The sequence below is a fragment of the Eschrichtius robustus genome, chromosome 15, assembly GCF_028021215.1.
Source record: "Eschrichtius robustus isolate mEscRob2 chromosome 15, mEscRob2.pri, whole genome shotgun sequence".
In the NCBI taxonomy this organism is placed as follows: domain Eukaryota; kingdom Metazoa; phylum Chordata; class Mammalia; order Artiodactyla; family Eschrichtiidae; genus Eschrichtius; species Eschrichtius robustus.
The window spans coordinates 7,011,643-7,082,636 of NC_090838.1; the positions used below are offsets into that span (position 1 = coordinate 7,011,643).

Genomic DNA, 70,994 nt, shown 5'->3' on the forward strand with positions numbered 1-70,994 from the left:
ACTGTATTATTTAACAAATAAGGACATCGAGACATTCTGATCCCAGGTAGCCTAGCTCCAGAATCCGTGGGCTTTGCCAACTTACAGAGCTGTCTCCGGAAGACCTCAACGCCTGGTGATGTCAGTTTGGAATCTAAGGAACCCCAATGCTACTCCAAAGAGGAGAACATTAGCGTATGTGAGGAGAGTGTATCCTCACCAAACCCCTCCTCCAAGCCTCCTCCCCACGCCTGTTTGTCCTTTGTGCTCCGGTCTCAACCACAGCTCCATTGGCTAACCACCCAAGCTATATGTCGCCAGCCCTCGCTACCTGTCACCACCAACGTCTCATCCATCACTCAGCCCTGGCAGTTCCACCACCGAGTTTCTCTCTGGCTAGTTTCGACACAGTTACCGCCCACCTCAGGCCCTCATCTCCTCCCTCCTGGTAGGTTGCAAAACCTCTCACCTTTCCAAACATTTCTCATTCCTCTGCCAGTTATTTTCCAAAAATAGATCTAATAGCACTTTGAGGCTCAAAACCCTTTGATGGCTCCCTGCTTCCTGCAACCCGATGGGGTGGCCTGGGGTCCATTACAATGTGGCTCCCACACAACTTTCCCTGTCTCACGCCCTGCCCCTGCTTCCCCCATCTCGGGCAAGGGGCTCCTGAACACTCATGCTCGGCACCTTTCTCGTGCTGCATTCTCTGTCAGGAGTGTCCTCCCTTGTCTCAGGAGAACATTTATTCCTCCTTGATGACCCTGCTCAGATGCCATCTCCTGCACTTTCCCCACCCCAGCTCCCAGGCAGAATCCATCCTTCCCAATGCACAGAGCACACGTCTCATTAGGGCATTTACAACATTCGTGCTAACATGCCCTGGTCTCCAGATGGAGCAGTTTGACTGCCAGACAGTGAGTTGAGTATGCACCTATACACCTGGGGCTGGGTGGGAGATTTTGAGGTTAAGACACTTGAGACCTTATATGAAAAATAGAGTTCACAAAGATAAAATGATATATGTAACATGCCATAGGAGAAGCGTATTTAGGAGATTTTACACATCTAATTGGTGATAATGAGGTTTATACAATTAATTTCCACTTACCGCCATAGCTCATCAGAAACTTTGCAGGATTTCTCTTCTACACATTTTCAGTGAGATGCCTGTATGTCGGTTTTGCTTTACTAAGGATCATATGTACACTAAAGAGCATTTCCTGTGCTTTGCCTGGTCCTGCATCTACTTGTTAGAAGCCCCCTGATTTCTCTTCTCAGAGCTCATCTGCTGATCCCCACAATGACCCCAGAGTAGAGTCCCATGGAGCTTTGTGATGCTTTGAGGAACTTTTCTTAAAAGGACTGAAGGATACCTAAGTAAGTAATGCTCAACTGTCTCCCAATTCCCAAGTGATACAGCCACAGTGATGCCCACGATAATTTCAGACCAAACACAACCAGTCCCTTTCCCCTCATGGAAAGCAATCCTGATTTCTACTTCTTCTTCTTTCTTGATGCTTGTCGCAAAGTTCTCCTGATTTTTCCCTTCTCCTTTTTTCAATCTCTAAATCTTCCTTTCTCTAATTATCACCAACAGATGTAATTCAGAATTCCAGATACTGGAATTGATAGTCTCATGGTTTAGAAAAGATACACGAAAGTGAGTGTATCTACACATAAAAACCGAGTTCATGAAATGCCAACTTTGGGCAAGTGACAATCCCTTTCCCGGTTTCCTACCTATGAGATTAGTATCTCTTGTATTAAAATCTGATGAGATGCTACAGCTTTAAATGGATATTATTTTATAGTTGAAGATGTTTTACCACTAGACACCTTTTCTTCGAAGAGTAAAATATGCAAATGTGAGCCAGTAAGCAGAGCCAGGGCCTCCCAGCCCCCCTGCCTGGGGCGTTTTCTTGAACTGGCAGGAAGCATCATGGCTCCACCTCACTCAGCGTTAGTCACAGGCAAGAGAGGTTTCCTGTTGCAACTGTTGAGCCTTCACTGGAATGACTGATCTACAGTGAAGCCATAAGAAAAGAATGTGAGATATCTGGGTTCTAGTTGCCAGAAGGAGGGTGACATCTAACTGGACATGGCTCCTTCTGCCTCCATTCAGAAACAGGGAGAGAGTCTGGATGGAGGGCCAGGTATTGGACGAGACTCACCTGAGACCACAGTCATCCTGGCCCAACAGGTGGCCAAGGTGGGGTAGGGGCAAAGTCTCCAAGAGCAAGCACGTTTGCAGCAATGCCACTGAAGACATTTGAAAAGAGAGTGTGTGGAGACCACAACATGGAGAGTCAGTGCTTGGGAATCAACTTAGAGAACAATCAAACACCATCTCCCAAGCCAGATGTTGTCACAAGGAGCCCCAGCCATGGCTCTGCCACATTTAAAGTGTCCAGGCTGTTTTATGACAGGGCCACAGGCGAAACCCCAGAATATCAGGCAGAAATACTCACATATCAGCAGCACCACCACCTAGAGGGAAAGTGTGGGATTTGGAAATGAGATGCTTGGGTTCATGTCCCAAATTTACAGGTTATGAGACTTTGAAAATGTTGTTTGATCTCTCTGGACCTCGTTTCTCCATCTACAAGATGGGCGTAACCCTCTCTACCTCATAGGGTTGCTTTAAGAACCAGATGACTCAGGTATGTGATTGCTCTGAACACCGGCTACCTCCAGAAGGTCACTGTCATTACCATCCTGAATAACAACACTCGTTGATCCTCTGTAATGCGCTCATCCCCATGCTAGATGATGAGGGATTTTTAAAAATATGATATATAGTTTCTGTTCCTTAAGCAGCTTATAATACAGTGAGGAAAATGGGGAGATGGAACATTTAATGTTTATTGAGTTCTAATAGGTCTGGCATTGTTTGAAACACTTCTCATGAAACAAAACAAACCTATCCGCCCTTGGTGATAGGGATCTCTCATATTCCCCAGTTGAGGAAACTGAGGCTCAGAGGTTCCAGAATCTCCTAAATCACAGAGCTGGGAGGCAAGGGTGGAGATTCCACACTCTCCCTTCCACACCCCGTTTGTCCGGAGTGGATGACTTTCATCTCACAAGAGGCACTGGCAAACGGGGGGAGACACAATGGCTCTGGTGAACTCGCTGGTACAGATTCTTGGGTGTCAGGCATGGAGGCTGTGCCCTCGTCTTGCTACTACTTCAGCTGTCCCTTCAATATGGGCTGTTTCAGGGTGAGGTCCCTGCCTGTGACAAGCCCTGCAAATGGCTGGTCAGGCTACAGTTAGGTCGCAGGGCCAACAAACAAGTGCTTGGATGGATGGGACAGGGTTCCTGCCCTGCTGGTCTCTAAAGAAGATGGAAGCCAACCATTCAGGGCCTTTGAGCCAGGCATTGCGTGAAATTCTTTATAACTGCATTATCCTTTGTAACTCTGCAAAACTTGATACTGTTTTCCTCATTTTACAGTTGAGAAAACTGGGGACTGGCAGTGAAGTAGACTGCTTAAAGTAAAAACAGGAGGCAGATCTGAGATTTGAATCCAGATCTTATGCACTTCAAGTCATCCCCTCAAACTCATGCAAAACTGAATTAACTAAAAGGCACAGATGCTCGTGATGAGTGGTTATTCAGGGGTAGCTGAGGAGCTGGGGGAGGAATTTGCACGGGATGGGAAGGGTTCCTGGAGGAGATGGCATTGGAGGTTGGCCTTGAAAGAAGATGCAGGATGGGGGTGGTGAGGTGGAGAGAAGGAACAGCACAGGAAACCAGGGGCCTGAAATTGCAGGATGTATTCAGGGAACTCTGTGATGGGGTCCAGGGCACTGGGGGCTTTTAACTGGGACATAAATTTGGAACTGTAGGTTGGGGCCAAATTGGGAAGGAACTTGAATGCCAGGCTTAGGAGCTTGGACTGCAGTCTGTAAACTGTGGGTAGTTAAGATCAGAACTATTCTTAGCAACCATTCTTAGAGTTGGGGGACACTGGAGCTGGAAGGGACCAGATGACCTGTCCAACCTCATCCTTTTCCAGAGGCCCAAAGAGAAGTGACTCTACTGAGGTCACCCAGCAGGTCAGTAGAACTTGGACTAGAACACAGGTCTGTGACTCTCCCAATCCACCTCCCGGTCCGCCTCTTTACTTGCACAAGTCTGTTAAAACCAGGTGGTCTCCTACGGGAGAGGGGCCCAAAATTCGTTTCCTATTCTGAAGCCCACGACTTGTGAAGTTACCTCAAAGATCCTCCTTCTCTTAGAAAAAAAAGGACCCAGGGGCTTCCCTGGTGGTGCAGTGGTTAAGAATTCACCTGCCAATGCAGGGACACAGGTTCAATCCCTGGTCCGGGAAGATCCCACAGGCCGCGGAGCAACTCAGCCCATGCGCCACAACTACTGAACCTGTGCACTAAAGCCCACGAGCCACAACTACTGAGCCCGTGTGCCACAACTACTGAAGCCCGCGCACCTAGAGACCATGCTCTGCAACAAGAGAAGCCACCACAATGAGAAGCCCGCGCCCTGCAACGAAGAGTAGACCCTGCTCGCTGCAACTAGAGAAAGCCTGCATGCAGCAACGAAGACCCAACGCAGCCAAAAATAAATAAAATTTTAAAAAGAATTGTTAATTTAAAAAAAACACTGATTGCTTACTCATAGGGTCTAGTTATCATACATCAATACGAAGAAATAATATGCAGCCATTTTTAAGGTGCAGTAGATGTGTAGGTGCTGACATGGAAAGTGTGCAAGACCCTATAGTAAGTGAAAGCAAGCAAGCTGAGGAGGGCTGTGCACAGTATGTATCCCACTGTATAAGAAAATAAAACATATGTATGTTTGTGGATGCATATGAAATATCTGGAAAATTATACGAAAACTGGTAACAGTGGTTATCTCTGGGGAGAGGGACAGGAGGGAAGAGGGAGCAACTCTGTGCTCTAAACCCTCTGTATTGCTTACATTTCCTTCTTCTTTTTTTACTATAAGCATGTATTATTTTTATAATTTTAAGAATAGTAAAAAAATTAAAGAAGGTATTGCCAAGAGCTCATAGATATGGATTTTAACTTCTATTTTAGAGAGCTCTTGGAGACAAACTAAATAAGCCAATACTCAGATTTACAAAATAGACCCAATGTTTTTTATTAGTACATCTAAGTTCTAATAACCTCGGGCCTTTACTGTTCTTGTTATTGGATTTATGGTTTGATATTTATTCATTCGTCATCCCATATTTATTTTGTGCCTATCGCGTATCAGGCAGTGGGACTGAAGCACGAGGTCGTGCGTCTTCTGCAATAGGAAAGTCATTTAAGCCAATCCCAGATGTGGTCCAGATGGGAGGAGGCTGAGGGCCAGAAGAGATGCCTGCAGAGGAACATACCCATCCAGTGAACACTTCCTGGACAGCTTCTATGTGAATACCAGGAGGCTGGGGACAGTAAAATGAAAGTGGTACAATCCCTGCCCTCTCTTGAAAAGCTCCCACTTATGGTGGAGACAGAAACAAACAGAAAATCGAGTATTACAAACAGAATGTGGTAAGTGTGGTGATGGGGTGATGCACAAGTACCGTGGGTGCACGTAGGCCACTTAACCCAGCCTAGAAGGCCGGGGAGGACAGCTGGAGGAAGGGGAGGGGTTCGTAGCCCAGCCTGGACGCTTGAGTGGAGTTTGCCAAGCAGGAAGAGGAGGAGCAGGGGCTGGGGGGCAGGGAGTGTTCTTAGCAGAGCAGAGCAGGGGCAGGAGCAGAATTGCAAAAGGGCAGGCGGAGCTGTTCAGTCACACTCGTGCTAAGGCGTCTGGACTTTATCCTGAGTGTAAAAGGTGACATGATCTAAAATTTGTGCTTGATAGAGGTCACTCTGGCCACATCTGGAGACAGATTAGAGGAAGAAGAGGGAAGGATGAGGTAAAGAGACATTGTTTCCCAACTTGAGTCACGTCTGTGGCACAACTCTGCTGATTTGCACCGTATCTGGGGACCACCTGTACTATTATTTACTTAATTTTTTTTAAGTTAGCCCACTTTAAAAATATAATTTATTTAAACAAGATAGTGAAGAATAAAAAAGAACAGACTCCCTGGCTTCAGCGTGGTACCCAGGGCTAGAGGACAGAAACTGGAAGTGACAGAAGGGCATGATGGTGAGAAGCATCTGTGGTTGCCAGTTTAGGTCCCAAGAGGCCTAGAGAACAGGGAGCAGGAAGTTGGTGGGAGTGGATGAGGAATCAGCTGGTACTGAATGAAGGCCCTAATGGCCTCCATGTTGCTAAATGCTCATCTTCCTTAACCTCCTGGCAGCATGTGACCTGGCTGACCACCCTTCCCCCTTGCTTCCTTTTCCTCCAGTGTTGGTCCCATTCTTTCCTCTCTCTCTGCCACAGAGATTCATCCCATCTCCAGGCTCTCAATACCATCTCTGTGCTGATGATTCCCGGATGTCATTTCAAACCTGACTTCTCCCAGGACTCCAGGCTCATATCAAACCACCTGCTGATACATCTACTTGGATCTCTAATAAAAACCTTGAAATTAACATGACCAAAATGAAACCCCGACCTCCTCCAGACCTTCTCCGCCTGCAGTCTTCCCCATCTCAATGATGGCCAAGCATTCTTTTCAGTTTTCAGCTGAAAACCTCGTAGTCCTTGACTCTCTGTTTTTTCTCTCACACCCTATATCCGATTTTCAGGAAATCCTGTTGGTTTTACCTCCAGAACAGATCCAGAATTTGACCACTTCTCACCACTCCACCCTACCACCGTAAGCCAAGCAACAAGTATCTTTGGCCTGGTCTCCCTGCTCCCACATTTGTCCCCTACCACCCAACAGCCAGGTTATTTACTTTCAAACAGGAGTGAGGTCACGTCACTGCCCTACTCCAAACCTTCCAATGCTTCCCCATCTCACTCAGTAGATGCCAAAGGCTGTACAAGGGCACCCAAGCCCCACAAAGAGGGTTCCCTGCCCCCATTACCTCCCTGAATGCATCTCCCTTATCCTTCTGTCCTCCAGCCCTTCTGGGCTCCTGCTGTTCACCGGACGCACTGGGCGTCCCCACCTTCCCCAGTGCTGAGCCTCTGCCTGGACCACCCCTCCCCCACCTCCTGAAGGCCTCACCTCCTTCAAGTCTTCAAAACCGAGGCCACCGCCTGCTCCCCAGCTGCCTGCTCTGCTTTATTTCTCTCCTGCAGAACTTGCCACTTTCTAACATATCATACAATTTATTTTGTCTATGGTCTGTTACCGCAAGAAGGATGCTGGAAGAAGGCAGGGAATTTCGTCCCCTCTTTTCACTGCATTATCCCCAGCATCTAGAACAGTGCCTGGCATAGAATATTTGTTGAATGAAGGGCAGACCCTGGAGAAGGGAGCTTCGGCTCAGGAAGGACAACTGCGGCCAGGAGTAAGTAGGGGTGGAAATGAATGGAAGTCGGCTGGTGAGAGGAGTGAGATGGCTCTAGGGGTGCCGGGAGGGGCGGCAGTGGGGAGGAGAGTGCAGGGTGGCGGGTGAAGTCGGGATGTGGTTCCCAGAGGGCTAAGATGTAGGCAGAAATGGAAGTTCGAGACTGGTGGGGTCTTCCAGAGAGGTGGGGCCCAGGAGAGGGGAGGGGCAGGCACTTGGGACGGAAGCGGCTCCCGCGAGGGTGGGGCGACCACGCCACGGGCACCCACGCTGGCCGCACCGGGGGCGGGGGAGACAACGGGTTAGGAGACTGTGACAGTCTTCCAGTGACTGTCACATAGTGGACAATCTGAAGTGGATGAACAGGGGGTTCTAAAGCCAGACAGTGTCGGTGGGCAAGACGAGCAGGGAGACATTTGAGCTTCCTCGGGTAAAAGCCAGAGCCTCGTAAGTAAGAGCACGAGGACTCAGAGGTGAGCGGGGGCACGAGGAGGGCGGGACGCTCCACAGACCCCAGGCGGCAAGGTGCCCGAGGCAGCCGAGCGGCGGACCGCGGGCACCGGTGAGGGGCGCAGCCGCCGCGTGGGGAAGCTCCATCACTGGATGAGCGGGTGGCCTGGGTGGGCAGGCGGGCGGGGAAGGAAGAGCGCCCAGCGCCCGGGAAGGCGGCGCCAGGGCACGGCCCGTCCCGCGGGTGGGCGGCCGAGGGCTGTGACCGTGGGGCAGAGCGGGGACGCAGCGCCTGGCCGCCCTGCCGTGGGCGCGCGGAGGACCGCCGAGGGGCTGCAGGTGCGCGCTGGGAGCCTCGCGGCTCTGCCAGTCCGGACAGTACGGAGGCTGCGAGCGCCGGGCGCGCCACACTGACGCGGCCACGCGGAGCGGCGGACCCCCGCCCGCGCCGCTAGGCCCCGTCGGCTCCCTTCGGCCCCGCCCCGGCGCCCCGGCGCGCCGGCCAATCAGGCAGCGCCGCCAGCCTCCCGGCCCCGAGGCCCCGCCCCGTGCCGGCGCGCCGCCAGCCAATGGGAGGCCGAGCCCGGGCGCCCTGTGCTTGTCTGCCCGCGCTGAGCCGGCTCAGAGCGAGAAAAGCGAACCCAACCCGTCGGGGCCGCCGCTCTGGACCCGCCGCCGCTGCCGCCGCTGCCGCCGCCGCCGCCGCCGCCGCCGCCGCCGCCGCCGCCGCCGCCGCCGCCGCCGCCGCCGCCGCCGCCTCCCCCCGGATCGGGTGTACTGTCCCAACCCGAAAGTCCAGTTCTGCGGCCCGGCAGCGGCGAGCGAGCGCGATGACACAGGAGTACGACAAGTGAGTGAGGGCGCCGGCGGGCGAGTCCGGCCGTGCGGCCGGGCCCCTGTTGCCCGGCCGGCCGGCCGCACCTGCCGCGAGGCCGGGCGGGCGGGCGAGGCGAGGGCCGGGGCGGTGCAAGGTCTGGCGGGCGGGCGGGCGGGGGGCGCCGGTGCGAGGCCGGGCTAGGAGGCGAGGGTGCCAGGCTGGGAGGGCGGGCGGCGCGCGTCTCGCCGTCCGCCTTGTTCTCCGCCGCGGCCTCTGCTTGTCCGCCCCCCCCGGCCGCCTTTGTTCCCCCGAAGACCCCTGAGGAGACCCCTGCCTTGGGGGCCTTGACTCCGGAGAGGAGCCGCCACTCCCGGCCTCCGCGTCCTGGTCTGGGGGACCACCCCACGGGCGCGCCCCGCTGCTGCTCTCCGGTGCCCCGGGTGCGCGGCGGGAGCTTCGGGGCGCCCCGCTCGCGGGCTGGGGCTCTGCCCGCCGGCGGCCCCGTGTCCCCACCGGGGCGTTTTCGCTCGGGGGGGGGGACAGTGGAGCTCTTTGGGACGCGCTCCGCGGCTGGAAAGGGAGAGCTTCTCAGGTAATCTCTGTCGCTCAGCCGTGTCATTCGGCCAGGCTGCTAGAACTTCCGAAAGGAGAAATTGAGGGGAAAGTGGAAGTGCTCCGGTGTCCTGGCATTTTCTTTTCCCTGGCTGCGAAAATTGTTGCAGGAGGTTTTTTCCCCACTTGCCTCGCTGATGGTAATTACAGGTTATTGCAACTAGCAATGCTCAGAAATATCAAGAGGATGGAACTTTGAAATCAGGATGGTAAACTAGAAAGCACTGTACTTACTAACGTGCTTTTTGGCGATCGTGATTAAAGAAATATTTTCACAAATGTAAGGCGATAATGTAAGATGCTAACATTAAGAGACACTGGGTGAGGGACAGTTCTGTATTTTCTTCGCAACCTTTCTGTAAATATAAAATTGCTCCAAAAAAGAGAGGAAACCAAAAAACCCCCAAAAAACCCAAGTAAATCGCACCAGACCAGTCAGTGTATTTGAGATCAGTAAATTCGGGGCAGAGGGGTAACTCTCCCAGCTTTGTAATGATTTGCTGAGGATCACTTTGTTTAAGGGTGCTCTTCTTGTGGATGAGAGGTTTAGATATTATTATGTATGAATAACTTAAATGGAATCACTTAGACTTCAATTAATCTTGCGGTGTAGAACATGCAGATAAATTATTGCTTGAACTGTATTTCAGAAGTCTTCCAGAGATCATTGATGAAGGGTTTAAGACTCAGGGAGAGGGCGGTGATGAGGCTTTAGGGACTAACAACAGCCTGACTGTCATGAGGAAGTAGACTAAAAAAGGCAGCTGGTTTCGTGTTTATTTCTTGACTTATAGTTTAGATAAGGCATATTTCCAGAGCTCCAATTTTGGCCTTAGGCACAGTTTGGAAATGTAAGACACCTTCAGGGTGATCACAAACAAAACCATTGGCAAAAAAATATTTATTTTCTGTTGCTTGTGCAGATTTGGGATGGGGGTGGGAGAAGAAGGGAAGCTGAAAAACTAGCATTATGGGAATTGAATGAGCCAAGTGCTGTCATAATCTTCTGGAAGTAGCTATTAACACTATTAATAATAGCTTAGGACACCAAATCACCCCCAAGGTACCACTGGTTCAGAGCTGTTGTTCTGTCCTCCTGATGGCACAGGGAATGCCCCTTTATATATTACATAATTTTTTTTTTTTTAAATTTGAGATTTGTGGAAAGTCTTCATTTTTAAACCAACCATGTGGTTTGAACAACCCATCGTGTTTATTTTGTGTTAAAATAGTATACCACCTCAAAACTTTTCCCACCAAATGTGAGCTCCTAGGACTTTAGGAGTAAAAACATTGGCTTTGAAATAAGACAGTTTTGACTGAGGATAAATTAAGTTGTAGGATTTTTTTCCCCCCTTTTTTTCAAAGATGTTCTCCTTTTACTGAATCTGTATCTGTTTTTAAAGGGCCTGGGTGACTGCCAAACCCTAACCTTGTTGATTACTTGAGAAGATAATCAATCTTTCTACATTCACTTTTAGAGTAGGTAGGTCACCTTTAGGCAATTTACATATTTCATTTGTGTGTTGCAATGAGAACTGATCCTTTAATTTGCTTTGTTAGGATGGTGATAATTCAGAGTAGTTCTGAATATTTAAAAAGCTTTTCTTAAAAAAAAAACTGCTTGATTTTGCTGGAGGTAGTGTTCCACTTTTTCTCTTTATTGACTTACTAAACAGAACCAACTGAACAGTTACTGAGGCTGTTTACATGTCAAGTTTTTGGAATCAGTAATGTTTGCTTTAATCTTTTAAGTCAAATCTTCTATAAGACTCTACTAAGTTCTCCGTTGATTTTTCTGGATTTTTCCCACCGAACTACAGTGTTAAAGTAGAACAGTTCTTGCCCAGTATGAAAAACCAGTAAAGATTTTTAAAAACTGATTTCCCCACCTATTTCCTTAAAAATCTCTTTTTGCTCAGTGGCTGCATTTATTGTTGTAGATTCTTAAGTGTTTATCTCTGCGATAAACAGTTAACTCCCATGCCAGAGAATTGTGCTTTCTTACTGATTTACAGTCCCCTTTGGCCACATTCCATGCTCAATCTGCTGGTAATCAGTAGAATATTCTAAGTTTCTCATATACCCCCGAGGATTAAACCAAGTAGCCCTTTTTCTTTCCGTCTTCTCCTCCTCTCCCCTTTGTTTGTAGTTTTTAAGGCATGGCATCACTGGGAGAAAGAGGGAGATATCATGTACCAGCATGGTGATTGAACCATATATACTCTGTTTAAGAGGGTACAGTCCTGAATGTATATGTCTGAAGAGAGTGAATGTTCTGTTTTGCCTTACTTTGTCCTTGTGTTTGTTTTTGTAAAGTGTTTGCATAGCCTGACATTTTCTTGGAGTGGATTTTTGACTTTTGGTTTTGGGTTTTTTTGGTGCCGGGTAGTGTGTCCTGGGTTCCATGTGCAGGTTACCTGCAGGTTCCCTGGCTGCCTAAATACCTTATATCCTACTGGGTGACCCATCGGGCTGCATTTAAGTGGGTTGTCTTCTGATCTTGTCTTAATTTAACTTTACTAGGGTCATTGACGAAACAAGGGACTATTTTATTGGAACATCAAGGAATTGGTTGTTTGCCTTTTTAAAAATTAGCTTATGATGACTTGCAGTAGAAAAAGATGTGAGACAGAGATAAATATATATTTTTTCTTTTTAAAACAATTTCTCCTAAGCAAACGGCCAGTGTTGGTTCTTCAGAATGAAGCACTTTATCCACAGCGTCGTTCCTACACTAGTGAGGATGAAGCCTGGAAATCTTTCCTGGAAAACCCTCTCACTGCAGCAACCAAAGCGATGATGAGCATCAATGGAGATGAAGACAGTGCAGCTGCGCTGGGCTTGCTCTATGACTACTACAAGGTGGGTTTGCCTGCTCTTTGAAAACCCTAGCAACAGTCCAAGGCGCACTTGATTCAACAGCATATAAAGCAGTAATTTGCTGGTAGAATGTAATGCAGGTTGCTTCTGTAGTGACTGTAAATAGTTTAATGAGTACTTTGACTTACTGTGGTTCAAAGCTGAAAATCTACAATCATGGAATCAACGGGTCATTTTTAAAACATGTGAAGTAGCCAGCTGTTCTGGCTCTATCTGAAAGGTGAAGCTCCCATAAAAGAAGATGTTACCTGTGCCTTAATGAGATTGATCATTTTTCCAAAGGTAGTTCTTAGTGCCATCAAGAGTGGACATTGGTTCATTTACCTGTGCTCTAACCTTTATTCCTATGTAGTCAGAGTGGTTTCCTTTTCCCTAAATGATATTACAGAGCATTTGATTTGATTTAATTTGATTTGATTGTGGGATTCATGAAAAAAGCAAAACCCGTATTTTCTAGCCTTGGACTTTCTAGTTCTAAGGTCAGGATATATTTTGTTGCCTGTTCCTAGAGATTTGGATTAGTCTTAATTAAACACAGCCTGTGCTCTGCCTGGAGTTTTACATGGTGTTCATATCTGGAGATGACACCCCTGATCTGTACCATCATCATTATCCTCATAATACTAGCTACCACTTACTGATCGCCTGTATTGTGCTAGCCATGTTACCAGAATGCATGTGATTTCTGATCCCTCCAACAACTGTGGAAGATAGGTGCTATTATCCCTGTTTTGCAGATGATAAAAATAAGATTCTCAGGTCACACAACTAGTATGTGTTGCAGCCAGGGTTTCAGGTTGTGCCCAAGTCCCCCGCTCAGTGTGCCTTGCTGCCCCATGGGGGACAGGCTCTGCTTGCTGGGTTCACTTTGGCGTTCTTCTCTCTGACCCATAGCCCGTATATATATAAACTGTAAGATACAGCCCAGGAATGGCTATATATTACAGCTTATTTTTACCATCTCTTTGTTTTTGAAACGTTCAAACCTATAGAAAACTTAGAATAACAAGATAATTAACTCCCAGATACTCTCACCCAGATTCACCAGTTGCCTGCCCTCTGTTACATTCTGACACTGTATTCTTCTCTGAATACAAGAAATGCAGAGGGTAAAAAGCAAAGAAGATAGTTTGATTATCAAAATGGGGGGGGGGGCGACCTAAACAAAAGATTTAATTGTTTTCTGGTATGAGGCCATGTGTCCAGCTTGTGTTTGAGGTCCGAGGTAAGTTTTTTCCCCTTAAATATGAATGGAAACTTGCACAGTAACCAAGGATGCTAGAAGAAACCCTTGCCTGGGACGTGTGCCACAAAGGGTTCCTTTGAAGTAGAACTTATATTATCTGTTCTTCTTATGGCTTGTTTTATTGACTCAGTGTAAAACCATAAGTTTCTAAGTATTAATTATGAAGTTTGAAGTTACATATTTTTAATTGAAACTTTTGAGAATGGGAGAAAACCAACAAGCTTAGTGCCAGAAAGACCTATGTAATAACACTAATTGCAGTGGTTGTATGTGTGTGTATTTTAAATAAAGGGTCATCCTAAAAGTATTTTACATCTTAGGAGGAGATAAATCCTCATGTCTGTCCATTAAGGGTGACAATCTTAGTAGTACTGTATGTCAGCCTTCTTGGAATAGCTGTGGGGTTATTTATTTTCCTTTTTAAATAAACTGACTTATTTGTTTCAATTCTTTGGGTGTAACCATCAGTCATTTTTATATAATAACTTTGGTAAAGCTTTAAAAGCATGTTGTTAATATGTGAAACAATAATTTATTTTGTCTTTAAGGGTAGAATAAGAATGTAGGAATAGAATTTCTACGTTCACGTTGAAAACCAGTTTCAAACGTCTTAGCGGTTTTGGACTACATGTTGGGAATAAGTCTCAGCTGGGTTGATGTCTGCAGTACACCCAATAATGTTTGCCTGCTGTCACCTCCTATGCAAAGAGGAGCAGAATCAAAAAAGGAATAGACCCAACAGAGTTTGATTTGTCCTTTGAGTAACAGACAGTGTGAATCCCAACGTATCTAAAGAAATTTATCATTTGGAGCCAACATTTGGATCTTGGAGTGAACTGTTAAAATGGCTGATCCTTTTGATTTTGCATTTGATCTGAAAGGAAGGGTAGCAGAGAAGAGCAGGGAGAATGTTGAAAGAGCCCAGTTGTGTTTTCAGTAGCTTCTTCTCTATTACATTATGTAGATAAATGGGTAGAACCAGACCAGAAGTATTTCTTTTAACAGATAAAACCCAAACTCAATGACAAAGTAAATTTTGGATATTCTGAATTTATTTGGCAACTAAATGAAAGTTGGTTTTTACATATCAACCCGGTGACCAGATTGTAAACTCCTTGAGGGCAGACACTGTCTTATTCATCGTGTGTCCTCAGAGCCTGGGGTTTGGTAGGCAGTCAGTAGACATGTGAATGGTTGAGCTTACTGAAAAGTAAGGGCTGTATCTCTACTTCATGAGTAAGAACTAAATTGTTGTCATGTGTGTTAATATCTAAGGTTCCGCGAGAGAGAAGGTCATCAACAGCAAAGCCAGATGTTGAGCACCCAGAGCCAGATCATAGCAAAAGGTAATGTTTAATATAGAGCATAAAACAGTACACTTGAAAATGCCAGGTTTCTGTGAAAATAAAGCAAAAGTTTGTTTAAATGAACAGGCGCTAGTGGAAGAGGTGGGTAAGTTGGACTCTTAATATCTGAATTCAGATTTCATTACTGATTTGTCTCTTACTAATTACGATTCTATTGCTGAGAAGTCACCCATTTCTTTAGGTGTGGTTGCCTTTTCTAGAAAACAAAAACAATGACTTTCTCCTCACCCAAAGGGATGTTTTTAGTAATCACGTGAGTGCACTGTTTGCTTATTTGTCTTTTAGGTTCTCTTAAGAAGGATGTGGCTTAAGGCAATGGTGGGGGTCCATAAAAAAAAAATAAGTGTCAATGATCTTGAATAACTGCCTAACTTAGTAAAATTTAATAAAGTATGTTCAGCTGTATTCCAAACTCCTGTTGAGGTTATTTTTGAAATCTTTTAGGTTAAAACTTTCAGAAATTCAAACTAAGGCTTGACTTTATAGCCATGAAAAAAAAAAGTTAAATGTACCTTTTAAATTGCCCTGTGTTCTATTAGTAATAAAAGAATAAAACATTTTTGAAGAAAGAATGATCACTCAGAATCCCACTGTGCTCGCAGTTTAGTTGTTTGCCGTTTGGGCGTGCAGACGCATTTTATGGGGCTGTGATTATATTCACAGATAGGATTTTCTTCTACTCAGTATGTTTCGTAAATATTTTCCATATTGCTGTTTTAATCTTCATAATTTGGAAAAGGGCCTATGGCTTTTATTTTTTAATTTTTGTTATAGGCACTTTCAAACGTAACAAAAGTAGAGAAATAGTATAAGCCAGTAGGTACTCAGCTTCAACTGTTATCAACTTACTTCCTCCTTTTTGATCTACTCTTCCCTCTTCTCCAACTTTCTAATTAATTAATTTTTAAATTTTATTTATTTTTGCTAGAGTATTTTAAGGCAGACCTTAGCTATCCTTAACATTAAGGCTGTATCTGATTTTTGCTCTTACAAAGCCTTAATGAACAGCTTTCTAAATAGCTTTTTCCTTTTTCTCTAAAGAAATTTCTTTAAGACAGTCTTGGGAGTGAACTTATGGTTTAAGGTTTGAATATTTTATTGATCTTGAAATGTGCAAAATTGCCGAATAGCTTTTTTCCCTTAAAGGTATCAGCCTATATGGTTTGAGGGGGCTTTGAAAATGTATCAGTTTTACTCTAAACTAAAAATCATCTTATATTGCCCAGGATATTTATTAAGCCAAAAGTAATTTGTGCAAATATATCTGCTGGTACAATGTAATCATAGGGTGTTTTTTTTTGTTTTTTGTTTTTTGGTGAACAGGAAAGCAAGTGAGTCTAAGTACTGGGAGAAGTGGTGGTAGAGGACCAGTACCTCACACTTCCCGAGCCCTTGTGTGCCAGGCATCATTATACGCATTTCAGTGTATTCTCATTTCATCCTCATCACCACCTTGTGAGGATAGGTACCATTATTATCCCCATTTTATAGATGAGCATGTAGTTACTGAGAGATGTTGAATCTACATTGTCTGACTGTAGAGTCTGTACTTTAACCACCAGCCTATACTGCTCCAGTTAATCACGTTTGTAGCTTCAGGCTTCTAGTAAAATATGATAATTTTATTAGGATTATTGGAAATAAAATATAGTAGAGGAAAGCTCTGAGTTCTCAGCATTTCAAATGAAATTTTATTCAATACTTTTGGATTTTACTTGACCTATAACTATAAAGCATTTTTTTTCCTTTCTCTGGTAATGGGTTGTTGTACCATTTCCTCTTTATTTGGTTTCTACCAAGTATATTATTATTAATTGCACAGGACCCAATAGCCCAGTGCCATTAGGAAAATAAAAATTGTCAAGGAACTGTATCAGCATTGAGTTTGAAAACACAATTTTCTTTTCTTTTCTTTTCTTTTCTTTTCTTAAAGAAATAGCATATCAAACGTGACTGAGCAGCCCCTCATTTCTGCTGGAGAAAACAGAGTGCAAGTGCTGAAAAATGTGCCATTTAACATTGTCCTTCCCCATGGCAACCAGCTGGGCATCGACAAGAGGGGCCATCTGACAGCTCCTGACACCACGGTCACTGTCTCCATAGCAGCCATGCCTACCCACTCCATCAAGACGGAGACCCAGCACCACGGCTTTGCTGTGGGGATCCCCCCAGCAGTGTATCATCCTGAGCCCACAGAGCGTGTGGTGGTTTTCGACCGGAACCTGAATGCTGACCAGTTCAGCTCTGGTGCTCAACCCCCAAATGCTCAAAGGCGTACTCCAGACTCTACCTTCTCAGAGACCTTCAAGGAAGGCGTTCAGGAGGTACAGGAAATGAAAGCATCTTCCTAAGACGCTGTGTGTTTGTATAAGTATTGGGTTCCACCTCTTCCTCGTTATGTAAGCTTGAAACTCAGCCTGAAGTCAGTGGATTGGGAACAGAAGAGTTGTTTTTCTTTTTTTCCTAAAGAGAAAAGGTCCATGGGTGTAATTTGTAAACTAAACCTATAAAACCAGAAATTATTATCAAGGGCACATGTCTAATCTTACAAGCAGCTGAGTTAACAATTATGATCTCAGCAAAGTGATTTGCTGGAGAATGAGAAGGAGAGCCGCGTACGTAATCTTCCGTGGACAGCAGACATAGACACACAGTCTGTTTTCAGCTTTTGTCCTAGACCAAAACAAGCTCCCCGCAACTGCTCTTAATATAAAATGATTTATCATATATTTGCTTAGTGTTTCATGCTTGGTACATTGTCGGGGAGGCGGGTAGAGCTTGATGACAAGTGCATTGTGTGACATTTGCCAATTAATTCCAAGTACTTCTGAGGGCTCCGTGGTGATGAACACGTCACTCGGGTAAAAGTTAGGGGCTGAGGACGTTTGGAACTGTATTTAAGGACTTATGGGGGGAAGGAGCATCCGTCTCCACTTACGGAGTGAGTAGAATAGCACCCTTTCCTGGGAAAGTGCACCGATCCATCCAGCCACGGTGCCGACTTGATACTGTATCTTAACTTGGTGCAGCGATAGAGCTGACTCCTAAAAGTCATGCGATTTTGGTTGCAGATTCCAGAGTTTGGACAGAATTGGGATGTGTGGGAAAGATGGGAAAAGAGAAGAAGGAAGGGCTTTGTGGGAGCACTTATGTAAATTGTCTTAATTTAATCAAGGGCTGTATAAATGGATATTTTTTTCTTTTAAAATTTTTTGTAGAGTCAAAATTTTTCTTTCAGACAAATTTTGAAAGAGTGGTGGGTTGCTGTAAGGCACATACTCTGATGCTGTACCAGACGTCGGTCTTTAGTGAGCCTGATAACCAGTTACATCGTTGTGGCTTATCACGTTGATATTTCAGGTTTTCTTCCCCTCGGATCTCAGTCTGCGGATGCCTGGCATGAATTCAGAGGACTATGTTTTTGACAGTGTTTCTGGGTAATAGTTGTCTTTTAATTTGATTTTTAACTTTCAGCTTGTACGACTTACTTCCTTTTTGTTAATTTGATCTTGGAAAATCAGAGGTGGCTTTCGCAGCTTTCAACTTTACTTTCTTGCAGTTAGTGTGGTGACGTCTTTGCTGGAGGACATTTGCTTTAGTGCATTCAGTTTTGCACTCTGAACTGTGTTTCATGTTTCCCTAATTCTTGGTGTTGGTGCTTTTTCTTGCCTTCGGTTTCTTTATATGATGGCAGTAGCAGTGGTAGTAGAATGGAATCTCAGAGAAGAGATGAAGGGATTAAATTAGATCTGAGGTCCCTTCTGTTTCCAAAAGTATATAATTCTGTGAGAATTTAGGAATAACATCAGGTGGATAAAGGCTTTTATATTTTTATTAGTCTCACTAGTGATAAAATAAATGAAGTCAACTGTTTACTGGGCTGACAACCTCTTTTATACGTCACAAAATTGCATCTCACTCTGGAAATACCAATATTTTCCAAGTTATATATAAACATCTTTAGTTTTTTTAGGAGTCTAGGATTTCATTTTGTAATTTCGTTTTATGCATTTTTATGTGTGCTGTATTTTAAAATAAAAGTTTTATTTAAAAGTCTAGGATTTTATGGGAATTGAGACTGCCTTATAGACCTGCCTCAAGGTACAGGAGTCACAAACTCAAATGCCTTCAGGATCTAGGATAGGGGTCAGCAAACTTTTTCTGTAAAGGATCAGATAGTAAATATTTTAGGCTGTGTGGGCCATACAGCCTCTGTCGCAACTGACCAGCTTTGCCCAGCTCTGTCGCTGAAGCACAAAAGCAGCCGTAATGTGTAAACAAAGGGCGTGGCTACATTCCAATAAAACTTTATTTATAAAAATAGGAGTAATTTGCCAACCCCTGGCCCAACAAGGTTATTAAACAACTTCAGGGGAATATATACGTGGCGCTACAAGATAAAAGAAAATGTAGACAACCGTGGAGTGCCATGTGAGTACATTTAAATTATAAGCAAAAACAACAAAAAAGTGCTGTGCAGGCCAAATCACATTTAGTCAGAGGCCTCCCAGCCTCCTGTTTGCAACCTTTGCTGGGTAAATACCAGGTTGGTAGCATGTCTTGTGAGAGTTCCTTCCGGAGCGCTTTTCACTCATTCATATCATTAATATCCTTTGCCTCCAAAATTCTAATTTGTTAACATCACTTCACAGATTTTCTAGTAGGCATTTAGTAGTCCCACATCTGAGAGATTTGAGAATTTCTGGGTTGCTTAGGATTATATTTACTTTGGAAAAAGCAGCAAATGCTATCTATTTATAGCATGACATGGTCAGTTGGATGTTTCTAGTCATCTGCTCTCTGCATACCTCCACACTAAAGCATGTCAAGTTTGAGCTCAAGCATTTAAGAAGCTTCCAAGAGAGTGAATTAGAGATCTGTGAGTTTTTTTGTTTTCTAGGAACAACTTTGAATATACCCTAGAAGCCTCAAAATCGCTCCGACAGAAGCCGGGAGATAGCACCATGACGTACCTGAACAAAGGCCAGTTCTATCCCGTCACCTTGAAGGAAGTGGGCAGCAGCGAGGGCATCCACCACCCCATCAGCAAAGTCCGAGTAAGCCCTGCTCTCGGTCCTCGTCTCTGGGAGAGCTGGTCAGAGCTTACTGTTTCCGGGTCTGAGGCAGATCTAAATTAAGATCTAAAATTGCAGTTTTAATTCACCACAAAATCGAGAGCTACGTTTTCCAAAAGATACTCACGCCTTCGTGTCTTTACGGTGTGATGCGTTCTCTTTCACAGAGCGTGATCATGGTGGTTTTTGCCGAGGACAAAAGCAGGGAAGATCAGTTAAGGCACTGGAAATACTGGCATTCGCGGCAGCACACGGCTAAACAAAGATGCATTGACATAGGTAAGTAGCTCCGGAGCCTGCTTTCATTCCCAGAGGTGCAAGCATCCAGTTTTCTAAATCCAGTTATTTTTGGCAGTGATCAGCTTCCTGCCGAACGCATTTGAATTTTTATGCCAGCTACTGATCTCTTCCAAACATTGTCCTTGGCCTCCTGGAATCGGTGCTCTTAACATTACTTCCTTCATGAGGACACGTGCCCCATGTGGTGGCTTTCCATGTGACACTGGGGCCAGGAGCTGTAGAGCCAGCTCATGTAAGAGTGTCCTGCTTTTCAGTCTACAGATTTTTTGAGGGGTGATGTCTTCTTTAAGAGATTCTGATAATTTGGAGATGATAGTAAGGTGGAGGAAAAAAAATCACCAAGTTAAAGAAAATACTGCTGATGTGCAGGAACACACAGTCTTCCCTAGTTACGTGCTGAACTGCATCGAAAGTCTCTTCTGTCTGTAAATAGACCCAGAGATTCATCACTTGGAGTATAGCAGCAGACCTGTGCAAATCCACATTTAGTCAGGTAGCTTTGTGAAAACCCCTGTTCTTGCCATGTATATAATTTTCGTGTAAAACCATTGTCTGTATCGCAAGATGGCTCTTCATCTTTGTGTTACTTCTTTTCTTTGCCTGTGGTAATATTCATGTTCTCTTTCAGAAGAATGAAAAGAACTGAGTTCCAGTCTTGATTCTCTGGACTGGTTTTGTGGCCTTGGGACAGTTATTTAAACTTTTTAGACCTAAGTGTCCTGATTTTGACAAAATGGGATAAATTTAAATATGTCTAAGCTTGCCTCCATTACAAAAATTCTGTGATTCTTTTTCTTCCTTTTTTGAACTTCTTTCAACCCAGTAAAATGTTAATTTAAAGTATCCAGCAATGATAATATTAAAAGCTGAATCTTAGGTTGAACTGCTGTAATCTCATGTTGGAAACTAGAAACCACGACTTTCTTTTTCTTTCTCATCCCTCATACAGCTGACTACAAAGAAAGCTTCAACACCATCAGTAACATTGAGGAGATTGCTTATAATGCCATTTCTTTCACTTGGGACATTAATGATGAAGCAAAGGTAGGTAACGAAGTCCAGGGACTCCTGTGTTAACCAGCTCTTTGAGGAGGAGTGGGAGGAACTTAGTGATTTGACAACCGATTTTTTTTTTTTTTTTTTTTTTTACAGCTTTACTTGTTTTCACTCCTTTGCTAAGGAGGAGGGAGAACAAGCGAGGCTAGGAAGGCAGGTCACAGCCATGGTCATGAGGGGCTTGAAGCAGGACAGGACTCCGGGAGAAGAAACAGGCCCCCTCCTCAGCCTGTCCCCGTGTCCTGTTCCTCAGCCAGCTGGTTCTCACTTTCTGTCTTTTCATTGGTTCACGTTTTCTGGACATACGGCACTTTCCCAGATGTTACAGAGCCGTCCCCCTCCCCTGTCTGTTCTTTTCTCCCGGAGCAGGGCCGGCAGCCACTGTCTGGCCTCGAGTCTGACTCCTCACTCTGGGCTCCGTTTCCTCCTTTGCAGAGCGGAATCACTTCCTGTCTCTTCCCTCCTCCAGGTGTGTAGTAACGGTGATTGGAACAGGGCCTGTGAAGCTGGTGGCGTTTCTTCAGAAAGGCCCTCGAGTACAGGTTGTCATTAGTGCTCCGTCTTGTGTCGCTACCCTGGGAATACAACTTGCTTACGGTTCTTCTTTCTTGGGCTTTGACAAGTGAAGAGTTGCCTCCAATTCAGATGGTCATTTGGATAACTGTGTTTGGAAGTTTTAGTACCTTTTAAGAAAAATTAAGCAGATTTTTCAGTCATTGCTGCCCTTCCTACAGCCTTCTTCCCTTTTAGTAGAACCCATCTCTTCACTAAATTATTAGCATCCTGGTATTTTTTTTTTCTTTGCCTTAGTTTAAAATTTGGAGCTCAGGCAACACAATAGAAACACATTAATTTCAGGCAGTTGCTCAAGTCAGACTGATCTTTACTGTTGGTTGCAGTCATAGGAATACTTTTGTATATCACCTTCCTGTCCTTTCTCAACCTTTCTTCTATTTTCTCTTTTATTTATTCAACAAGAATTTTAGCAATTATGGAATAAGACACTGCGTTAGGTGCTAAGTATTGTAGAATTTAATTTTTTCCCACCTAGGCTTGCTTTTAAAAATCATATGACTGGATTCTTGAGACCCATGTTAACTTTGTATTATAATTACTTTCCTTTCTTACTATGGTTGTGGTGTCTAAGGCAAAAGTGTGTCTTAAGAGTGCAGGATATAGTAAGTGGGGTCTGCCAGTCTGTTAGGAAGCTTAAGTTGCTGTGATTGCCTTAAAGTTTTCCTACTGACCACCTGCATCCTATGCAAACGTCTTCAGGCTGCTTAGTCCAGAGTTTGGTGCTTGATTAAAGAGTGAATTCACTACAGAGAAGCTAGTAGAAGGAAAAGTAAACATTCCGTTTTATACTATTGTTGTTACAGCTATTCTGAAATTAAATATCATAATAGGACTCAGTGTGCAAGCAGCCTATAAGAAGAGTTGGCCGTGTGCCCTCCGGGTGCTTCTGTTCTTAAATCAAGCTAGGGAAATTTGTCCTATTTGCCATTAGGGGCTGATGGAGAAATTGTGGAGGAGCTGATCAAGCGCATCTAAGTCCTGAGTTCATTTTTCTGACTTACCTGTGACCTTGGATTGGTCCCTTGATTCACTGGCTCAGTTTTCCCCCTCTTTCCGCCTAGGAGAATAAAAAGGCCACAGTGGTCAACTCTCTTCTTTGCTAGGGTGTCGTCAGGACTAATGAGCACTTGTCAGGGTACACGGAGATCTTGGCGGAAAGGCCCTGCGTGTGGGCAGGGTGCTTTGTTTGTTTGATGTGTCACTCTTCAGGGTGGGAGTAATGAAAGTCCAGATGACGGGTAGGGATAATGGATGGTTTTACTCTGAAGGCCTTCAGCTTGTTTGTATTAAAGAGAAATATTGTCGGAGGCGTGGCCTAAGTAGCCTTAATAGCATTGTTAATTGATGTAGGTAAATTCAGTTTCATTCTCCTTTCCAGACCCCCAGCACCGACTTGATTTTTTAAGCCTTTGCCAGCCCCCAGATGGGGCTCGTGTCATTTCTTAATGAGGCTGCTGCCTTTTGAAGCTGATATCAGGCATCAGCTTCAAGCGTGTGTTGAAATGAAGTCGGTAGATATTTTGCTTTCCCTGGCCAAGTTGATGTTTTCTGTTTTCACACTGAAAGTAATTGATGGCCCAGGGCAACTAGAGTGAATAGATATACATGCAGAATCCTGTATAGATTTTTTTTTACTTCTTTTTTTGAAAGCAACCCACTTTCTTGTTCTAATTTAGGACACATTTGTTGATTCTTAATTCCAGTTCATTCTCCTCCACGAACATAGGGTTTCTTGGAGACATGTGGCATTCCCTTCTCCCCCCACTTTTTAAAGATATCTAATATACCCTTTTGGCCAAGCCAGGAGGAGTGAAACCAGAATTCCAGCCCAGGGTCAACATGAGAATCTTCTCTGTAGCTTCTGCTGCTCTTTGGAGGTGATCGTTTTTAGGACGTGTCAGGTTGAATCTTGAACACCTTGGCTTAGGTTCTAGTTTGGGAAAAGCACTGTCCAAGCTAGACTCATCTTATCCTGTCCTTGTACACACTCCATTACCAACATAATCATATACTTGCTGTTACCATGGAAACTTGAAGAAGTTATGAAACTTGTTTAAAAAAAAAGTTATTAGACTTCAAAGCAGCAGGGGAGAAGGAAGTTGCTTTGAAAAGCAGAAATATCTTAGAAGCAATCCCCCCTGGCGGCCCTGATCTCTCTACTGTATAGACCTATTTCATTCATTTTTCTGTACTCCACACAAAATTAGATTTGTTTGGGTGGTCGGGCATCTTTTTAAGAGTCAGGAATATCTACACAAATTAAAGTTTATCTGACATTCACATTTCATTGAGAAATAACTTAATCAGATTTCTTCCCTCCTGATTTATGGCTGAGATCAGCTGCTTGAGGTAATTTTGGCAGGGAGAAGAAGCGGTTCCCTTTGAAACATTAAAATATGGCACTCTGGTGAGATGCTGAAGTTTACAGTTTGTAAGATAGGAGGGCACTGGTCACTTGGGGAAGAGAGCATTAGGAAATTGTTGGGCATGGGGAGACATCAAGGAAGGTGGGAGGAAGATAAACACAGACTTAGACTATATAAAGATTTCATCCAAAGCCAGCTGTGCACCTTGCCCCCAGTTGCAGGAATTCATAACTTTACCCAACAAGTATCCAAGTGCCTGCTATGTCCATGATGCTGTGCTCCATCCCGGCAGAAACACTGGTGTTGTAGTTCAGATGTATTGTGTGTTAAATAGTCGTTTGTGGCCTGAGATCCTAAATATAACATCATGTTTCTAAGGAAAAGAAACCTTACAAATGAACTTTGGAGACACAAATAATTTATAAGTTGGCGTTATCTGTTCTGCACCAGTTTCAGTATTTCCACAACCAAGTGAGTAACTCTAGATGGGCTGCACATCGTGGACCAGGGTATAATTTTTTGCTTGGATTGTAAATCTAAGAGTTTACAAGAGCTTTGAGATTTGGATAGTGATATGAAGCCTGAAGATCTAAAATAAACAGAGGAAAAAGAAGTTAGGGAGAGAGAATTAACTTCTTTGAATGCCGGTTTTATGCCAGGCACTGTACTGAGGTGCCGTCTCTGTGTTCACACTTAACGGGTCAGTGCTGCCTGCTCAGTACCCATGAGAAAGTACTTAGTCCTCCAGGTGGGAAGATGTTTGCTGCTTGGTCATCCAAATGAGATCACCTGAGGAGGTAAGAATCTACACCTTGTAATGGACAGAAGGTGTTCCTGACAGGGGGAAATATTTAAAAGTGTCAGCATTCTTATTAATAGAGCAGCATTACGGATTCACTAATATAAATTCCCGTGGTAAGTAGAGCACTTTTGCTACAAGGAAACAGTTTATGTTGATTGTTGGATGAGTGATGTTTACCTGCAAAGGAGAGGAAATTATAAACCAAAAAACCTCTGTATGGAATCAAGTGAACATTGAGCCAGCCAGCTCTGAGGGAGCCCTGGCATCCAGGGGAGCACTCACAGGAAGGGATATCTCTTGATGGTATAGGGCATGGTTATACTTAACTAGACAATATGGGAAATGGGAAAACAGGTGCAGTTGAAAGCAGAGCTCAAGATTGCTTTGACCATCTGTATGTGGCTATGATCTCCATGAGTACGAAGCAGACCTTTTAAAGGTGTAATGAAACCCCAGGGATACAAAATATCTAACACGTTTTTCCCAGAGGTGACTTCTAATCCTTACTAGAAGGTGGATTGGGGTGCAGCTACCATTCATACATTTCGTTTTTTAAATAGTAGCAGAAAAGAGCTTGCCGTCAGACACGCACTAAGGCTCCACCTGGAGTGAGCAGTGTCAGACAAGGAATAGGTGTGGAGTCTGAGTTTCTTTATACTGGCTTTTGCACCCGTGGCTTAAAACAAGCTGAAGACTCGGGAGTTGTCCCACCGTGCCGTGCTGGAAGCCGGTGCTTCCCGATGTCTTCATCAGACCCGCAGGAGGAGGCACTCCGGGTCAGGTGTGATGAGCGTTCTCGCGGGCAGAGGGAACTGCACCTTGTCCTTGTGGCAGGATCGTATCTCTGGCGGGACAGAGCACATTTCAACAAGCTGTTCATCTCTTCATGGTTCACTTCCCTCACATGTTTCACCTTCAGGGTGGTGCCTTGGCCTGCAGAGAAGGGATAGGACAAAATCAGAGCATCCCCTTCCCCAGAGAGAGAAAACCCTCAGTGAGGGAGCACTTTGTGCTTTTACTTTTAATTATGAATCTGTCAGCTCTAAGGAGGAACTCCAAGGCATTCTGAAGGATTGTCCTTTGGAACCAAATGTTTTCTGTCATGGAGAGGCTCGTGTTACAAAAGAAAGAGGATTAAAGTAGAATGCAGAGCCTGCCTGGAGCACCGAGAGGCTTGAGCACGGGGGCCTGGGTCCGGCTGGAGCCCTGGTATCTTTCCCTTTTGTCTCCTGTCTTAGCAAAAGTGTATGGGGTTCCTGCCGAGGGATTATTGAGGCTCCCGGAGTTCATTCTGTCAGAGGGGTGGAACCATGCTGGTAACTTGAACTTAAGACTTTTTGTGTGTGCTGTGGGATGCAGGTTTATGAGTTTAATAACAGTTTGTTGTTTTGTCTAAGCATAATATTTGGAATTCATCGTGAGAGTAATTTTTAATTTGTTTGGACTGAGCGTATTGCTCGCATTTATAGGGATTCCATTCTGGTGGAAGCATCCATCAAGTGCTCCAGTAAAATAAGGTATTGCCAGTTTGGTTGCATTAAGCAGGGACAGGTTTGGTTTGTTTCTCAACTTTACATTTCCAGTGTGAATGGGAGGGAGGAGGGAGAGGTGAGTCAAACGTCTTACTTGCAATTGCAATTAAATATAGGCAGGAGATTTAAAACAAAAGTGTATCCTCCCTGGCCTAAATAGAAAAGGAAGCCAGGAAGCATTGTTACTTTTAAAACAAAGGTAAGGGACTTCCCTGGTGGCCCAGTAGGTAAGACTCTGAGCTCCCAATGCAGGGGGCCCGGGTTTGATCCCTCGGCAGGGAACTAGATCCCGCATGCGTGCCACAACTAAGAGTCTGCATGTCGCAACTAAAAAGTCTGCATGCCGCAACTAAGAAGTCCGCATGCTGCAACTAAGAAGTTCGCATGCCGCAACTAAAAAGTCTGCATGCCGCAACTAAAAGGTCCGCATGCCGCAAGACCCAGAGCAGCCAAAATAAATAAATAAACAAACAAACAAAGGTAAGACACTTTCAGAGTCCAGACAGATGCAGGCTAGACTCTCCGTATGTCCTGTCCTTAGACCCTAGAGAAACTCAAGGCAGCCGAGGAGGCTTCTTAGCTGACGTTCTTTCTATTCCAGGGGTGTCCTTCCATGCAGTTGGAAAATACATATTTATTAAAGTAAAAAATAAAATTTTTGGTGCCAGAAAGATAGTCACATTCCTTTATGGGGAATGAATAGTCTTTAGAGTTGTGGTTTGATCAGTATTGGAAGTGACAAGAAATTTTTCTTGATTGGAAATGTGTGGAGAATGCTTTTCATTAGCTGATACAGAATAAACTCTTTACTTGGCAATTGGAAAGCTGACTTTGAAGAACCTGTTCTGGGTCTGATTATGAGGGAGGTTTCTCTTTTAAAGGGAGGGTTGTTGGGCTTTGGCTGCAAAGCGTTTCACGTGTTAACCCTAGTGTCTGGGCAAGAGGTCCGTCCTGAATCCGGTGGACCTTCAGAACCTGCAGGTAACAAAAGCACGCATTTATCGCTGCACACACCTGCGGGTGAGGGCCAAGTCACGATGTTTCTGGTTGGACAAGGGGGACACGTGGCAGCTGAAGAAAGCCTCGGTTTAGTAGTGGAACTTGTGTCTTGTGAAACGGATTTGAGGCACCGTGTCTGGTCAGCCACTTGAAGAGTGCTGTCGCTTGAACTTGTTTTTCAGTCTTTTTTTGGGGGGGGAGAAGGGGTCAGGTTTTCCCCATCCTCCACCCTGCCATGTCACGAAACAATGAGCTCCTCTCTAGAGCTTTTTCTTTTTGACACTTTGTCACATTAACCCTCCTGCTCCTGGGTCCTTCCTGGAAATTCCATCTCGAGTGGTTTTCTAAATCTGTCATTTCAACCAGTTTTGCTACTTGTAAGCTAAACCAGAAAGCTTTGACTCTGACCAGACATTTTTAGTCATAACTGAATTTACCTGGAATAGAGATTTCAGGGCAATGCAGGGTCTGGGAGTTCAGGGTTTTTTTATATGGCAGATCTTCTTCATCCGAGACTCCAAATCTGGTAGTAAATATAAGTGAACTCTACATTCATTACTCAGGGACTTTTTCTTTAGCTTTTTAAAGTTCACAGTATCTAATTAGAGATTTTGATTGGAAGTCAGCTTGCCTGCCAAGTCTTCCCTTATGACCTATCTGCTCCCCTGCCCTGCTCTGTGCCTAGAGATGCTGGAATGTGGCCTGTGTTTGCCTTGTGTCACACCTGCATCCAGATCTTCGTATTTCAAACAAACGTTCTACTTATTTGGGACAACAGGTGCCCGATCACTGTATCTGGCAAGTGTCCTTAAGTTCACCAGGCCCTGCTTGTGGGATATGACAGAGGGAAGATGGGCCGCAGGTGCCTCCAGAATGTTTCTCCCTCTCTCTTTTTCTCTCTTTGGGACTTTTCCCCGGCTCTCTGCAATCTGTGCAGGAACTAAAGCTGCCCGTGTGGGCGGCGTGGGAAGGCAACACTGTGGCAACAGTAAGGGTGATGACTGGATCCTTGTTTTGTCTTTGGGGAGACGCCCCATGCCGTGTCCGTGTGAGAAGATTGCAGGTTAGTGCTTTGCTCTTCCCACACCCCTTTCCTCGCTGCCCCAGCCTTCCAGTTCTTGTCTCTTGATGGTTGTTTGATGGTCCGAGAAAGAACACACATACTAGTTGCACGTTTGAAGGCTTTTCGTTCGCGCTGATGTTATTCTGTAGTGGGATTTTTTACTCGCCTCATGTCATGAGAATAGTGGGGAAGTGTGACTTTCCTAGGATTAGCCGGTGAATCAGTAGTGGAACTGGATCCTGCTTCTGAGTTTATGACTCAGTCTCTGATGCCTTCTGGGGCTTAATTAATTAATTAGACCTGCACATTGGGAGAAAGTAGGGGAGCGACAGGCTCATACAGAACTAAGATAATCAGTCTTTGTTTGGTTTGGGGTTTTTTTGGTTGGCGGGGAGGGAATGTTGATTAAGATTGTGTCTGCTGTATAATGCTCAATAAGTGTTCCTGTCTGATTAGACTTTAGAATTGGACCTTGATTTCTTCCTTTAAACTGTTTCCCACTCCATTGGCTTCAGCCGGCATAACTTCATATACGCATATTGGGAAAATGGTGATTGTATTCTAATTAGTACTGTTGGATTTGGTGAGAGTAAACTATGTTATTGACCTCACATTGTAATTTCATTTATCAGGAGGTTTCTAAGAAAAGCTACTGAGAAATATTTTAGGGTGATCTTTTTGACTGATACGGAAGAGAGTTAAATTAAAACTTGTTCTAGGGCTTCTGCTTTCAACTTAGTAGATCAGTTACATTCCAGGAAGGAGCTTAGGAATGTGATCTCTTTATTTGACTAAGTTGAATTTTAATACTAGAATGGGTTAGAGTGATAAAGACTCCCAGAGGCAGCGGGGACGGTGCCCGTGACAGCTGTCACTGTCTGATGGGGCCGAGCCATCTCTAAGTCCCTTGCGCGTTAGGAAGTCACAGAGGGACTTGGCGTACACTCCCCACGTGATCTGGGGTATAGGACCTTGACCTCATGCCTCCTGAGCAAAAAGGGACCTTCTGCTCACAGCCATCTGGGGGTCATTTTTTCCCCTACTTCACTGAACAGTTTTTCCGTTAGGTTCTTCTTCAAGCTTCCTATGCTTCATTGTGTCATTGTGGTTTCAAGAGCACGGATTTGGAGCAGGAGGCGTGGGTCCTGGCTTTGTCTTTGTCATCTGTGTACCGTGTGTCTTTTACTGTCTGTATCTTCAGAGCCTGAACCTCAGCCATAGTTGGACACTGTCTCTCTTGAATTAAAAGGTGTTGAGTAGCCAGATTCTGAACCATGTGATGCTCGTGTTAAAGGTAAATGTTTCCAGGGAACACGACAAGGATAAGTGCATTCTTGGGACATAAAACATTTTTCAGTTATCAGCTTTGTGAAGTGTCTTCCATAGTTAAATCAGCCCGTTTTTCTTTTTTCTTTTCTTTCTTCTATTAGATCTTTTCTCTTTTCTTGCGTATATTTACCAAGCAGTTAGAACTCACTTGAACTCTCTGAATATGCACCATAATACATGGTGCCCACATGTAATTTTGACACAGGGTAATCAGGCATGCTCTCAGCTCTGTAGGCTGACACTTTTCCAAAAGTCTGTTGTATATAATCTGACTTAAAAGAGCAAAACACTGTTCTCCCTTGAAAATTTTTTTCAGTCATTATTGACCAATTTAACTCACTTCTAACATCCTTCCAGGAAATTCTATGCAGGGTAGTTAATCAGTTGCTACTGTGTGGAAGTCATGCTGCAGAGAGTTGACTTTCTCAGCTGTACATTCATTCATTCAGCAAATTATTCATTGTGCTTCCCTCTGCAGGCACTGTGAGGGAGTAAAAGGCGATGTAAGCAGAAAGCCTGTCCTCAAAAGAGGTGACACTCTCTGTGTGATGATACAGGTCATAAGTGAGGTTTTAAAATGCTCTTTAGATTTCCAGGGCAAAGGGGTACTTGGCAGCTAAGGGAGTCAAAGGCTTTATGGAAGAGATGGCACTGGGCACCATGCTTTGAGAGATTGTAGCCGCAGAATATTTTTGCAAAGGCTGTTTGATGGGACCTTTTTTCTTCCTTATTTTTCCCCCACAGAGTAGCTGTTGTGAATTTAAGTGGAAACGAGGCGCCTGGAACAGCTTACTTAGTCTCCAGAGGTGCTGTGACATATTGAGGCCCAGACATTGAAGTGCAGGAAACAACATTGGGATTTGTCTGCTGCAACACTCAAATCTTGCAAGAAAGTTGTAGACGTTACCACACCTGTCAATATGACACAAAGCTACAGTGAAGGGATAACATGCTTAGTTATCAAATACAGACTGTTAGGTACCTGTAGTTTCTGTAATGGAAAGATGGTCAGTGTAGATAATGTCTTAAAGTATAAAAGTGAATAGATGCAGTAGAAAATTACCTCATGGCTCCCCATGTGAATTTATCTCTGCCCTAGAACTTACCTGTCTGTCTCTATGTATATATCAGTGAGCCTCTAAATTCCATAATCTTTTCCAAATTGAGGGGGTATATAGAGTCAGTTTAATTATTCATTCAACAAATATTTATTTAATGTCCAGTATGTATAAAGAGCTGCTTGGTATCCTAGGTTCTACCAAGATGACCTAGGTGTTCAAATCTGCTTGGAGGAAGGATGTGATCATAAATAACCTGTGAACTTGGGCAGCAACTTACCGAACCTCTAAACTTCATCTGTGAAATGGGGTCAGAGTAGAACCAATTTCGTAGGTTGTTTTGAGGGCCAAAGAGTCAGTACACTGCAAGAGTACAGTAAATGTAACTTAAAGATCAAAGCAGCATGTAGTTTTATTTGGCTGGAGTTTAGGAATTTGGGGTCATTCATTCAGTGAACATGTATTTCTTATTGGCCAGGCACTGCAAGGATGCCTTGGGAATGTAAAGGTGAGTGGGACGTGGCCCAGTTCTCAGGAAATTCAAAATTTAGTGAAGAAGATTGCCACTCTAGTACGTACAGTGATAAAAGTAAACACAAAGGAATAGAACTTACCTTGGAATATGAAGAGCAGAGAAAGTTCCTCAAGGGTGACACTTGAGTGAGTCCTAAAGGATAGTAAGAACTAGCTGAGCATTCAGAGCCCAGAATGAGCCTATAAACTTGATGTGTGTGAGTGCAGAGCTCAAATCGGGGCTGGACATCCAAGGCAAGTGGGCGGAGGGGAGGTAGGGACCAGATCCTGAAGGCCCTGTGGTGCCCTAGTGAGGACCTTGGACGTCTCCCTGTAAATGAGTTGTCTCAAACCCTTGGGGTCTGTGGACCAAGTATATAGGGGTTGGAATTTCTTTGCGTTTTCAATTCAGTGATTAGACTTTTAAAATCACAAGTATATTCTGGTGCCAATTGCTGCCAGGAGGCTTCAGTGCTAGTGTTTGTGCCTAGGTGTTAGGTTTGAGCTAGATAAAGGCCAGGTGAATTCTTAGGGTGCTGTGTGATCAAACATTATGTAGCTGTTTGAGTAGAATCGTATTTCTCAGACTAGGATTGGATATGTTTTTAGGGGTTGAGGAACTTTTTTTTTCTCTTTTAAAAAGGATACGTGTATTATTCACATTTGAGAAGTACTGCTATAGGTGGTGGAAAATATGGCTGGAAAGGCAGATTGCATCACATATGGCATTTGACTGCTAAGGAATTTAGTCTATTACATAGGCAGTGGTGAGCGATTGAAAATTGTTGAGTAAGAATAAATGAATAAGATTCTGTGGTGATACTGGTGTTTGGTGATTGCCTAATGTCAGGGAAGCAGTCTCTCTTTTTTCATTTCATTTCCTGATTTGTAGCCATTTTATTGTTTAAAGGGCCCTCTCCTAGAGGCCGGAAGAAAGAAGGGTTAATTTATGTAAATTTATATTAGCTCTTTTTTTTTTTTTCGAGTCTTTTCATTTGTTTTTTTTGGGGGGGAGCACTGTTGTGTGTATTTAAAGTTTTGTGAGGATTTGAAGCTTGTTAAATTAAGATTTGGAGATAATAGCTGGATTTTTATATACCTATGGTCTTTCTGTCTCTCATTACCAGCTTTTAATTCAGTACCATTTAGTAGTAATAGGCATTAGGAGAATACAAAAAATATACTGAACACGGGAAGAAATTTTTAAAATGGGTCACACATAATTCCTGCCATCAAGGGGCTTAGAGCACTTATAATCACAGTGCGACAGGGTGACCAAGTGTTCAGCTGAGGTGACGGGGGTGTGGATCCCAGGCCCTTGGCCTGAAGTAGAAGCTCACAGTAGGGCCACAGGGTGCTGGGGGCAGGGCTACTTATTACAATGTGATAGATAGTAAAACGGGGTTGTAATTCTTTTGGGATAGTTAAGGAACGCATCTCAGAGAAGTTCTATCAGTTGTTACTAGGTCTTTATTTATAAGAGAGATGTCAGTAGAGAATGGAATAAAAGTTATTTTAAATTGAGGGGCAGAGAAAATAAAGATCCCCAACGTGTGTGTAAAAATTCCTGTAAAGGAGGTGTGAAACTAGAATGGGAGTTTGGAGCTGGGTTTTGGAGGGCCTTAAGAATTTGGGTCCCTTCCTTCAGACTCTGGAGAAGCACTGCAGGTTGTTGATGACTTAGTTGTCCCGGTCACTGAGGTGACATTATGTGGCTGAACTCCTGTGACCTCTCACTCTTATGAGCATTACGCTTTGTTACTCTATTGTAGTGGAAAAATCAGAGCCCTTAAAATGAAAACTTTATCCCCTAAAAAAACTTAATTAAAAAGAAAACTTTATCCAAACTGTCATAAGAGTGGTTCATATAATGTTCTTAGTGAATCTAAAGGTTCACATTTTGAAATTTTTTATTCCACTCATTGAGAAAACCATATTATGGAAGTCAAAGGAAATGATTTTCACCATTTTAGAAGCAATGTTATAATAACGTGTAAAATTCCACCTAAATCTCTCAGTGGGAAAAAAAATTAAAAGTATATTATTTGGCTGTCAGGTTCTTGTACAGGAATAATAATATAGAATGAGTATTACTGTTGTGGTAACTTTTTGAAAAGGAACAGCCTTTTTGTTTATGAAAATTACCCTAATGTATTTAAGTTAGTCAGTTTCATCACGTAGCTTCTGACTCACCTGCTTATAATTTTTGTAACTTCTTCCTGATGAATTACAAGTGCTTTGTTAATGCTTTCTTTCTGTGAATTAGGTGGGTGAAAAATTATTTCTAGAATGTCTCCGCACAAATGAAACTCACTTGTCAAAGCTCATACATCTGACTACTCCCTTTAGACTAGAGAGTCCATAAGTTTTCTGGAATTGTGCGGGTGCCTTGGTTTGTGGTATTGATGATAAAACCCCCATAGAACAGGCGAGTTGGGGGTTTATAAAATTTGTTCTCAGTTGCTTTCATTCTACTGACTGGGAAATGAACTGCTGATTGTGACCTGTGTTTTGAGCAGATTAGTTCCCTGTGTCTTTCTTCTCCTTTTCTTTCCATTTGAGGAGTAACAGTGGACACAGCAGCTGGCTGGTGAACAGTATTGTGCGGCTGCCATAATGCTTCCTGGAAAAATCATCATAAATTAGTTCAAGATCTGATTTCTTGTTGGTTCTGTGCTTATAAACATTTGGAATGAAAAGATCTATACAAGTTACTCCTTTGATAATGTAAATCTTTATTCTGTTGGTTTTTTCTCATTTTCAAACTGAGGTTTGAAAACAAGATTAAATCCTTTGAAAAATTCTAAGTGCATGAAAACAAAATTAAATTTTTTGAGCAGTTCTAAGTGCATGAATTCTTGGCCAAGAATGAGGAACTGTCTTAGAAAAATGGGCTGGACATTTAAAGAGGAATCTTGCTGAGCATCTTTCCACCTGTTTAGCAGGGTTTTTTGTGGTTAGTTTTTTTTTCTCTCTAGTGAGTTTAGATGGGAACATTAGTTGCTCATCTTTTGAGATTTATGTTCCAATTATTTGAATAAAATCAAACCTTTCCTCCAAATCAGTGGCAAAGAGGTATGAAAACAGAGAAAAGGTCATTACTTGAGTTCTTAAAGATCTTTATTTACGTCATTCTAGAGAAGGAAGGTTGTGTATCATTCAGCCTACTCTCAGACTTCAGAAATAAGGCGTTTTAAGTGTGTGTGCATGCACACACACGTGTATTTTATAGAGGAGGAGTTGGATGTGTAATAATCCATCTTCCTTTTCACCTCTTTCCCACCTTCTGTAGGTGATATTGGAGTTTTTCTGTAATCTCATTATAGAAAATATTTCTCTGCACAATGAGTATGGTCTGAACATTTGTTTTATCCAGACTTGGGTGACTTGGCCTATTGTCCAAGGCCAAGTCAAGGCCAAGTCACCCAAGGTAGAACCCACCCCAGGTGTTAATGTGGTGAGGAACAGAACACATCCACCATGTTGCTGCCCCAGGACCCAGAGCACAGCTCTGCCTCGTGTTCCTACACTTGCTCTCTCCCTGTTTTGGGTGCTGCTGATTAAAGATTGTCACCTTCCTAAATAAAGATTCACAGACACTGACCGAGCTTCTCCCGCAGAACTTAGTGTAGTCCCGTCCACGAGCGTGGGCTGCATTGATCAAGAGTGTGGGTGTGTGGGTGAAGGTCACACTAATGGGAAGTCCATAGCGGGTATCTTCTCAGGAGGTCACCTGCGGGGAAAGTGGAAATACTGAATTACAAAAAGGGGGGTAGTGCTTCCTCGCTGTTTTTACCACATTGTGATGTCGTAAGGATCAATTACCGTCCCAGCAGCTTAGAGAATGGTGTAGCTCGGGGGTCAGCAAACTGCAGCTCTCAGGCCCTGGCCAGCCAGGGGCCTGTTTATGTGAACAAAGATTTTTCAAGATACCGCCACCAGCATCTGTTCACGTATCGTCTGTGGCGGCTTTCGCACCGTTACTGCAGAGTTGGGTGGTCGCATGTGGCCCACAAAGGCGAAAACTCTATCAGGCCCTTTTGCAGTAAAAGGTAACCCACTGCTGGTTTAGATAAATACGTGAAAGCTGCTTTAGGTGTCTGCATTGTACTTCTTCTTGGTCGTGTTTGTTCACTACTCCCTCGGCATCTTCCTCCTCTTGCTGAAAACCTGTGTGCTGAGCGTGTGCTGTGTACCAGGCCCCAGGAACAGGAAGGGCTGCTCAAACGTTGTATCTGTCCTCCGTGGGCGCGACGCCACCGGCCAGTCTCACACCCGAACGCACAGTTCATCCGTACACGTCAACCCCCATGAAAATCAAACGTCACGTGAGGGATAAACATAAGAAGTAAAGTCTGACAGGTTTTTAATAGGTTTTTTTCTGGTCTCTGTCTTCTAAAGTAGGAGTTCTTGAGGATTTACACGACCTTATTGAATAGCAAATTTGAGCATATGCTTTCATCTTTATCTTTCCTTTGATTAAATGAATATTATTCTTATTTGATAGGGCTGTACCTCTGTAAAAAAATTTTTTTTAATTAAAAACAACCTGATGGGATACATATAAATACATGTAAGCACATCGGAACTCTTTCAAGAAAGGAAACCATATATTGGGACTCGTTTTAATAACCTCAGAGTTTTGGAGCCAAAGGAGATCTTTTATCGCTCAAAGTGTGTAAGTATATAGAAGATTAATTACTTGACAGCAGTGGTTTTTATCCTGGCTGATCACGAGAATTATCCAGGTAGGACCTAAGACAGTTCTCGAGCCTGAAACCCACCCCAGGCGTGGGAGCAGGAACTGTAGACGTGGCCTCACCGTCACCGTCTCCGGTACAGGCTGACAGCCCGGGAATTCCACGTGAGTCAGGGTGTGAAGCACTCGAGCTCCCAGGCAGGCTTATGCTCCGGCCGCATTTCGAGAACCACTGCTTTGTAAGATTCTTAATTTCATACAAGTAGCTAGTATGATAACTTTAAGTGGCAACTTCACATGGTACTCCTAAAAGAACATGATTTGTAAAAAGTTGATTGATCAACGTATTACACAAAATTATTGTCACTAGAAATACAGAGTAGGGATATAGGATTCATCCATCATCTTTCAGTGTAAATATGCTGGGACTGCAGTTAAAAGTCATCTAGAGATCGTCGTCTAATCCAACCCTGTGTTTGACAGTGGGGGACCCTTGCCCACATCACAGCACAGTCAGTGACAGAGCTGGGACCAAAACTTAGGCATTTTGATTTTCAGACCAAAGCCTTTCCTGTTGACCACATTACCTCTTGCTAGAACATATATAAGGCATCTTGCACCCTTGCCAGCCTTTGGTTGAGGCTTAAACACGGCATGAGTGTCCCCCCTCAGGGCCAGCTGTCCCTGTGACTGTCCGGCTTGTTCTTGTGCCACCCCCATTTTTCTCCTGCAGGACTTCAGCCCACTGTTCCTGTACCTCGTGTCCCTGGCCTAGATACCGCACAACCCGTTCACTGTTTACTGGTATGTTTGTGTGTTTATCTAGAGAAGGTGGCACTTTTTTAATGCTGAGTTAGGGACGCCGTACACTTTCTCTGACACATTTAGAACACCGCCAGGTTTAGAAAGAGTTGATATAAAAATAGGAGAAGCATGTCCATAAGAAAGCAATTGTAAGTGATCATGAATAACAGTGAGAGTAATGTCTCTCTGAAGTCTCCGTGTTTATACTGATCCTGGGATCTGGCTCCTGCTTATTTCTGCTTTGAATAGAAACTTGACACTGGGAAGCAAGGGCAGGTTAGGTTTTAGGTTGGATTACCGTGAAATCCTCTTGTAAAGGGAACATCACTTTGGGTCAAAGACTTCCTGGAATTGTTGAGGGTAAAGTGTAACTTTCCCAGGCAGCTGTTTTTGAGTTAGGAATCGAGCCGGGTGACCTGGAATGATGGAGAAAATTTCAGATTTTCCATTTAGTTGTAAAATGAAAAATGTGGTGGTTTGGTTACTTTATGTGCTCAGTTGTTTGCATGAACTATTGTCTTTCTGTCTGCCTTTCTGTTTGTCCTTCTTTCATCTATTCCATAGACTATCTTTTTAACTTTGATTTCTGGATTATATATGGAACGGTTTTTAAAAAAACGTATAGGAAAAGATATAAAGTCAAAGCACTAAGTTTCTGTAGTGGATTTGAAATTCATGTGTGCCACTTTTGCCTACATATCTAGATTTATGTATTTAAAAAATTAGAGCAATTTGCTTATTTGCTGCAAATTACTTAAATGAAAAGAAAAAATCATAGGTAAGATAAGGCAGTCCTAGATCAGGAACCGTGTCAAGTGGAGAAATGGACCCAGCCTGCTGAGTATTTACGATCTAGTCAGGGACATAAAACATACACATATAAAAATGGCAAACCATTCCAGGTAGTAAAGAAAAGCCAAGTGATTTGTCTATAGGATAAAAAGTTGGTTTGGGAAACAGAGGCAGCCAGAAGTGAAGGGGGAAAGTCTTGGATATGAATCCCAGCCCTTTGCTTTCTACCCTGGGGACAGTTAAAAAAAGTCTCTCCAGGCCTCACCTGTAAACAGAGGGTAACAGGCCCTCCAGGCTGTGCTGACGACACGAGGTCGCGTGTGTAAGGTGCATGCCCAGCACGACAGCTCGCTGCTGTCGGCTCCGTGTCACGGTGTGGGCTGAATGCAGACAGTCCGGGAGCAGGGCCTTGAGTCGGACCTTTAGATGGAGAGCAGCAGAGAGGAGCTGTGGAGGGGACCGGACTGCGACAGGAGGGGACAGGAGCAGGAAGAGGGGCAGGACAGAGGGGAGGCAGGGCCACGCTGCCAGCGTGTCCTCGGCACGAGAGAGCGGACGAGGCTGAGTGGGGGGACGAGTGAGAGACGACTTCTCTGTCTGTTTATTTGGACAAGTTCTCAATCTTTTTAGGATGTTTTGGTCTCTTCCTACTTAAAAACAGTATATAGACTAGAGCAAGAATAGAAACCCCGGTTCAGCATTTTGCGTACCTTCTGGAGAATGTTCTTTGTCCTGTGGCTATAATTTTTTTCTCCTTACCCTCTGTTCCCACTCCGTTCTCTCTTATCTTACCTTCTTACAGGTTTTCCCCCCTCTGCTGACTGAAACGTCTCCCTCCCTCTCTGGGTCTTGCTTCAGCCAGCGGCACCCCGCACGACCACGACCGTGGCGGATCTGTTTTTGGTTGTTAGGGCTGCAGGGTTGTCACCTCACTCACGGTCTGGCAGGAATCCAGAGTAAGGGTCTAGGGTCTTTGAAATGCGCCAACCGGTTTTAAAAACTGTAATTCCAATAATACCCACTATGTGGTGCTCATGCATCAGAAATAAATTCTAAAACTAAAGCATTGACAGGGAGCTCAAAAACCTGTGACCAAGTGTGGAGAGGTTAAAATCCAGAATCACAAATACGGGGCGGGGCGGGGCGGGGGAAATGGAGCGTGTTGGTGTTCTGTACAAGCTTCACCTGGGTCTCTCTAACGAACAGTTTCCTAAATTCCAGAATATTGGGACATAGATGTTACAGGTCATCCTAGGAGGTGGTGTAGACATAAAGACAGACGGATCCCCAAAGAGTTAGTTGCAAGCTCTAAAACAGCTGCAGAGAGAACGTATACCATTTGGAACATTCAAAAATGACATCAAGAAAGACAACCAGCCTCAGCCCCACCGTAGGATACTAAATAAGTGTTCTGGGGGGAGAATTGACAGGGGGTCAAAGCTGCTGTCTGTTTTTTCCCTTTAAGGTCTGCATTCTTATGACCAAAGGTGGTTTTAAAATAAACCCTTTGTTACCTCTTTAAAAAATCTTTTAAACAAGAAGCTGAGCTCTCATTTAGAGCATATTTGGATAGGTTCAGTGACACTACTATTTTTACAAGCTGTGCGAAGGTTGACCGTCAGTGCCTGGTGCTTACAGAACCTTTTCTTCGCTTTGCAGGTTTTCATCTCCGTGAACTGCTTAAGCACAGATTTCTCTTCTCAGAAAGGTGTGAAGGGGTTGCCTCTGAACATTCAGATCGACACCTATAGCTATAACAACCGCAGCAACAAGCCTGTGCATCGGGCGTACTGCCAGATAAAAGTCTTCTGTGACAAGGTAAGGCTGCCGACTCGGCAGGGACACTTAGAATACAGCGTGCAAGGGGCACCCTTCCTCACAGGAAAAGACCAGGAGCTGTTTAAGTTCAATAAGAATGTATTGTTGATAATATAAAATACCTTATTTTAAATAAGCAATTCATGTTTTAGCCATGCAAAATCACGTTATATAGGGGAGAAAGATAAACTCCTTTTGACTGAAAAACTGGAAGCGTCGATGAGCACATTTTGTCGGGCGTGTCTGATAGGATGGCACACAGGGACTCATGCCAGCTGCACCCAATCCTTGGTGGCCCCTCAGCTTACGGGGACCTGCAGGCCGCAGCTGCGGTGTTGGAGCTCTTCCTGAGCTCTGGGTCTGAGGACTCTGCGCGTGTGTTTTCACTGGCTCACCTCCCTCCAGGCTGTTTGGCAAGTTGTCAGCCAGCTCACTAAGGCAGGAGAAAATGAGATTCAGATTCTTCTTGACAGCAGCAGGTAGGCAGGAAGAGAGAGCACAGGCCCAAATGATGTCAGTGTCATTTCTTTTCTCTGGTATGACTGCTTTTTTTCTGGAGAAGAGATGTGCACTTTTGCCAGGTGCAGAGCGAGGGGCTCAGCTGGATTAAATCCAGAGAGAAGCTATAGGCCCACGCTGGTTTGGGGTCTGGAGACAGTGGTATCCTCAAGAACGGGGCGGAGCCGTCCGCTGAACTAAGATTGAAGAAGACTCTGACTTTTCCCACTCAGAAATATCGGACTGTATTTTTTTTGCCAGTCTCCTCTGTTCATCCTGTTAAAGCCTCTCTGTTATTAAGATTTTTAGAAGGTACTAGGAAACTGGCAGTGTATTTGCCATCAGGGGTCTGGTGTCCTGGCCTGTGTTCTGGGTGCACAGAGCAAGCATGCGGCCCTACGTGGATGAGCCTGAGGCCCTCCGGGCCCAGAGGACTCCCTCAAACACCCAGGCTCAGTGATGTTTACCGAGTACCGGCCACGTGCCTGATAATGTGCTAGGTGTATTAGTTCTCTGCTGCTGTGAACAAATTACCACAAACTTAGTGACTCAAAACTACACACATCCATCATCTTACAGTTCTGTAGGTCAGAAGTCTGACCCAAGCCTTAGTGGGCTAAAATCAAGGTGTTGGAAGACTGATTCCTTTCTGGAGTCCCTAGGGGAGAACCTGTTTCCTTGCTTTTCTGCTTTCCAGAGGCCGCCCGCATTCCTTGGCTCACGGCCCCTTCCATCTTCAGAGCCATCCTCACACGTGCTCCTCTGGCTCTCCTGCTGCTGTGGACCCTTGTGATTCGCTTGGGCTCACGCAGGTGCCCCAGGATACTCTTCCTGTCTTAAAGTCAGCTGGGGAGCAGCCTCCTTCTCCTCTGCTGTGTAAGCTGACAGAGTCACAGGTTCTAGGGTTCAGACGTGGACAGCTTTGAGGGGCGTTAGTCTACCCACCGCAGTGCTTTAACATGTGCTGCATTTTACAAATGACAGGTCGCGTCTGCTGTAGAGCAGGGATTTCTGACCCTAAGTCACATCTCTTTCCTTCATACCACATTCTTCTTTTTAGCCAAAAGACAAACTATTGCGATGTCCATGTTCTTTTTTTAAAAATCTAGGGAGAAATTAAAGTTTTATCCGTTTAAAAATTTTTCTGACATCTGCTGTTTCTTTTATTTGTTTGTTTGTTTGTTGGTTGGTTGGTTTATTCATTTATTTATTTATTTATTTTTGGCTGCGTTGGGTCTTTGTTGCTGCGCACGGGCTTTCTCTAGTTGTGGCGAGCGGGGGCTACTCTTTGTTGGGGGTGTGCAGGCTTCTCATTGCGGTGGCTTCTCTTGTTGTGGAACACGGGCTCTAGGCACGTGGGCTTCAGTAGTTGCAGCAGGCGGGCTCAGTAGTCGTGGCTCACGGGCTCTGGAGCACAGGCTCAGTAGTTGTGGCTCACGGGCTTAGTTGCTCCGCGGCATGTGGGATCTCCCCGGGCCAGGGCTCGTACCTGTGTCCCCTGCACCGGCAGGCGGATTCTTAACCACTGCGCCACCAGGAAGCCGTCCACTGGCTTTTGAACACGTGGACTGAGGCTCCGGTAACCGTGTTCATGTCTAATTTCCGTGTCAGTTCTGGGTTGTTTCAGTGGTTTGATCATCCTCCTCACTCTTGGTCTCCTGCCTCCCTGCATGCCTGGCATCTCACTGGACACCAGACGTGTGAGTTTTACCTTGTTGGGGGCTGGATGTTTCTGTCATCCTGTGAATCTTCTTGCACCTTGTCCTGAGATCTAGTGAAGTTCCTTGGAAACAGGCTGGTCTCCCCAGGTCTCCCGTTTCCTGTCTGCTGGGCGGGTCTGGAGCAGTGCTCAGCGTCAGGCCGTTCTTCCCCACGGCTGAGGCGAGCTCTTCCTGACTCTTCCACCCCGTGCCCGTGAATTATCCGTTTTTCCAGTCTGATCACTGGGAGCAGGTGCTGCTTCTGGCCCTGGCCTCTAGTCTTTTCTCTAGATGTTTTCTGCTCCCCGACTGCGGGTGGCTTCCTCACACCGTGCACTCTCGGCGCTCTGCTGAGTGTGTGGGCCCCTCTGAAGACATCCAGGGTTCTTTCTCTCCCAACTTTCCTCTTTGCCACTTTGCCTGCCGCCTTGATCTCTCTGCTTCGCCTCTGCCTTCTCATTCCGAGGAATCTGGCTCGTGGAGACCCCCGGACATCCCTCCCTGGGCCGCAGCCTGGAAACTCTGGAGGGTGCTCAGCACCTGGGGGTCTCGCCTTGCTGGTTTCCCGTTTCTAGGGAATTGCTCTTCCTCATTGCCTGGTGGCTGGGGCCTTCAGAATCCTTGTTTCATGCACTTGGTCATTCTGTCAGTTGTTTCTGAGCAGAGGGTAAATCTTGAGTGGAAGCAAAAGCCGCTTCTCATTCTTTGTAGATGTAGCTGACAAATAAGGAGGAAAGTGTCCTATTTTGTAAAACTTCCTTTTAGGGAATATAACTTAACCATCTACATGAAGTTATTGTTAGACTGTTAGAAGGACCTGAGAGATACCGACCAACTCCAGTCGGTAACTCGAGGAGACTGGCGATCTCTGCCTGTTCTCCTCCGTCAGGGAGGGGATGTTTGCGTCAGTATCACGTAGCAGTGTTGATAAGCAGGTTGTATGTTTACTGGTGCGTTAGTGGAGCAACACCCTCTAAAAGGCAGAAGGGGGTTTTGTATTCCGTATTTTAAAATGTGGTTTTGTTGTACAATCGTGCCAAAATCAGTGGGATGATTTTTACTGCCTCTCTTTGCTATTAGGGAATTTATTTACAGAAAGGTAAGTCACCTTAAGTCAAGTAAGTTCATACCTGAATAACTTTGTAAAGAAATCTACGTCATCCAGAAAAAATGCCAGTAGGTCAAGCAAAATGACTAACGAATAGTTTTGTTTTTATTGCACTTGCTTGCTTACTTTCAGGTCGTGCTTGTTACTAACAGGCTTGTGGGTTCAGCTGTGTGGCAGTGCCGTTCTCTGTATGGTTGGAGCACACTGTGTACACATGTCCTCTTTGTAGGCCTGGGAGCATACTTTTTCTCTTTTAGGTGACTGCAGATTTCTAGTTAAACGTTTGCTTTTGTGAGTCACAGTTGGTCCTATCTGTCACTTACTAGATGCCAAGTCCTTGGACAGAATCACAGTTTTCAGTGACCACATTGCCCATACAGGAAAGTACACTCAAAGCAGGGTTAACTTGTGTTTTTTCTTTCATTTTCTTATTAATAGACAACAAGAAAAGTCACTTGTGTCTTTGAAGCCAGTGTGTGGTACATTAATGGATTTTCTTAGCTTTCCATTTAACCTGGCCACGTCAATTGTTGAGGGGAATTTTGCTCTATTTATTTGTTTTTTAAATAAGTGTTTTCCTGTGATTTCATATAGTTAAAAATAGTTTTAAGAATGGGCTTTTTAGAGGAAACTACTGTGATAAGCTTCGTGAGTATAATAAGCGATGCAGCTCATTTCCAAAGAGGAGATATCTTCCCCCCATAGGTCAGGATAAGAGTTAAATATTTTCAAGAGGATCAGATAAACAGAACCATGTCTTGTCTTCTCTTGACCTAGGGAGCTGAACGGAAAATCAGGGATGAAGAACGAAAACAAAGCAAAAGAAAAGGCAAGTGTACTGACCCCAGCTCCCAGTTGAATGCCTGTAAGTAGAAGTGTTTTCACCAAGCATTTTAGACCTTTTCCATTCAGAACAGTGACTTGAAGGTTTCAAGCAGAAGATAGGGTGGTGGATATTTTTTACTGCTGTGAGGTGGTAGCTTTGCTTCCTTTAACCAGGTACAAGGACAGATGAGGGCTGAACTAAGTCATTTTCTGGGGAACTGCAGGAAGGATTCCTGAGTTTCTCCAGAGTTCAGACGATTTTGGCTGTCAGTTCTGGTTCAGGTTGCTGGCTCCAGTCCTGAAAAATAGCACACAGTCCGCCCGAATAGCTCATGATGAAATTGGAGCTTGTCTAGCTTTTTAAGAATAACACCCTTTGGAATTCAGGTTGTCTCCATTCCAAATGAGTGTGGTGTTCTTATGTTGAGTATTCTGACATTTGCAGAATCTGTAGGGCTTCTGTTTGGACATGGCACTGGGAAAGCTTTTTCGCTTTTTCTTTTTTAACGTGACCAGCATTCACGTTCACAAAATCCTGTAGCTCTCAACTAAAAGGAAAAAAAAAAAGCAAGCTGCTCTGTGCAGGCAGCGCTTCATCCACAGTATGCGGGCGGCCGCACCTGTTCTCTTCATGGCTGGCGCCCAGCAGACGTGGCCTGAGTGCAGCAGTCAGGGCTGTCTCGCTGGCATCACGCTGCAGCCTCACGACGTCACTTCAGAGAGCAGCTAACTGGCTAGGAAAGCTCGTCACTAAGCACCGCAGGGTGGGGGATGATGGAGTCTGTAATTCAGTTAATAAGAGTTAGATAGTCATGCTGACTCTCAGCCTCCCTGAGGTTCGGTTCTGAAGATGAAGGTCTGAAGTTCAGGTTCGTGTTCTGAATTCAGGAGTACGTTGCTGTCAGAACAAATTATCTAATGAGGAGAGCTAGCGTGAAATTACTTCCAAATTATGTTTATACAGTCATAAGTTTTAGCCTTTCAGGCAGAAACTAAACATGCTTTGCCTCTGTTCTGGATCTTCTGGTTGTGTGTGTGTCTGTGTCTGCTTAAAGATGGCTTTTTCTCTCCTGATTTTGATAAGATGTGCAATTGATTTTAGTGCAAATACGAACGACCTGTTCCTTCACATAAGCTGCGATTTTTCTCAGTTCAGGCAGCATGACCTGTATTGGATATTCCTCTACAATTTAAGTTTCTTAAACAGTGAGGAAAATGCTCTGTGGCCTGCATCCAGTCTGCGTATGTAAGCTGTTGACTGTGGTGTCCTCATTTTTTTTTTTTAAGTTTCTGATGTCAAAGTACCGCTGCTTCCCTCTCACAAACGAATGGATATCACGGTTTTCAAGCCCTTCATTGATCTCGACACCCAGCCTGTCCTCTTCATTCCTGACGTGCACTTCGCCAACCTTCAGCGGGGCGCTCACGTAGGTAACCAGGATCCCAGGGTGGCTGCAAGGAAGTGAAACTCCGCAGAAAGAAAGTCTTTGGCATTATTCATGGCAAACAGAAGCCAAAACTTCATGAGGTCTGGCCAGTGTTAGGTGTCAGCTCTCTGGAGTGTTCGGTTTGGGCAACATGATGTCCGTGCAGTCAAGTGTGTGTAAGCATTGTTGGTGGAACCACAGTACAAGACCCGGCAAGTTAATTCTGTGTGAATTTATCTATTTGTATCTTAGCTCATTTAAAGGATACTGGAGTAGTAACAGAATTTGGAGTTTGAGTCTGTGGTCCTGTGAATTTAACTTACATGGGTCTGGACAGGAGGGAAAAGCCAGAGGAATGCCTGCGGTGGGATCCGTAATGGGATAAAGCACATCTGAGGGCTCTCTCTATGGTTTAAGTTAGGGGATCATCATTGGCACATGTTTGGCTGTGTTTTGGCGACTAATGTGAAATTTAACAAATACGCAGTCAGCTTTGCTTGGAGCAGAAACTCAGTGGAGGTAGGACCTGGGTGGAGTGGAGCGTGCCCGCCAAGCTGAGCTCAGAGAAATACCCCAAAGACATCCGCCATGGGCTTTGTACACAGATTCCTACAGACATGAGTTTTCAGAATTCTTCAGGAAAGTCACTGCCAATGTCTTCAGTTTCTAATGAGAAGCTTTGGGGTGAGCAAGGGTCAGCAGTCTTATGCTGTAAAGGGTCAAATAATAAACATTGTAGGCTTTTGGGGGTCAGACGGTCTCTGTTGTGACCACTCACCTGTGCCATTGTGGGGTCAGAAGCACCATAAACCCTGCGCCATGAATGGGTGTGGCCGTGTGCCAATAACAAGCAGGCACAGGGCCAGGCTTGTCTCGTGGGCTGTAGTTTGCCAACCCCTGAGTTAGAGGAGTTTAAGACATCCTCAAGAATCTGGGTATTGAAAAATAAGGCTAGAGGATTTTGTATGAGATTGGTCACATTCAAAATTATTTTCATTTTGGGAATAATTCATTTAAGGTCTAAAGTATTTTAGCATATTCTTGAAAAGCAATCTTTTTTTTTTTGGTCTTAGGTCCTTCCTATTGCCTCAGAAGAATTGGAGGGTGAAGGGTAAGATTTATGTTTTGTTTTAGCAAATTCTTTTTATTTTGAAACAATCTCAAACGTATAGAATAATTATAATACAAAGAACTCATTTTTTTCCTGAGCCATTTGAGAGTAAGTTGCGGACCCAGTGACCCATCCATCATTCCTAAATACTTTGGTGGATGTTTCCACAAATGAGGATGTTCTCCTGCGTGAAGAAGTCAGGATACTGACATTGAGACCTTAGTACCTGCCAGTCCGTGTTCCCACCCAGGCTTCGCCAGTTGTTCCAGTGATATCCTTTATGGCAAGAAAAGGTCCAGTTCAGACTCCCACAGTGTATTTAGTTGTCCTGTCTCCTTAATCTCCTTCAATCTGGAACGGCCTCAATCTCTCCTTGACTTTCCTGAGCTAATACTTCTGAAGGTTACAGACCCGTGTTTTGTAGGACATCCCTCTGCCTGGGTCTGTCCTTTGTCTCCTCTTGGTTGGGGTAGATGATGCATCTTGGCGGGAACGTCACAGACAAGGCCCTGCTCTCAGTGTGTCCTGTCGGGGGCACACGCTTTCAGTGCACCCCGCGGCGGGTGACGTTCGCTCTGATCGCTGGAATCAGGCGGTGTCTACCAGGCTTCTCACTGTGGGGTTGCTCTTCTCCTTTTGTAGTTAAGTGTTTTGAGGGGAGGTGCTTTGTAGCTTTGTAAATATCTCATTCCTTGCCCCACTTTGCATTTCTTCATTTACATGTTTATATCAGCATGGACTCGCGATTTCTCGTTTTATTCAGTAAGTTCGGATCCATCAGCGTCATTTACTCTGCTCACGTTGTCCCGGGGCTACGGGGCCCCTCAAGCTTTTGCTCCTGGATCCCTTTGACATGACCCTCCTGTCCTCACTGCTCGAGCACTTCCTCACTTTCAGGCAGAGTGTGTTCCAGGCACTTGCGTTTTCCCTTCTCCGGCCCTCAAATCAGCCTCTTTTCCAAGAAACCCTGATTCCTTGTGGAGACTGGGCTTTAGAAACCCAGAGGAGGCCCCTGGGTATGCTTGTTGCTCTTGAGGTGTCGCTGCTCCCCACACCTGGGGGCACCCTCCTCGGGCCACGCCAGCAGCCCTCCCGCTCAGCACTCTACCATGTTGAGGGTCCAGCCCCCCTCTTTGGGCCATTCTGGCTGCCCGTGCCCACCCGAATTGGCCACAGGCCTTCTCTCTGCCTCTTTAACTCATTGTGTTCTCAGACATAAATCCTGCAGGTGCTTTCGTTGGAGGCCTGTTACGTGCTGGAAGCTGAGACAGAGTACTTTAAGGCCCAGCCTCTATTCTTGAAGTGATGATTCTGCTCAGAATTCTGCAAGCACTTATTTCATTTTCAGTTTTTTTTTTCCTATTTTCTTGCTCACCTACTCTGAACCTCACAACATTGAACACCGCATAACTTGTGACTTTGACAGCCGATCACTCTGATCTTTTCGCTTCTTTCCCCAAACGTACTGTAAACATTTCCCTTTTTTATTTCCGCTGACACTGCTGTATTTTAACCCTTTGGAATTTTATGCTATGATTGTCTCCAAAGTCCTCCAACTGGTTCTTCTGCTTGTAGGTCCTGGAGTCCCCTCCGATCTCTACCACACACTGATTACAGCATTCTTGTCTCACAGAACTTTCAGATTCCCTGATAACTGCAACATAAAGTCTAGAATTCCTCAGAGCTGAATGATCAAGATTTTCCAGATCAGATTTATCTTCTTCTGGAACATTCTGTTTCAGCCAGCCTGGCTTTGCATTTTCCCGCTCACACTTCCTCCCTTTTTTGACATGCCCTCTCCTCTGTTACCACCTTCATGTACGTCTCAGATCCCACCTCCTTCATAAGTGTTTTCCTGGAAAGAAACTGCGTTCCCGCACCGGCAGCTTGAGCTGTGTAAGAGCAGCCAGGGTGTCTGGCAGGTGCCTGAGTGTAGTCCCAGCTCTGCCATTCAGTAGCGCAAGCCTGGTTCACTTGGCATCTTTCCTTGGGCCTCAGATTTTCATTCACAGGATAAGGAAGCTGGACCAGATAGAGAACGAAGGTCATTTTAAATCTAAGATTCAGCGATACACCCCCAAACTCCTTTTGTTTCTGCTAGTGATTTAAGGTGAAGTCACTAATTGCATACTTCGGATCACCTGCAGGTCTAACTTGAAAAGGGGGCCTTATGGCTCGGAAGACGATTTTGTGATCCCTCCTCCTGCTAAGCTGAGCCGGGTAGAAGAACCAAAGAGAGGTGCGTTGGTTTACGTTTCCTAGTGGGAGTTTTCAGTGGGAAGTAAGCTCTGAATTTGTCAAAAGCATACATTGCTCAAACAGATCTCATCGATGTTGACTTCTTTGAGTGTTCCTCCATCAGACCAGCTCCTGGCTTGAGCTGGGACTTCCAGCAGAGTTAAAAGAAGCTGAAAGCTGTGTTCCTTAAGACAGATTTTATATCAGTTCATGCTTGCTGTCCTTAATGTGGACGTCTCCTTTTATTTTAACCAATACCCACGGTCTTTTTTCTTATTTTGCTCCTGTCAGTGAAGTTCACTTTTCTTTTTCCCTCCTTATTCCCGACTGGGGGTCAGTGCTGCTCTATGTGCGAAAGGAGTCGGAAGAAGTCTTCGATGCCCTGATGCTCAAGACTCCGTCTTTGAAAGGCCTGATGGAAGCTGTAAGTAAGAGGAACTTTGTGGTTCTCTTTAAAAAGTAAAAACAAACTTACATAGAATTGGATTGGAACAAGTCTTACCAGACCATCTGGATTTGTGTGTGGTACTGAAGCCTTTCCTGAGTCCCAGCGCCGTGTCTGTGGCCGCAGCACGTGCCACGTTTTACCCCACGTCCCAAGGTCCTCAGCGGCTGCAGGGCTGTCCCACCTCAGACCGCTGCACCCAGCGCACTGGTTGGTAGCTAGTAATCACTCAGCAAAGTCTAATCCTCTGAACTGAGTGAATTTGCGATGACCTATGGAATAGTTTAATTTTCATAGACTTGGTTAAAGGGAGATTGCCACTTAAACTACTGAGAAGCCAACAAAAGTTAATTCTAGCGAATAAAATCTTAAAAACTTCACGCATAAAACAGTGGCACCTCGGTCTGCCTTTGAAACTCCTGATCTGGGGCGTGACCGAACTTGTGTCAAGATCTTACTCAGAGCCTATTCATGAAAATGTAGACGTGTGACCAGAGACGACCACAGCCCCTCCTGCAGGATCTCAGCAAAGGGCCCACAAGCAAACTGACCCCAGCCTGCCCCTAAGACATCAGAGAGAGATGTGAGAAGGGTGCCATGCTGATTCCCCGTTTTGGCTTTGCCCCAGGGTGAAACTCAAGGAATCAGCACTGTGTCTTGATATTTATCAACCTCGGCCCCCTGTAAATCATCGGGATCTTTGAGCTCAAAGCACGCCCATAACTGGGCTGGAGATAGGTTTCTCCCGGCACCCCCCCCAACCCCTGACTACTGCAGTGTGTTGGATTCATTTAAGAAACATTTGTTAAGGGCCTGCTTTGTGCCAGGCACCGTTCTGGGCCCTGGAGTTAGAAGGGTACGTGACACAGTGCCAAATGGAGCTTAGGTTCTAGTTAGGAAGATAGAGACAATAACGTAAACAAAGACATTACTGTGTAATTTGCCAGGTACTGATAAATGCGATGGAGAAAACTAAAGCAGGGCAGCGGGACAGAGGCTGGGGGCGCTATCGCTCAGCCCCTCAGGGAGCTCGGCGTTCACAGTGGCTCTTAGGCCGTTCCTGCCCCGGCACCACAGCCAGCGCCACCCGTAGCCCTCTGCTTCCTGTGATTTCTCCTGGGTCCCTCTGGCTTCCCTTGTATTCTGACAGCCCTTCTTAAGAATCACGCAAACTCTTGATTATGGGGAGAGGAGAATGTGAAAAAAAAGACTCACTATGCCGAATATAACTTGTTCGCAACTCATGAGGAATTCATTACAGTCTTCCATCTCCTGGGCGGGGATTACATAAATATACAAAGAATTACTATCCAGTGATACAGAAAAGAAATGAACTTGTTTGTATGATGGGAGCTTGGATTTGGTTTGAAATGTATATTTGTGTTAGATTGAAAGTGATCTGAAGGTTGGTCTCCTGAGGCCCCGTCCGTTTTCAGGGCCCCCTGGAGCTGTGCTCTTCAGATTGAGGCTGGGTGGGCAGTGACCCCAGCGTGGGCGTGGTCTGGACAGCAGTGCAGATAAAGCGTTTGATCTAGACTGAATCAGCTGTTTGTCCTGTAGTAATCCATCCCCTCCCTGTACAGATAGCGCCTGTGCCCTGACGAAAACCTCCAAAGTTTGTACCGTACTGATTTCATCACACTGTGTGGACCACCCATTGGTCATGAAGGGAGGAGGGGCCACACCTTGGCCGGAGCCTCGCTGCCGTCTGGAGAGGCTCTGGGCAGCCCTGGCAGAGATGCAGGCCTTACTGTGATCAGGGCCTTGGTGTTCCTTCTGGGCTGTGGGATGTGAAATAGTTTCTTTCCTTCTCATAATTCTGTACCTGAAATTAACTCCTGCTTTGTGCTGGACACGTTTTAATCCCACAGCAGTGCTGGGGTGGGTGAGGTGACATAAGAGGAGGCTGAGGATTAGAAAGGTCACCTGCCAATGGAAAGTGAGTCAGAACTGATCCCGTTTAGGTGTGTCTGACTCCAAAGCGAGGCCTTTATGTGCTGATTAAAGTACCTGTGACAAGATGGATGTGTGTCATTGTACGCTTGTCAAAACCCGTGGACGTACAGCTCAGAGAGGGAACCCGAGTGGATGGTGGACTTCAGTTCCTAATGGCGATTGAGTCACCACAGTGTCGGCTCAATCACACATAACAAGTGCAGCACACTGGTGTGGGGGGCAGTGAGCAGCTCTGTACTTTCCGCTCAGTTTCTCTAGAAACGTAAAACTGCTCTGTGAGGTATTAATTTAAAAAAACTATGGCCATATAATAGATTTATGACATCTGTAATCCCGCGAGAAATAACAAACACCCGATTCCAGCTTTCTCCAAAGGCAGGTAACACCCCTCCCCAGCATACAGACAAGCTCTCATCTCTGTCTTTGCATGTGCATTTGTGAGAAGTGGAAAGTCGAGTGTCTGTACCACTATATTAATATATATATTGTTTGTTTTTTCAAGCCATGAAGACAGCATTTTGTGATTATCTTTCTTTTACTCTTTCAGATCTCAGACAAATATGATGTTCCCCAAGACAAGATTGGGAAAATATTCAAGAAGTGTAAAAAGGGGTGAGCAGTGACTGGCATTCTTAATACCTCTCAACAGTGTTGATATTATGTAACATGCATGTCATTCACGTGCATTTGTGCCCAGTCAAGAACCAGCTATAGAAGCATCAATGCAAGAATGTATTTTTTCTTAACTAAATTATCCCATAAAGTTGATTTACTTTTCTAGGACATTTTTGTGGGTTTTTTTCAAGTAGAGTCTTTGTTCTTCCCATGCTTGGCTGCAGTGCAGTGGCTCCAAATTCCAGAACACGTGATGAAATTTACTAAGGATGACAACAGTCGCTACCCCGTTTATTGAGCCCTGTCGTGAGTCAGGCACTGGACTGGGCACTTCGTGTGTTATTTAATTCTCATGTTACCCTAAGACAGATGCTACTACTCATAGTTTTTAGACGAGGCAGCCGAGGCCCAGAGAGCCTGAGAGGCTTGTCCAAGAGCAGGTGGTGAGTTAGTGCCGAGGCCATGACTCAAGCTCTGTTTTGACCGACTGCAAAACCTTTGCCCTTCCCACTCCATCCTCCTGCCCTGGATCATGTTTTCAATCGCAGAATATTGCTTCTTTGTCCAGAAGTTAATATTTTTAGTACTGTTTTACTTAAGCGTCTGTGCTGTTTGGCATGGGTAAGCAGGGTATAGAATAAGAATTTTTTGGCTTAATTCTAAAACAAATGGAATTTTCTAGATGGGCCTAGTGGGAACGGTTGGACTTGATAGTAGTTCAGCTAAACTTTAAGGGTAATTAAATTAAAGGGAAGATAATTTGTCAGGGAGCTCTGGCTTCAGATCATGTAGGTTAATCTTACTGATGTGCTTTCGAAAGCTGGACCAATGAAGTGCTCCTCTGTAGACTTATTTTGTTCATTATAATAAATGCTGTTTATTGAATGATTACTACATGCTGAAATAATAACAGTAACTAAGCTAGTGTGTTTTCTTTATCACATGCCCTGCATGTTAAGTGTTTTACTTGAGTCCCTCGTTTAATCCCTACAATAATCTTATAAGGTGGGCACTACTGTTATACCCGTTTCGTAGATGAGGAAATTGAGGTGTAGGGAGGTTTAAGCAGTTTGCCTCCCGCATCCTAGCTAGTAAGTGGCAGAGCTAACGGTGAAGGCTGGGTCTGACTGCAGAGCGGGCAGGATTGAGTGGGTCTGTCTTGGCTCCCCTCTTGCAGGATCCTGGTGAACATGGACGACAACATTGTGAAGCATTACTCCAACGAAGACACCTTCCAGCTGCAGATCGAAGAGGCCGGGGGGTTGTACAAACTCACCCTCACCGAGATCTGAGGGCGCCCTGGCCCACGACTCCCAGTGAGCTCAGGGAAGCTGTCACGTGGGCCTTTGGGTTGGCAAGCCGCAGGTTCCCCATTCGGCCACCTTCCAAACATGGGTGGATGTCAGTGGAAGGGGTTCCTTTCCAGTTGGAGATGGCGCTGCATTTGGCTTGGAGATAGCATTGACTATATTGCATTGGCGTTTTTCAGATGACAGAGAAAGCATATACCACGATGTCTGAATTTTCTGATATAAATACTTAGCATTAAAAGTGAAAACTTTGTTCCAAGATTTACTAGATTACCTGGGAACCTTAAGGTATCTGCTACGTTATTTATAAAAATATTGTCTCTTCAGTGCTAGTGGGCCTGCTCACTAGTGCACGTCAGACTCGGTGTAACTATGGCTGCCTCAGGTTATGGGCACGGCACCCCAAGAGGACCAGGTGCGCCCTTTCTCCCTCGGCCTCTCATTCCCCAGTAAATGTTTACTCCAATAGGGCAAGTTTCCGAAGTCTTCCTCTGCAACTCTCTTGAACATATCAACTGCCTCTCTCATGAAGAACTTAAACAGTTACAGGGTGCGTCCGTCAAAGCTAAAGCTGCGTGTACGTAAGTGCAATACGTCTTGAAGGCCCGTGTCTGTAAATGTGTACATACCTGTCTTATATAAATAGATAATATATACATGTGGTGTCCGTGTACATATAGTGGAGAGATGTGGTAAGGGCTACCTTAAAGACTTCCTTGAGACGAGAGGATAAGTTATTTTCGATCACCTACACCCAGCAGATAGCATACTGCGCTTAGTGGAACCCACTCAGACGCTTTCTTTGCGTTTTCCCAGACACAGCAGTCATTCAGTAGCATAGCAAAACCTTCTCAAACGACAGAGATTCTGTTTGCTCTTGCAAATGTTATTATGTGGATGTCAGCACTGATTAACAAATGAAGTAAAGGAAAAAACACTGCTGTAGCTCATGACTGCTGTGTCTGCTAGTATCAGTCAGGTGGACCTGACAGGGAATAAACACAGTAATCATAACACGTGCTGTGGTTACTGTGAACTGGGTGACACAACCCAAGATGGAGTTCTTCCTGATCTTCCTGTTACGAGAAATGACTTCTGTTTTATCATGTTCCAGAACCTTCAAGCTTTGGTTGTCTAGTATGCTAACAATTCTAGAAGGCATTCATGAATTTATGAGACTGTGTTACTATGGCAGGGGAACATTTTGTACACAAGTTGAAATACATAAAAATCCTAAAAAGTGTAATTTTGTAACGGAACTAAAATCGCAGGTACCTTTAGGCTCAGGGAGGTAGGTTATTTGTATAAGTAGGGTTGATAGTTACATTCTTACATTAAAATATTCCAATGAAGTATGTGAACTAAATTGCTGGTTTTCTAAGATAAGATATTATGGGACACGGGTCATATAAACAATATTTTATATTTTGTTTTATGGGATCGATTTTGTCTTGTTTTTAATTGTACAATTGAAGATGTATGTTAAACCAAAGGGATTAAATTTTATATGTCTATTTCGTAATATGTCATTTCCTGTTATTCAGTTTGACTTTTTCCTTTCATTAGTCAGTAAAGCAAAATCTGAGATCTTAAAATAGTAGAGCTGAAAAGAATCACCTTAGCATTTTCTCCTTGTTTCCCAGCATGTATATTTGGGTCTCTTCCTTCCTCTTAATTTTTCCTTAGAGGGGTCTGAAATGATCCGAGTAATTGTTAACTGAGGGGGCCCTGAATTAGTTTTCAACTACTGCCAAAATTTAACCACCAAAGCTTAAGATAAACGCTTTCAGACCTAAAACCTTAGTGTTCTTGGTTTTTAAAAGCTTAACAGAAAACGTCTATTCCCTGGTGGTCCAGTGGTTAGGACTTGGTGCTTTCACTGCCGAGGGCCGGGGTTCCATCCCTCGTCGGGGAACTAAGATCTCATAAGCTGTGCAGTGCAGCCGTAAAAAAATAAAATAAAATAAAATAAAATTCTACCAATAATGTCTCAGTTCATCAGAATTTCTAAGTCAAACGGCTATTGTAAGCATATGCAGGTAATCCAGGGCCTAAATGTGATAGACACTAACATATATTTCTAGTGAACACATGATCACGTGAAGGAAGTAAACTCCCTGATAGATGTCCTGCAATATCTGTGCACCTTGCGCTCTAATCCTTGGGCCACGCGTCAGAACTTCTGAGGCGCAGACTCCGCTCCTGGTCACCTAGCGGCTCCAGAGCCTGTGGGCTGAGGCCCACATGTCCCCTCCCTGCGGGGCCTTCCTAGACTCCTCTGCCCGGTCCCCTCACATTCCCTGCCTTCCCGCCTCTGGGTTTCTTTCTCCCTTGGTCACTTAGCTCTTTCTTTTGCCTCAGAGCTTGGCTTTGCCCTGGAGGCGAGGGGCTTCCCCAGTCTCCACGGTGGACGCGCCCGGGTCGCCTGTCCCTGCACTCCTGCTGCACGTTGTGACCCAAAACCGCCTCTCATCTCCCTGGATCGCTGACACCCAGCCTGGTGCTAGTCACGTGGCAGGCGCTCAGTAACTGATTTTGCGATGATTAAGTGCCACGCTGGTGCCCTTGACGAGCCCCATCCCTTGCAAGACATCATCAGGGAGATGGTTTAGAAGTTAGGAGCTCAGAGCTGAGCGAGGCTGGACCTGGACCTGTAGGGACGGAGTGGGGGTCGTTCGCCTAACCTGGCGGCAGTCGGGAAAGCAGAGCCGCTGAGGCCATCGCAGGGACGGAGTCGCAGGAGAAGGCGAACGCGGCCGCAGGTGTGGAGGGCTGGACCACGCCTGCTCGGGGCCGCCAAGAGCACCCTCATTCGAGATCGCTGCCCTCTGCTCACCCTGTGGGGGCGGCACATTAGTGTCGTCCGGTGTCAGCCGTATGGCATCTCAGCCGCAGGTGTTGGCCACCAGGATACAGCAAATATAGGCTGGTAACGGGCATCATCAGGCCTTGAACCCACGCCTCCCCTCCGCCTCCCCCTCGCCAAGGGCGTCACGGCAGGTGTGGTGTAACAGGCCCGCAGACTGTTCCTTCTCTGTTGGGGTCGCTTCTGTCTGACACACACCCTTGGCCCTGAACTCCTTTAGCCGTCACCCCCTTCAAATCTTTTAGCCAAATTTTTAAAAATTTTATAAATGTAACACATGGCTAAGAAAAAAACATAAGCCATCAGAATGAGTGGAGCTCCATGAGAGGATCTCTCTGAGGGATGAATTTCCTGCCACCCCAATCCCACGCCTTGGAGAGAACCACCGATCATTTTTCTAAGGCCACACAAGAGTCCTCGAAGCAAACTCAGGTGTACTGTGCATACTGTTTTGCAGGTAGGGTCGTACTATTTTTTTTGCAAACGTTTTCACAAAAACACTATCACTGTTCTTTAGATGTGAGTTCTTTTTAGTGACTGCGTTGTGTTCCATTATATAAATAACCATCATCTAATCAGAACCCGCTGATGGACATTTAGGCTGAGATTTTGCCATTACAAACATTGCTGCAGAAGAACCTGCGGGCAGGTCTGTCCTTACGTACTTGTGAGGTAGAATTGTAGGATGAGTTCTCAGCAGAAGAATACTGAGTCAGAGGCTATGGTCTGTGAACATTCTGTAGCGACTGTAAAACTGCCACCCAGGGTAAACCGATTACATTCCTGCCCACTGAATGAGTCTGTTTCTCAGCATCTCACTGCTTCCATTTGTGCGCCTCTCAGTGCAGGTGAGCGTAACTTCGTGTTCAGTGGCTGTTTGTTCTGTGAACTGTGTGTTTACCTCCTCGAAGGAATAATCTGTTTATTGTCCCGCTTCCTCACTTCTTACGCACTCAGCCCGGGGCAGCCTGACTTCTGTCCCTGCCACGCCATCTGTGGAGCTCTGTGCAGGGTGCTTGATGATCTCCTTTAATCCTCACGGGACCAGTGAGGGGGGATATCGCCCCATTTCACGGAGGAGGTTCAGGAGATCACACTGCTAGGGAGAGACAGCAGTACGTCCAACTCCAACCCTCCGTTTCTTTCCACTGTCACATGCTGTGTCCACTGCAAATGCTCTTTTCAAGGTTACCGATGACCTAATCGCCCTTTTCTCTCTCTGTCTCGGACATGCAACGTTAAAGAAAACCTTCTAAATTACTTTGGCTTTCGTGACCGGTATATCAGCTAGAAAGTTTGGGTTGCAAATATAAGAAACTCTCCAAGCTGGTTAAACAATAAAGGAAACGTGTTGCTTTCCAAGCTGAAAGGTGGCCCAGCTTGGTCCTGGACCTTGATGTCACCAGCAGCTTAATTTCTTTCCTCCTTTGGAGGCTCCATCCTAAATTTTGCTCTCCTTGAGGAGTTCTACCATATTCTCTTTCGAGGATAAAATGCTGAGGAAGGCTAGGCAGGCTTTTAGGAGGGTAATGCATCTGGTGGGTGGGTGGGTTTTCTTGCAGGGATTAGGGAAGAAAATTGGACTTTCCCGAAAATGTTCCCAACCGGCACACACGTGTGTTCAGGTTTCATTGTGTACTTGAAGGAAGATAATTTCAACCATCTGGGTGGATTTTTCCTTCTGCCCTCTACTCCTTTCCGTGCATGGTCTCCTCTTTCTCTTTATAGAAAATTAAGTCCAAAGCCTCCTCACACGAGTTCATACCAGCCCCTGGGATCAGGAGACTCTGAGGCCGGACAGCAAGTTACACAGTCACATCTGGTCACCTCTCCATTCGTTGCATGGCCTCGCTGAAAAAAAAGCACACTTAATTAATTTTCAGGAAAATCGTAGATGATAAAAACTAAAATAGTGCAAGATAATTGTATTTTTACTCCCTATTTCCTTTGAGGCTTTCCTCCCTCCCTCCCTCCCTCCCTCCCATCCCTCCACCCTTCCTCCCTCCCTCCTCCCTTCCTCCCTCCCTCCCTTCCTTCCTCCCTTCCTTCCCATATGTTAAGAACTCAACTGCTGACCAGGGGAATTATGGGAAGAGAAGATGCTTGAGGGTTCCAGGTGGCCGGCTATCTAGGTAGGAGGAGAGGCCTCTCCCTGTAAACAGCCCTCTGCAGGGGTGAGGCATGATCCCTTCTGGTCCCAAAAGCTTAAAACTCACCAGGATGTTTATCACGCAGACTGCTGTGCCTGGGCCACCTTAAAGGAGGGCAGGAAAGTGCCAAGAGTAGTTCACATTTTACCCCCTAGAATGGGTACAGAAGCTCTCCCCCGAAATGATCTAGACACAGACTTAAAGCCTTCACAAAAAGTAGTTAAAAATGGATCACAGGCCTAAATGTAAAATATTACACAAAACTGTAACATTCCTAGAAGATAACATAGGAGAAAACCTAGATGACCTTGAGTATGATGATGAATTTTTAGGTATGATCCATTAGAGAAATAATTGATAAGCTAGACTTCACTGAAGTTAAAAACTTTGGCTCTGCAAAAGACAATGTCACGAGAATGAGAAGACAAGCCACAGGCCGCGAGAAAATATTTGCAAAAAACACATCTGAGGGCTTCCCTGGTGGCGCAGTGGTTGAGAGTCTGCCTGCCAATGCAGGGGACACGGGTTCGAGCCCTGGTCTGGGAAGATCCCACATGCCGCGGAGCGACTGGGCCCGTGAGCCACAACTACTGAGCCTGCGCGTCTGGAGCCTGTGCTCCGCAACAAGAGAGGCCGCGATAGTGAGAGGCCCGCGCACCGCGATGAGGGGTGGCCCCCGCTTGCCGCAACTAGAGAAAGCCCTCTCGCGGAAACGAAGACCCAACACAGCCATAAAATAAATAAATAAATAAATTAATTAATTTAAAAAAAAATAATTAAGCTGCCCCATGCAAATTTCCTATAAAAAAAAAAAAAACACATCTGATAAAGGACTGTTATCCAAAATACAGTTTCCAAAGAACTTTAGAAACTCAATAATAAGAAAACAAACTACCCAATTAAAAAAAGAAGCCAAAGACCTTAACAGACATTTCACCAAACAAGATATACAGATGGCAAATAACGCATATAAAAAGACGCTGCACGCCATCGGTCATCAAGGAAATGCAAATGAAAGCAACCAAGAAATACCACCACACCTATTAGAATGGCCAAAATCCAGAACACTGATGGCGCCAAATGCCGGCGAGGATGTGGAGCAACAGGAACCCCCAGACGTTGCTGGTGGGGATGCAGAATGGTACAGCCGCTTTGGAAGACAGTTGGGCAGTTTCTTACAAAACCATATTCTTACCATGTATGTGATCCAGGAATCATGCTCCTTGGTATTTACCCGAAGGAGTTGAAAATTTGTATCCACACAAAAACCTGCACATGGATGTTTATAGCGGCTTAATTCATAATTGCCAAAACTTGGAGCAACCCAGGTGTCCTTCAGTAGGTGAGTGGATAAATCACCTGTGATGCATCCAGACAACAGAGTGTTATTCAGAGCTAAAAAGAAACGAGCTCCCAAGCCACGAAAAGACATGGAGGGAACTTAAATGCATATTACTAAGTGAAAGACATCAATCTGAAAAGGCTACATACTGTATGATTTCACCTATATGACATTCTGGAAAGAACAAAACAATAGGGACAGTAAAAATATCAGTGTTTGCCAGGGTTTATGGGGGCGGGGCGAATAAGTGGAACACAGAGGATGTTTAGGACGGTGAAAATATTCTGTATGATACAATAATGATGGATACACGTTGACATGTTATTGTATGGTGTCCAAGCCCACAGAACGTGCAACACCAAGAGTGAACCCTAATATAGACTGTGGGCTTTGGGTGATAATGATGTAGCATAGAGGCTCATCAACTGTGAGGAATGTCCCACTCTGGCGAGGGATGTTGATAATGGGGGAGGGAGGCTGTGCATGTGTGAAGGCAGGGGGGTAATACATGGAATATCTCTGTACTTTCGATTTTGCTGTAAACCTAAAACTGTTCTAAAAAAATAAAGTCCTAATAAAAAAATGTTTTTCCCGCACAAATGCACAGACCTGCTCTCCTTCAGGCCTGAGGTGCGCGAGAATGCGCAGCCGACCAGAACCCAGCCCGCCCTCCACTCCTGGCTGTGTACCCAAAGCCAAGGCCAAAGAGTGATCCTTTGGGGGTGCGCAGACCACCTGTCCTGGCTCCCCATCCCTGGGCAGTGTTGGGGTGACCCTATCCCAAGGTGGCCTGTGTGCCCAGATCTTGGGCTCAGCCGTGCAGGGAGGGTGGTCCAGGTGGACACAGCCCTCTCGGCCTCCTGGGACCTGAGGCCAGTCAGCTCTCTCTGCTGCGGTTCCCGGACTTGCAGCAAGCCAGATTGTCCCCCCGCCTCACCCTCCCAAGTCCACGTCCTGCTGGACCACGTGGGGGCCGTGGCCTCCTGGCCCCGTGGCCGCAGATGGAGCCCGAGGTGAGCCTGGCAGCCGGCACAGATGGCCCAGTTACCAGGTGCCCACACGGAGCTCCCCACCTCTGTTTGCCCGCGGGTTGCGATAAGAGCAGGCAAACATCCTGCAGGCCACGCAGGCTGAGGGGTGCAGCTCCAGAGAGAGAAGGTGCCCCAGCGACAGTAGCTCCTCTCCAGGAGGGTCCTGGGGGAGAAGCCGAGAGAGAGGAGGAATCCGCCCTTACAGTCGGTCTGCCTTTGATTCTCAAGGCAACGCTGTGAGGTGGGAGGAGAGGGGTTCATGATCCACTTCACAGAGAAACAAACGGGCTCAGAGAGGCTCGGCGGCCTGTCCCACATCACACAGCAGCAGACAGAGCTGGCCATCCCTCAGCCCTCCCCAGAGCCGCATGGTGCCGTGTCTGAAGACAGCCGTGTCCCTTTCAGTTTCCACCCTGCTCCCAGTAGCTGTCTCCCGTTTCCCATTTTTATTCACTTGGGGTCTGTCCTCCAAGCCTGGTGTGCCCAGCTCAGTAGAAGCAGGCGGGATGCCCCCTCAGGCTGGACCAGCTGCTTCCCCGGAGGCCGGCCGGCCTGCTACTTCCCTTCCCACTCCCTCTGGGTTGGGCGGGGGCCTTGAGGGGTGTCTAGTGCCCCCCAGCCCAGATTTCCAAGGGCAGCCATCTCCGGGCAGCCCTCAGAGGGCGCAGGCTGGGGGGCAGTGCGGGCGACCCTGAGTGAGCCCACAGCACGAGGGCTGCTGTCCAGTGAGGTGTCATCCTCTCGCTTTTCGTTCTTTAGACATGGTTTCCTGCAGGTCTGTGAACACATTTAAAATAACTGATTGAACACGTCTGTCTAGTAAGTCCAATATCTGGGATTCCTCAGGGACAGTTTCTACTGATTGGGTTTTTTGCCTCTTTATGAGTCATACTTTCTTATTTCTTCTCATGTCTTGTAATTTGTTTTGTTGAAACTGAACATTTTAGATAAGGCAACACGGCTACTCTGGAAAATAGATTCTCCTCCTTTCCCAGGGTTTGTTGTTGTTTGTTAGTTCGGTGACGTTTCTGAACTAATTCTGTAGAGTCTGCATTGCACGTTGAGCGTGGACACTGAAATCTCCGCTCACTTAGTTTAGCGGTTGACCGACGGTCAGAGATTTCCTGAAACGCCTGGAACCAATGCGTCGCCTAGTCTTTGCGGAGGGGCTCAGGGTGGATGCTGGGGTGCAGCGTCCCCGCTCAGCCCCGCTGCTCACAGCTCCGCCTTAGCCCTCCAGCTCAGCCAGAGGCGAGGGCTCAGGGCCCCCTCAGGCCTCTTCTGGGTGTGCACACAGCCCTAGACTGTGCCTGGTCTTCCAGGCTCCCGGGAGCCTTTCAAAGCACCTATGCCTTGTCACGGCCCAGTTTTTCCCCGTAAGCCTTTTGGTTGGCCTTTGTCTGCCCCACTGTTATCCGGCCTCTCAGGCAGCTGTGAAATTGGACAATTCCATCCAGATATTCTCGACAAGTACCTACGGGGAAAAAGTTTTTGCACTGGCTGGGCTCTGAGTTGGGTCAGATACAGACAGCTTTGCGAGCAGGGTCTTCCAGGGAACCTCCAGGTAGGCCACATAATAACCGTTCTCTGGGAAAGGGGCTCTGAAGGAGCTCCAGCTCCTCTCTGCCCCCTGTGGTGGCCGCTGGCTGTCATCGCGGCTGTGGGTTTTGGATTTTCAAGACTCCCTTACGGCTGAAGAATACAACAGGATACTACTCTGCAGTAAAAAGAAAAAGCTATAGACACACCCAGAAACATGGGTAAATCTCAAAATAATTATGCCAAGTTAAAGAAGATGACCCAAAAAAAAACCAAACCATACTATATGACTCCATTCACAGAAAACTAGAAAATGCCAACTAATCCACAGAGCCAGAAAAGTCAGTGATGCTTGAGATTGGATGGGGGCAGGGAGGGGTGGGTGAGGTACAAAGGGCACAGGGGGGCTTTGGGAGTGATGGAGACGTTTGTCCTCTTCATTGTGGCCATGGTTTCATGGGTGTATACATAGTCAAAACTTATCAAACTGGGTGCAGTTTGTTATATATGAATTATACCTCATTAAGTTTTTTTTTAATGTAATGACTATGTGGGTTTATCTGCTACCTGAAAACAATTTTCTCCCTTCTCCCCATATCCCCACAGCTCCAGCCCACCTGCATCCAGAGCTGACGCCAAGGTGCGTCTCCCTAAGTCACAGGCCACCGGCCAGGTCCCCGTGGACGTGGGCCCCCCTCTCCCCTCCCGCTCCAGCCCCTGGGCCTCTGCCCCTGCTGCTCCCCTGGCCCGCATGCCTTCCCGCGACTGGCCCCTTCCCCTTTCCCTGGTGGATGTCTACACGCCCTTCAGCTGAGCCGGAGCACCCCAGGCCAGGGCCGGGTCCGCCCGGGGCTCCCCCAGCAGCCCCACTGCTGCTCTCTGCCCAGGCGCTGCACCCCAGCAGCCCCACCCCTCGATCCTGGAGTCCTGCTCGTACAACTGCCTCTGTCGGGAGCAGGTGGGCTCTTGGACGGGCCCTGGGAAGCACTTAGCAGGAGCCGGGCTTCAACATCCGCTGCTTGAAACAAGCTCAGCAAGAATCTGGAAACAACCTGAATGTTCAGCCCCGGAGTCCCGAGAAGGTGACTGGCGGCGCCCCTCGGTGGGCTGCTCTGTGCTCGCACAGTCAGGAGGTTCGGGGGCATCTCGGGTGAGGTCGGTGGATCGGAAAGGGCGGGATGCCTGGACGGGTGCCCCACGCCGCCCGTTTCCCAGCTATGGCCTGGCGTGGGCAGGCCTCGCCGAGGGAGGAAACGCCGAAGCTGAGCCCCGTCCACCTCTCTCCTCTCTGTCCTTGTGTCTCCTCCGAGAGCCTCTGCCTCCGGTGCGGGGGGACAGACAGTTAGCTCTGAGAGGCCTCACACCCACCAGACCCCCTAGGCCGCCCCCCCCGGCACCTGGCCCTCCGTTCCCAGGAAGCCCTCCCTTGGGGAAGCCAGGCCCGAGGCTGCAGAAGCCCCGGTCAGGGGCAGGGCGGGGAGGCGGCCGCAGCGGGGCCTCCACCCACTGAGCGCGCCCGCCCAGGAGGGCAGAGGCAGGCCCGGCCTCCACGAGCTCTGCGCAGCCTTCCCGGGCGGCCGGCAGACAGGCAGGCGCCGGCCCGTGGGTGTCTCTGGCCCAGCTGGCCACCTGCCACCCTCCTCCCGCGGGCCCTGGCGCACGGCCGCCGCTGGAGCGACGCTCCGACCTTTCCCCCACTTCCTGCTCTGGCCTCCGGATGATTCCAGGCCCCTGCAGTTGACAGGAGTCACGTGCGGCTGGCACAGGGCCTCCCAGGCCATCCCCTCCTCCCCTCTCATTGCTCGGGCCTGAAGGCCGCCCGAGGGAGCAGGGGAGGACCTCTGGCCCCGCAGGGCGCCGGGGCTCAGGCTGCAGGGCTGGGGCCACCCCCAGTGCCCCGGCTAGGCCCAGGGCCGGCCCCGCCACCATCAGGCTCCTTCCCGGCCCCAGCTGTCCTGCTCCCGCGGGCATCAGCGCCAGGGGCGGCGCTTAGTGACCCACTTTCTCACGCTGCCCACACTGTGGGTGGTCCTCCGCCTGGGAGCCTCCCTGTGGCTCGGGCCTCTGTCATCCGCTGTTAGTTCCCTGAACGCTCCCCCAGGCCGGCTCTCGGCTCCCCCGCCCGGGGTCACAGCCCCACTGGGCTCCCTCAGCCCTCACACGCCAGACACAGTCCTCAGGACACAGGGAGACGGCTCTTCTCTTCCCGTCAGGCCCGTGACAACACGGGGACAAGGGGCTTTGTCACAGAGCCACCACGGGGCAGCAGGGCCCGGGTGTGAGCGCAGGTCTGCCCGAGCCACAGCTGGAGGCGCAGGTGGGGAAACAGAGGCACCGAGAGGTAAGCAGGGGCCAGACAAACTGGGCCTGGTGACCCCAGCTCCACACCCTGCCTGGACCCTGGAGCACAGAACGGGGCTGGGGGAGGCAGGAGGGATTCGGTCCCAACCCCGTCTCGCCTGCACGAGGGGCAGAAGCCGCTTCCCGGAGGGCGCCGGGCCAGCCTCGACCCTGCGTCCTGCACCGTGCAGCTCCCTGGTTGGGCGGGAACGTGGGGAGGTCACCTTGGCTACTCCCCAGCGTCTGGAGAGGGCAGCAGGATCATGGGAGGGAACCCCGTCCATATGGAAGCCTGAGGACGTCGGATGCTTCCCCTCCTCACCCTCGTCCTCTGCTCTGGGAAAGTGCCTCTCCCCCGCTGCTTGGTGATTGCCAGGCAGGGGCACCCAGAGTCCGGGACCTGCTGCTGGGAGAGTCGTGGGGACTTAGCTAGCGAACTGGGAAGTGGCATCCCCCGGGCCTGCGCCCTTCCTGCGGCTCCAGGCAAGCGCTGGTCTGCCTGCAGCTGCCCAGCTCCTGGGCGGGCTGCCCCCTGCCTTCCTGTTCCTGCAGGGACAGCCCCTGTGGGCTCACAGGCTGCAGGGAGGTGACTGCAGTCCCTGAGCGAGCCCTTCTTATCTAGAGCTTGAAGGGACATAGTGCCAGGGGAGGAGGACCCAGAGCTGGGGGCCTGGGACAGGTGAGAAACGGAATCCAGTGGTGCTAACAGAGGTGTCCCAGACACACAGAATCACCCACGGAGCCGACGCCTGGGTGCTGCAGCTCTCTGCTGGGTGACGGGATGGTCACTGAGCCTTTCCTGACCTTCAGTTTCTGCAGTTTGAAAACAGGAGCCGTGATAAAACCAACTTCGTGGACTTGTGTGAAATGGAGAGGGTGCTGAGCTCGCTCGGGTCCGTGAGCCAGGGATGCTTAGGACGCCCTGTCCCGGCACCAAGCGCCTGCCCCGCCCCCGCCTTCTATCAGGAAACAACTGCTCTTCCCCTCCCCTCCCCTCCTCTCCTCTTCGCTCCCTTTCCTAACAATTTGGTCCGAAGCTTCGGTGAGGCAGAGCAAGGTAGGCATTGGCACCTGGCTGGGGGACACAGCGGCCTAGCGTGGGTGCGGGGTGAAGAGGGCGTCCGCCCCGCCTGAGAGGGGTGGGGAGGCGGTCCGTGGAGCAGGGCTGGGGAGTGGCGCCCAAACGGAGGCCCAGAGCGGGTGTCTTCCGTCTCAGAGGCACCGCAGAGAATTCTCTGGCCTGGTGTCTTCCTCAAGCTGTCTGATGTCATCTGCTCAGGGGCTTCTCCATCCTGGGGGTACTTGTTTCACCTTGCCGGTGTAGACAAAGCCAGCGCGCTGGAGAGGGCGTCTGTAGGGAGCATCTCGCTAAGGATGCTCTCAGGTTCTGGCCAGGGAGCTGTGGGTGAGCCTGGGAGAGGCGCCTGTAGCGGGGAGGACAGAACTGTGACCAAATCAACGAAGGCCTCATGGGGGGGACAGGAGAGGTGTGTGACCCCAAGGGACAGAAGGGGTTGGAGGGATGAGAAGACTGGAAGAGACATCTGGGTCCAGCGTAGTTAGAGAACCCCACTGAAGGCAGCCCTGAAACCGGGGGTGCTCGAGCACCCCTGCAATGAGAGTGCTGGGAGGGCAGGGTCTCAAGTGGCACCTAATGCCTTACGCGGATGAGGCGTGGCCGTGACAGAGGTGCGTGCATGCGTGTGCCTGTGGAGGGTGGTGGCCTGGTGGGTTTGCCAGTGGCCTGGCCTCTGAGTCTGGGAAGAGGTGCCATGGGCCGGGCCGCCTGGGGCTGCTCAGGAATCCCTGAGGGAATTATGCAAAGTCAGCCTGTTTCCGGGGACACTTTCAGCCGTTCTGTTCCTGCCCCAGGGAAATTTGCCAGCAGGTGGGGTGCCAGTCTGGAGGCTGAGGGAGGAGGAGGCTAACTTTCCTGGGCTCTAACCTCACCCTGGGCACAGTGCTGGGCGCGGGGATTCTGGCTTTTCTGGCTTCTCCGTTCATCTCGGCAGGCGTCCTGGTTGCAAGCAACAGAAAATACTCTAACTTAGTCAGAAAGCTGGGAAACCAGCATGGGAAACAGGAAGGAACCACAGCTAAGGCCACACCCACAGCGTCCCAGGACACGTCCTCCACCCACCCCATCACTGGTGGCTGCAGGGTCCTGCACTGGCCCCCAGTTCCCCTCTGGGCCTCGCTCAGGGTGAAGGCTAAACCAAGGTCACTGCCAGGCCCTGGCCACTGTGCAAGAGCAGGGAGGTGGGCCTCCGCAGAGGAAGACAAGCCGTCCCCCTCCGTGACTTCCTACCCAGGGTTTCCCGGAGGCAGGGTTTCTGGAAGGATGGGATGCGGGGTGGCCCTACATGCCCACATCCCCCATGACCCCGTCCCAGGACTCTCAGAAAGGTGGGGAGTTAACCAGAGTCTAGAGAGGTAGGAGCTGTGTGGGGAGGCCTGGAGGCTGTGATCTGGGAAGCCTTCACAGAGGAGGTGATGGTGATGCTGGACCGTGCAGGCTGGGCAGGAGCTCCCTGGGAGGAGAGCATGGAGAACGTGGGCGGAGAGCCGGGCCTGCTTCGGAGCGGCCGAGCTTTGCTGTGAGGGCCCCAAGCGGGGGCTCAGGCTGCAGACCTGGAGGGACAGTGTGATGGAGCCGCCTGCCTCCCCCTTAAAGGGTGTCCTTCCACGGGAAGGGGTGGGCGCATGTCCACCTCTCGGCCCTGGCCCCCTTCCGCTGATGTGGGCACTTGCCCAGTGGCTTCCCGGGACACCCCGAGGGCACAGACCCAGGCCTGGGACTTGAATTTCTCACTCAGCTGCTGTGTGTTTGGAACTGGCCCAGAGGGAGGCGGAGCCACTGAGGGGCTTTGAGCAGGGGAGCTGCAAACCCGCTCTGGGCTACAGGGACAGGATTCTGGGTCCAGCTGGACCAGAGACAGGACACAGTAAGGCCAGAGGCAGGGCTGTGAAGGCTGTGATGAAATCCAGACACAGACAAGATGGTGGGGGACACCCGTGAGAGGGGCTCCGTGACTGATGGCTGGTGGAACACAGCTTTACCTGAACAAACCTTCCCGTCGGAGGGGAGGCAGCGGGACAGTCCCTCCGGCCTGTCCAGGCAGCAGCCCTCCCACACGACATCCCCTCCCCCAGAGCAGGGCCCCGGGCAGCAGGCTCAGGGCCAGGTGGCCTTCTGGGAAGGTGGCTCTGACTTCCTGGAAGAAGCAAAACAGCAAATGCACAGCCTTTCTCTGCACTTCCCACTGTGCCCCGGGCTCTGCTCAGGGAGAAAGGGCTGTGTACGCAGCGGCCACACTGAGAGGGCTCGCTAGCTTCCCCAGCGGTTGCTGGGACCCCGGGGAGGGATGGCAAAGGGATCTGAGGGCACAGGGACCCAGGAGCCTGGGCCGTTCCCCACGGAGCTGCACCTCACACAGGGCGGGAAGCACGGCCAAGGGCCTGGGCATCCACGAGCAGCAGGGCAGGGCCTGAAGACTGCACGAATCACGTGCGTGTGCGCCTGCGTGCGTGTTTGCACTCATGTTGGGGGGTGTGTGCACGTGTTGGGCTGCCTCACGCCTTTGCTCAACAGATGCTGAACAGGCCCAGCACATGAGAATGTAGCAGGGACCAAGGTGGTAGAACCTGCCTTCAGGCCTCTCAGGCTATGGGGGAGGCAAACAAGTTGTTACCGGGGACGCACAGGGAGACACAGGAGCACACTGATGGGCCCCGGCCCGGGGAAGCGCAACAGAATCTGAAGGATGAGTAAGAGCACGTGTGTGGTGGGGGGAGGGTCAGCGTTCTGGGCAGAGGGGACGAGCATGGGACATTCTGGATCGTTCATGGAGCACAAAGCGGGGAGCGTACGCACGTGCACTGGTGAGGAATAAAACAGAAACCCAAATTCTAAATGTAAAGAGTACTACTCGGACTTCCCTGGTGGCGCAGTGGTTAAGAATCCGCCTGCCAAGGCAGGGGACACGGGTTCGAGCCCTGGTCCGGGAAGATCCCACATGCCGTGGAGCAACTGAGCCCGTGCGCCACAACTGCTGAGCCTGCGCTCTAGAGCCCACGAGCCACAACTACTGAGCCCGCGTGCCACAACTACTGAGCCCGTGTGCCACGACTACTGAAGCCCACGCACCTAGAGCCCGTGCTCCGCAACAAGAGAAGCCCGCGCACCGCAACAAAGAGCAGCCCCCGCTCGCCGCAACTAGAGAAAGCCCGCGTGCAGCAGCGAAGACCCAACACAGCCAATAAATAAATAAATAAATAAATAAATAAATGAGTAACTTAAAAAAAAAAGAAAGAGTACTACTCTTTTCCGGCTCCAGCCATAAGAGGGTAACGGGTATCAGACTTACCTTCCCATCATAAACAACTAGAAAACTGGGCAGACTATATGAAGCAACTGTTTTCAGGCACTGGGTGACACTGCAGGGCAGTGGTCCCCAGAGGAGGACGGACACACATGAGGGCAGCTCCACATTCACTCTGGCACTCTGCCTGGAGCCAGCCCAGGCACTTTCTATACCACACACAGGAAGCGAGGCCCAGAGAGTGGTGGTCTCACCAGGCAGAGAAAACAGAGGCTGGAGGTCAGGGCAGCTGAGGTGGCTAGAATTTATGGGGTCTCAGAAGAACAGAGAAGAGAATTGAGCCAAGAATTATGCATAGGAGGAGCCCCAGAAAGTTGCATGGGAGTCCCCTTGAGTTTTTTGAGCAAATACTAAGCTGCACAGGTGCCGGGCAACTGTCAAAGAGCCTCCTGGGAGCGGTAAGTTGCGGGAGACTCCAGAAGACACCCTGTAATGGGGACATCAGAGCGATAAGACCTTGCCAAACACACTAGGTATCCAGTTGTGACCTCAGAAAAGCTACCGTCTTCTAAAAGTTAGGTTAGTGAGGTATCATTTACATATAGTAAAATTCACCACTTTTAGGTGTACAGTTCTGAGTTTTGACAAATGCATACAGGCATGTAATCACACTACAATCAAGATATAAAACATTTCTGTCACCCAAAAACATTCCCTGTGCCCTTTGACTGTCATTTTCTCACCCTCCTCTGGCTCCTGGTGAAAAGACAGCACTTTCAGTGTAGAAAGACACTAGCCCTGGAGTAAGGGCTGCTCTAGACCTGTCCAAACAAAGCCTAAAAACAAGTCTTGACAGGATAAAACTGACCTGCAAAAAAATGTAACTAGCTGCTAAAACAAAGCTCGGTAATCTTTAAAGGAAGACAACACAATTCAAACTCTCAGCAATGTAGTTCACAAAGTCCAGCATCCAACCAAAAATGATTAGACATGTGATAAGGCAGGGAAACGTGAATCATAACCAGGAGAAAAGTCAGCCAATAAGGAGCACCGGTGAATTCATGGGGCAAACAGGCAATACTTTTTGTCCTTATGTATTTTCCCACTGATAGATGATACAGTTGCCATAAAAATGTTAATATTGAAAAGGAGTCCTCAGAAGCAAAAGAAAGAGGACCTCAGGCATTAGAGCCAGCCAGAACCTAAGTAGATCAAGACGGCCAGTAAGTACACAGTGTGGACAGGCCTGGAGCCAGGCACTGGGACCCAGAGATGTGGGCTACACAACCACATCCCTGAGAAGTTCAGCCTCGGTGAAGACAGACATGAGAACTGCACAGATGGTAGATGCCAGCAGAGAGGCACAACAAATTCTCTGGGGGGTTAGAAAGTGAGAGATCACCTCTGCCTGGGGGAATTATGGAAGGCTTCATGGAGGCGATTCCTTTTGAATTGAGCTTTAAAAGATGGTTGGATGTCAATTGTATCTCAATAAAACTGGGGAAAAAATAATTAAACTTAAAGATAGTTGGAAAATAAAGAAACTAGTTTTTTAAATCACCCATTAAATCATCCCATTACCCAAATGTGATCACTAGTAAGTTTCTTCTTTTTGAATTCTCTTTTTCTCTTCTCCTAAACGTAGCTCAAACCCTGGCTCCTCAATTCTGTTTTGCATTTTTCAGTTGATGTCACTTCAAAATAGCATTTTCTGAAAATTCTTTGTAACATCCGTTTTTGATGGCTGTGAAATATTTCGTTAAATGTCTATGACATGGTCCAATTAACCTGTTCTCTGTTGTTGAATATTTAGGTTATTTTCAATTTCTACTTAATGCTGCAATAAGCATTTTGTTCTCCCCTGTTTATGATCAGGCCCTCAAGTTAGATTCCCAGGAGTGGAATGATTGGCTCAAAAGATATAAACATTTTGAGGTTCCTGATACATAGTGCCAAATGACTTTTCTACATTTGACTTTGTACAGACTTACACTCCTTCCACACTTACTCTCTTAAGTTGTAATATGTGCTTTCATGCCTTCTCCCCCACGAATCATGTCCTATCCACCTTCCTGTCCTCAGTGCCCAGCACAGGGCAGGATTCCAGTGACATCTGTTGAACCAACTGTGACCACACTTTTGTAAAAAAAGGAAGGATTATCCAGAGTCAGGGATAAAAGCTCTGAGAGATTCTCCAGGAGCCAAGGCTCGGCCAAGTGTAGGTGGACACGTGGGTCTCTGGAGCCTGGCTCGAACACCTGGTGTGGAGATGGGGCAGCTCTGAGAGATCTGCAAGTTCAATATCTCATTTGAAAGCTGGGGAAACTGAGATCCAGGTGGGGTGGGTGGCTTTCAAGGGCACGATGCCTGTTCCTCTGGGTTATGGCCCCAGTGGTGTGGACGGGCAAGCCAGGATGTTGGGGCATCAGGCACCCATCGGGACCCACACAGCCAGGGACCTCACGTCACACCACTCACTCTGCTGTGCTGTGCATGTGAGGAGGTGGGACAAGAGCCAGAGGCCAACCCCCTCTGAGCAAACAGTCCAAGGACAGGAGTCGGGAGAACGATATTTGACTTGGGGGCAGCAGGGTTTGCTCTCTCTTCCGTGAGAGGCTCCTCTTCGTATCATCCA

At 47.0% G+C, this 70,994-nt stretch overlaps 1 protein-coding gene across 2 annotated transcripts; it reads left to right on the top strand.

The window, feature by feature from the left end:
* The first annotated feature begins 8,578 nt into the window (after window positions 1–8,578).
* GRHL1 (grainyhead like transcription factor 1) lies at window positions 8,579–54,206 on the top strand. Of its 2 annotated transcripts, none has more exons than XM_068564946.1 (16): window positions 8,579–8,679; window positions 11,937–12,123; window positions 14,663–14,733; window positions 16,688–17,078; window positions 18,115–18,191; window positions 19,655–19,811; window positions 19,997–20,108; window positions 21,079–21,173; window positions 39,378–39,536; window positions 43,620–43,707; window positions 44,955–45,094; window positions 46,168–46,205; window positions 48,353–48,444; window positions 48,782–48,867; window positions 51,392–51,456; window positions 52,637–54,206. In XM_068564946.1, exons 1-16 carry the CDS (start codon window positions 8,660–8,662, stop codon window positions 52,749–52,751), a joined length of 1,893 nt encoding a protein of 630 aa, XP_068421047.1. In that variant the 5' UTR covers window positions 8,579–8,659; the 3' UTR covers window positions 52,752–54,206. The 2 variants fall into 2 exon arrangements, with proteins under 2 accessions (XP_068421047.1, XP_068421048.1); XM_068564947.1 differs by having other exon boundaries at window positions 43,620–43,671.
* The last annotated feature ends 16,788 nt before the right edge of the window (window positions 54,207–70,994 follow it).

Coding starts and splice junctions, on each gene's coding strand:
- GRHL1 (XM_068564946.1), top strand. CDS start 8,660: ATGACACAGGAGTACGACAA. Junction 18,192..19,654: donor GTTTTTGACAGTGTTTCTGG/GTAATAGTTGTC, acceptor TTTGTTTTCTAG/GAACAACTTTGAATATACCC. Junction 45,095..46,167: donor ACCTTCAGCGGGGCGCTCAC/GTAGGTAACCAG, acceptor TTTTGGTCTTAG/GTCCTTCCTATTGCCTCAGA.